At 41.4% G+C, this 67,161-nt stretch overlaps 2 protein-coding genes across 6 annotated transcripts; one reads left to right on the forward strand and one right to left on the reverse strand.

Moving 5' to 3' along the window:
• Positions 1–4,439: 4,439 nt before the first annotated feature.
• On the reverse strand, positions 4,440–17,152 carry LOC125397485 (uncharacterized). The gene is made up of 3 exons (XM_087899559.1): positions 16,713–17,152; positions 11,208–11,370; positions 4,440–7,704 (listed from the first exon to the last, which is right to left on the reverse strand). Exons 1-2 carry the CDS (start codon positions 17,053–17,055, stop codon positions 11,351–11,353), a joined length of 363 nt encoding a protein of 120 aa, XP_087755685.1. The 5' UTR covers positions 17,056–17,152; the 3' UTR covers positions 4,440–7,704; positions 11,208–11,350.
• Dcun1d1 (defective in cullin neddylation 1 domain containing 1) lies at positions 12,270–47,627 on the forward strand. 5 transcript variants are annotated; one of them, XM_048429881.3, is made up of 7 exons: positions 12,270–12,398; positions 28,659–28,875; positions 30,343–30,511; positions 33,355–33,485; positions 43,080–43,162; positions 43,405–43,501; positions 44,891–47,627. In XM_048429881.3, the coding sequence occupies exons 2-7, from the start codon at positions 28,701–28,703 to the stop codon at positions 44,968–44,970; spliced, it is 735 nt and encodes a 244-aa protein (XP_048285838.1). In that variant the 5' UTR covers positions 12,270–12,398; positions 28,659–28,700; the 3' UTR covers positions 44,971–47,627. The 5 variants fall into 5 exon arrangements, with proteins under 5 accessions (XP_048285838.1, XP_085538470.1, XP_048285839.1 ...); XM_085682344.2 differs by lacking the exon at positions 12,270–12,398 and adding an exon at positions 16,972–17,105; XM_048429882.3 differs by lacking the exon at positions 12,270–12,398 and adding an exon at positions 17,558–17,818.
• The last annotated feature ends 19,534 nt before the right edge of the window (positions 47,628–67,161 follow it).

Raw genomic sequence — 67,161 nt, forward strand, 5'->3', positions numbered from 1 at the left:
AGTGTTATTTTCCCCCACTGAGTTGCCTGGATCCTTTTGTTGAAAATCAATTAAACATAAATGTAAAGGTTTATTTGGGAATTCTCAGTTATGGGCAATTGATTCTTGTCTGTCTTTATATTACTATAATATTTGGGTCACTACAGCTTTATTAATAAGATCCACGATACGGAAACATAAGTCATTGAACTCGGTTAGAGGTTTTCCAAGTTGTGTTGCTAGTCCAGGTCCTTTGAATTTTCATATAAATCTTTCAGATTCACCTTATCAGTTTCTAGAAATCATACTAAGATCTTGGTAGGAAACTATATCGAGCCAGAAAATTAATCTGGGGGCATGAGCTATGTTAGCAATGTTGCATATTCATGAATGTGGGATAACATTGGCTTACATTGCCCTTAACTTCTAGCAAAGTTTTTTCATTGTCAAATTATAAGTCTTGCACTTAATTTGTTAAATTTACTCCTAAGTACTTTAATATATAGAGGTGTTCTATTAGTTCTTTTTCTCTAGAGAACCTTAACTATATTGTTACAGCAATGGGAAATAGATTAACACAAATGGTGATACTAGACATACTTTTCTTCTTGTCATTTTAGGGAGACACATTTAGGTTTTCGGTGTGGTTTTGTTGTTTTATCCACCAGTAAGTATGATGTTGGTGCTAGGACTTTTCTTCATACCCTTGGGAAGTATGACACTTCATTTTATTACCATTTTACTAAGAAATGTAACTGTGATGACCAATCTTGGTTGTCAAGTTGAATACATTTGGAATCAACCAAAAACACAAGCGGCTGCCACACTATTGTTTCTTGATTGAATCATTTGAGGTGAGACGACCCATCCCACTTCTTGTACCACAACCAGTATTAGTCAGGGTTCTCTGGAGGACTGGCACTAACTGAATACACGCAGACGGGAGCTGGGGAGCTATGAGAGTGACTCACAGGCTACATAGCCCAGCTAGTTCAGCAATGACTGACTGCCAAGGGAGATGCCAATAATCCAGTAGCTGTTCAGTTTACAAGACTGAAAGTCTTACTTTTCTTCAGTCTGTGTTGAAATCCCAATGAGGTAGGTTCTAATGCCCGAAAGTAATGCCTCAGCAGCATGATAGATGAACTTGGCAGTGAGAGAGAGGGGCAAGCAGATAAAATTGAAAAGTTTCCCCCTTCCATGTCCTGTGTGGTCCAGATTTAGGGTTGTTCCTCTTACCTCAAAGGATCCAATAAAGAAAGTTCCTCGGGTGCATGTTTTAGATGGTTTCAGATGGAGTCACGTTGACAACCAAGATTGGCCATCACATATAGATTCACTGAGTGGAGAGTCTCAATTTAATATAGAAGTTTGATCAGTTTTTTTAAAGGTGTCAAAAGGTTTGAGTTATTGGTTGGTTGAAGCGTTTATCAAAAGACAGCCTATTGAATGGGAGCTGGAGATGCCTGATATGGCTTGGTTTAGTATTGATGAAGAGATATGAAAGCTTCAGGAAACAACAGTGACAATGCAGGTGTGGATGTGTGAAACCTTACCCCTCCACCATTAGAAGGCCCACAAGATATGCCTTTCACTCATCTTGTAAGACCCAAATAGTGAGAGGGGCATCAGCATATCTGAAGAACTTCTGGTGGCTCTTTTCCTTGTGCCAGACCTTAGGGTTAGAGATGCTGGTACCCAGTTAGATGAATTAAATATGTATGATAGGTTAATTGGGCCCCAGCGTAGCAGGGGCCAGGTGGCAGCAATGCATTGTCAAAGGCAAGGTGACTGTAGTTATCTTAATAGGCAGCACAGGCAGAGTGCTATTGATGGTGGCATGATTCGTATGTCTTTGGTATTAGCTAATAAGTCATGGTGTTTCCAGGAATCAAACAGGTAAGTTCACGACATTTTTGTTTCATTTTATAAGCAGAAAAATTCTGAAGCAAATGGAAGAAGGACTACACTGGATCATAGTAAGAAAGAATTTGGCCTGTAAACCAATTTCCAGACTTGGGCCAGTCTGCGGGCCCAAAATTCCTTAAGTGAGGAGATGGCCAGGTCTACCTGAGGAAGGACCTTGCTAAAATATCTAAGAGTTTTATTGTTAGCCAGATGATGGCAGTGCATGCCTTTAATCCCAGAATTTGGGAGGCAGAGGCAGGAGGATCTCTGTGAGTTCAAGTCCAGCCTGGTCTACAAAGTGAGTTCCAGGACAGCCAGCGATACATAGAGAAACTCTGTCTCAGAAGCTCTCTACTCCCAACCTCAAAAGGAGTTTTACTGTTAGCCTTTCTCCCGTCCTTCCCTATAGGGACCTATGACCTTTACAAGGACAGCTGTACACTTGGGGAAAGGAAACAATCATTTTCCGGGGTCTACTGGACACTGGTTTAAAAAAACTGTGCTGATTCTGGGAAACCTTAAGGAGCACTGTGACCCTCCTGCTAAAGTGGGCCTTATGGAGGTCCACTGTCAGTGGAGTTTTGGTTCTAGTGGGCCTCAGAGCTAAGCCTGTGGTTATCTCCCCAATTTCAGAAGAAATAATTGAAATGGATATAACTACAAGTTGGCAGAATCCCCACACTGGTTCCCTGGTCTCTGAAGTAAGGGCTATTATGGTTGGAAAGACCGGAAGCCATCTGAGTTTCTTCTACTGCGGAGAAGAGTGAACCATAGAATATATTGAACCTGGAGGAACTGTAGAAGTGAGAGCCGCACCAAAGGCTTGAAAGCTGCAGGGATGGTGGTTCTGCAGGGATGGTGGTTCCCAGCACATGCCCCTTCTGCTGTCCGATTGGCCTGTGCAGGATATAAATGGGTCGTGGAGAAGGATAGCTGATCATCACAAGCATAGGCAGCAACTCTAACTGCAGCTGCTGCTACCAGATGTGGTGTCCTCATTGAGCAAATTAACCCATCTCCAGGTACATGATATTGTGGAATAGTAAGATGTAGTACATTAGTTTATGCCATGGAACATCAAAATGATGCAGATGTGTTGCATTCTCTTATGCTACATTTGTTTAACTCTGTGAAGCTGTGATTCTTTGCCTGCCTAAAACACCTGATGGTCCTAATAAAAAGACGAACGGCCAATAGTGAGGCAGGAGAAAGGAGAGGCAGGGTGCAGTAGAGAGAATAAAGGAGAAATTTGGCAGGAAAAGAAGAAGGAACAAGGGAGAAAAAGAAGAGAGAACAAGAAGAGTGATCAAGGAGAGAGAAAAGGAGTCAGCCACACAGTCAGCCACAGAGTAAAAGTAAGATTACAGAAGTAAGAAAAGGGAAAAGTCCAGAGGCAAAAGGTAGATGGGATAATTTAAGAAAAGCAGACTAGAAACAAGCCAAGCAAAGGCCAGCCATTTATAAATAATAATAAGACTGTGTGAATTTTTTGGAAACTGGGTGACAGCCCCCCAAAAGCCAAAAGACAACATGACATGCAACTATTGATCTAGAAAATGCCTTTTTGTCTATACCTGTTTGTACAGATCACCAGAAGCAATTTGCTTTATACCTTTATAGTTGTACTTCATCGGTCTATTAACTCTCTGGCCCTGTGTCATAACACAGCTTGAAGGAATAGTTATGGTCTCTGTCTCTCCCACAAATACCACACTGGTCCACTATATTGATGACATTATGATGAATGGTCCATATGAGCAGGAGGTAGTAACAAATTTAGACTTGTTGGTAACACAGAGAATGTGAAATAAATCCAACCAAAATTCAAGAGCCTTCATCCTAAGTAAATTCTTAGTCCAGTTGTGTGGGACATGAGAGAGATTCCTTCTAAAGAGAAGGAAAAGTTATTGCACTTAGCACCTCCCACCATCAAGAAAGACACAGAATATTTAGGCTCATTTGGATCTAGAGGCAGCACATTCCACACTTGGGTGTGTTACTCTGGCCTATATACCAAGTGACTCAAAAAGTTACTAGCTTTGTGTGGGGTCTGGAACAGGAGAAGGGTTTTCAAAAAGTCCAAGCACTGTGCAGACTGCTGTAACACTTGGACAATATGGTCCAGTAGATTCAGAGGTACTATAAGTGTCCATGGCAGATAAAGATGCTGTTTGGAGCCTTTGGCAGGCTCCTATAGACGAATCACAGAAGAGACCTTTGGGATTTTGGAACAAGGGTCTACCATCATCTGGAGACAACTATTCCCACTTTGAGAGACAGCTCTTGCTTTGTACTTGGGCCTTAGTGGAAAATGAATGTTTGCCAATGGGCCACCAAGTTATTCTGCAACCCCAGCTGGGTATTGTCTGACCCACCAAGCCATAAAGTAGGATATACACAGCAACAGTCTGTTATTAAATTGAAGTTGTATATATGTGATCCTGAGGGAAAAAGAAAGTTACATGAATCCTTTGCCCAAATGCCTACTATCTAACACTCAGAAGTGGTGGGGCCTGGGAGAACGGAGGCAAGAAATGAGGCGGACTAAAGTCTCATGCAATAGCCAACTTTATTCAGAACATCAGACAGTATACACTTTAAGGATACAGAGTCACGTAAGTCACAAGGGCAAGCTGCACTAACGTTCTTCCGCAGAGGCATGTGTTTACAAATAACAACACCCAGCTGTAATGAGTAAACTGAAGTAGACTCACTCCTATCTGCTACACCTGGGGGAGGCACGAAAGCATAATACAAGAAACAATTTCATGTTTTTAAAGAAATTGAGGTCCTAAGACTCTTGTTTTCTTGGAGTTTTCTCACAAGCACTCAGAAATCTCCCACTACATTCTTGGACCATGTTCTGACACCTATGGGTTCTACTCCTATTACAGGGCCTTCTGCTCCCAACTATGCACCTGTAGTTTCAGGGGTTGTCTGAGGGGAAAAAGGGCTAGGGTCTGTTTTATTGATGGTTCTACATGCTATGCAGGCACCATTCAGAAGTGGACAGCTGCAGGATTACAAACCATTCATTTCTGGGACAACTCTGGAAGACACCAGCGAAGAGGAACCTTCACAGTGGGCAGAACTTTAGGCAGTACATATGGCTATACATTTCTCTTGGAAGGGGAAATGGCCAGATGTGCGACTGTTTGCCGACTCATGGGCTGTAGCCAATGGACTGGCTGGGAAGAGCATGAATGGAAAACGGGTGAGCAAGACATCTGGGGAAGGAGTATGTGGACAGATCTCTCTGAATGGGCAAAGCATGTGAAGATAATTGTGTGCCACTTAAATGCTGAGGAAGTAGATAGGACGACCCCTTCTTTGGACAGCCAGCCTTCTCCCCAGTCATCTGAGTCATTGTCCAGCTGCCCATGAACGAAATGGTCATGGTGGCAGCTGGAGGTTATGCATGGGCTCAACAACATGGATAACTCACTCACCAAGGCTGGCCTGATTACAGCTGCTGCTGAGTGCCAGATCTGCCAAGAGCAGAGACCAGCACTGAACCCCAAATATAGTATGGCACCATTCCCTGGGGTGACCAGCCAGTGGCCTGGTGGCAAGTTGACTCCATTGGACCGTTTCCTCTGTGGAAAGAACAATGCTCTGTCCTTACTGGAGTAGATAATTTCTTCCGATTGTCGGTTTGCCTTTACTGCATGTCATACTTCTGCCTAAAGCACCATCTGTGTACTTACAGAATGTTTCTTCCATCGTCATGGTGTCCCGCGCAGTATCGCTTCTGACCGAGGAACTCACTTCACAGCCAGAGAAGTGCCACAGTGGACCCTCGCTCGTGGGATCTGCTGCTTACCATATTCCCCAGCATCCGAAAGCAGCTGGCTTGATACAACAGTGGAATAATGACCTTTGGAAAACGCAGGTACAGCACCTGTGTTAGGTGGCACCATTTAGGTGGCAGTGGCCTCAAGCAAGCTGTATATTCTTTGAATCAACATACAATATACAGTATAGTTTCCCTTATAGTCAGGACTCATGGGGTCCAGGAATGCAGGGGTGGAAATGGGATTCATTCCACTCACTATCACCCCAGTGTCCCATTATGAAACTTTTTGCTTCTTGTTTTTATGGCCTTAAGTTTGGATGGCCTGGAAGTTTAGCTCCAGATGGGTGAGCACTCCTGCCAGGAGACACAATAAACATTTCCTTGAACTGGAAGTTCAGACGTCTCCCTGGACACTTTGGGCTTCTGATGCCCTTAAATCAACAGGCTAAAAAAGAAGTGTCAGTGTTAGGATGGGGTGATTGATCCAGACTACCGGAAGGAACTGGATTGCTTCTCCACAAAGAAGGTAAGGAAGATTATGTCTAGAATGAAGGCGGTCCATCAGGGAGGCTCTCTTGGTCTTACAATATCCTGAGGTTAAGGTCAATGGGAAACTGCAACAATGCAATCCAAGCTAACTGACAAAGAACTCAGACCCCAAAGGAATGAAGGGATGGGTCATGCCTCTAAAATTCAAGACCTGCTGAGCGTATTACACACACACACACACACACACACACACACCATATATTTGTTTTTTCCCTCTATTTCTTTATCATGTAACATCAATTGATACAATAGCAATGGCTGTCATATTTAAGTTATAAGACACTTAAAGAATGTCCCTTGAGGGACACTGGCACTTATCTAAAATATATATATATAATGTATAAAATTGTTTGCAGATGTACATGGGGTACTTTGTGAATGTTCATGGGAGTTACATCATGTTAGGTGTAATTATGACCTGGTTGTTGTTTCTATTTGTATTATGCATGGCATGACAAAATGTGACAAACTGACAAGGGTGGACTTGTGACAGCTAATTTTGGTTGTCAGCTTGACTTCATCTGCAATCAACTAAAGCACAAGCAGCTGGGAGTGCTTCTGAAGAAATTTCCTTGATTGGATAATTTGAGGTGAGAAGATCCACACTAAATCTGGGCCACACCTTTTGTTGGCAGCCTACACAGAAGGACATGGAAGAGGAAGCTTTTGCTTTTTGCCTGCTTGCCCTCACGCTTACCGGCAAGTTCATCTTCCTTGCAGTCAAGGCATTACTCCGTTGCCGTGAGGACACACTTGATCAGGGCTTCAGCACAGGCTGAGCCGAGACATCCAGTCTCATGTACCCATCAACCACTCGATTCTTTCCTTTCTGTCAGGGGACAGCCAGACTAGCTAAACCATAGCCTGTAAGCCACCCTAATAAATCTCTAATATTCTCTCTCTCTCTCTCTCTCTCTCTCTCTCTCTCACACACACACAAACACACACACACTCTTTCCATCAGTTTTAACCCTCTAAATAGGTGTTAGATTTTGTTAAATGCTGTTTCTGCATGATTATGAGGTTTTTTGTCTTTGATTCCATTAAAAATCATACATGACCTCAGTTGATTTTCAATGATAAAATCAACTTTGAATTTCTGGGTACTTGGTCATACTGTGTAAATAGTTTTGTATAGTATTAGATTCACTATGTCAAGTTTTTGTGCAAGCTAGGTATTCGGTCCAAGGCCTCAACAAGGAGAAATGTCTAGCACCAGCAGCTACACTCTAAGCTGTCCGCTAATATTTTCAAGACAGGATCTTCTATGTCGCTTGGTTGGTCTGGAACTTGTGATTCTCCTGTCTCAGCCTTCCAAGTACTAGAACTCAAGAATGCATCTTCATGGGCTGGAGAGATGGCTCAGTGGTTAAGAGCATTGCCTGGTCTTCCAACAGGCCCTGAGTTCAATTCCCGGCAACCACATAGTGGCTCACAACCATCTGTAATGAGGTTGGGCGCCCTCTTCTGGCCTGCAGACATACACACAGAAAGAATATTGTATACATAATAAATAAATATTAAAAAAGAATGCATTTTCATGCTAGTCTTCTAATACTTCTGAAGTTATTTTTTGCATGTATATTTAAAAGGGATGTTAGTCTCTTGTTTTATTTTCATATTTGTCTTTTCACTTTGGAGTCAGGCTCTTGGCTCATAGTATGGCAGCATGCTTCCACAGACATGTAAACAAGTGTTCATTATAAAACAAGTGTTATAATTTATAAATTGTAATGTTTCACTTTCTGTGAGTCAGATCATCATCATCTGGTGCAGGATTGAACCTAGTGTGTAGTGCGCTAACTCTAGAGTACCTATCTGAACCATCACAGTTTCTGCCAACTCCCAAGTTGCCACTAAGGAATAAGCCAGATCTCACTCAACAATCTGACCACCATCTAACTGGTGTGGCATGTCTAGAATCTCATACTGTGTCTTGTTGCAGTCAAGAAGAGAGGCAGATGAGATGCCAGGACTTCATACTCAGCATCAGCTCCACTGACTAGACAGGAGAGGAGTGTGCTGCCTCCTAATTTCTTCTGTATCATGGGGCGATTAAAAGATACTTCCTGAGTTGTTGCTGGCCATTGTTGTCACAACTTCTTATCCTGAGATCACATTCTCTAGAGATCTGGAGGAGGGGTGTGATAATGTACACAGATATTTATGAACAACCGGCTAACTCTGCTGTTTAGTGTCTCCAGATGCCAAGAGCCAGCCAGCTGTCAGAAGAACCTATGTGTCGGCCTGCGGTTTCGGGGGTCAGGCTGTCCAGTCACTGCTGCCTTCACTATGCTTCCGCGGTACTTGTTACTATGACTGATTTGTGTGGTGTACTGTTGTACGAATATAAGGCCACTGGAAGGAACTGGTTCTTTCCAAATCTTGGTATATAATTCATTAAGTTACTTCAAAAACTTTGTTTTTGAAAATAAAATCACCTTAGTCTGATATTCACTGCTGTTCATACACCTCAATTCACATGTCACCTCTTCTAGAATGGGCAGCCGCTACTCACCGTCTTGTGCTATGTGTACTGTCTCCTTTATCCTCCACACAGGCTACGCGGTAGACCTTTTACAGGTGAGGCCCAGAGTTTAGGAAATAAGCCATTGCCACCTCTACAGTGAAATGACCAGTTTGGGTGGCTCAAGCTGCCTCTCCTGTTGCTGAACTAGCCCTCTGCTCGCCACTCACCCCCTGCCCCAGCACCTGCAGTTTCCTTAGAGACCTCGCCTCTCACAGATTCCGTGTGGCTTGACGCAGACTCTGGGATGAGTAGCATGGGAAGGCCTTCCAGAACTGTGGGACTGGTTCTGTTTTGTATGTCTAGCATTCTAAAGGGTCGTGACACACATTGTTCTGTGTTCACACAGGCGACTTACTGAAAGCAGCTATCCATCCAGGAACTCTGACACAGAGGGGAGCTAAGTAATACAGACTTTGCTACCAAGGAGGGAAGGTGGCATCTGTCCAGTCATGCAGTGATGAAGTGGAACATGTTTTCTGTCCATGACTGTTTTTGGGTCAGAAGTTGCAAAGCTGATGACGTACGCCAATTTGTAAGTTGTTAAAAAAAAATGTAAAAACGACTAAAAAAAACCTAAGGGATCTGAACTTAAGATATCAGAGGTGCTGTGGAAAATTCTAGTCAGTGACTTTATGCCTATCAAAGCTGTTTATTAGTTCTGAAGATCAGCCCCCACCTGAAAGCAATGGAGGCCTCTCTCAGACCCCAAATCAGCCAACTTAACCCCTTCCTCAGAGCTAGTAAACAAGGAGACTGGACGTGGGCCACTGAATTCAGCCAGGGTAGGCAGCCCAGCACAGCTGCACAGACGAGCATGGTGTTCTCCGACTCCACAGCTGTGCGCGGAGTCCTATGGATGCAGAGTAAACATAATCTCTCTCAGCCCCTCCCAATGGCTGCTCCTTCCAGATAGGCCTGACCTGCTAGTCCTGCTGTCATTCTCCCCACACCCCAGAGCTCACCAGGCCTGCCCAGCCACAGGCCTCAGGCTTCTTCCTCCCCACTCAACACCCACCCTGATCCATTCCAAGTAGTCAAGGTTATCAAGAAAACCGTGAGACCTCTTTTACAGCAGTGCAGAAAACAAAAGCAAAGACAACCTCTAAACATCAAATTCTCTATAATTCACGGCTTGGGTCCCACCGAGAGAACTGTGGTCATAGCCTTTCCTCATCGTGCTGCAGGTCAGTTAGAAGCCGTCTCACATCCCCGTGAGGAATTCAGCCCAGTCATTTCCTTGCTCAGCTGCCCTAAAAGGATCTCCTAGTTTCTCACGTCACATCAACGCAGCTGGACTTTGATTTCTCCATTGACATTCCTTTTGTATAGAATGCCCTCAAAATGATCATCTTATAATATGAGCATTTTGTTATTTTGATTATCCTCATTCACTTATGCTTACCTGACTCTGATATCGATATTTTTTTCTGTTTTCTAATATTTGTTAAGAAAATTTTTCTTAAAACTCTTCTCATTCATCCTAAGTAATTTCTTTGAAGTTATTACACACTGTGATGGGGCCAGTTAGGGGTGAGTTTAAGGTCAGGCTTGGTAACATTGGAAGGCTTATTCAAAATTAAACTGTGAAGAGAGGACTGAAATGTAGCTCAGCGGAGAGGGCTTGTTTGTCTGGACACAGACCTTAGGTTCAATTCCCAGGACCTCGAAAATAAGTTTTGTATATGTGGTTTTTCTAAATTGCTATACATATAAAAATATGTATTCAAGGCAGACGTACAGATGCACACACACACATTTGAGACAGACTCTCAGATAGCCCAAGCTGTCCTCAACTAACTATACAGCCAATGACAATAAACATTTGACTCCTCTGCCTGGGAGGGATGTCACTATACCTGGTTTTTCCCCTATTGCGGGTATTAGGAGGGCTGTCACTGTACCTGGTTTTCCTTCCCCGAGTGCGGGTATTAGGAAGGCTGTAACTATACCTGGTTTCTGGTTGCTGGTGGAATGAACCAGCACTGGTGCAATGGTAGGGAAGCACTCATTACCTGAGCTGCACCTCTAGCTCTGAGATGCTTATTTCTATTATACTTTATTTCTCTCTTGTCCAAAGTTTGGCTTCAATTGAACTATCAGAACTTCCCAAGTGCTAAATTTCTGTGCTTTCTACTGGTTATACACAAATATTTCAGATTCACTTTGATTTCTGTTTATTTTGTGAAGGTAAAAACTTTGGGGCTGGAGAGACAGCTCAGTGATCAAGAGCACTGGATGTTCTTCCTGAGGACCTGGGTTCAATTCCCAGCACTCACATGGTAGCTAACAACTGTCTGTACCTCCAGTCCCAGGAGAGACAACACCTATCTCTGATCTCCAAGGGTACTAGATGCACACAGTGCACAGACATATTTGAAGGCAAAACACCCAAATGTACAAAACAAAAATTTAAAAACCCGATAATAATTTTAAAAGAATACAAACCTCCCAGGATTGTTGAGTATCTGTTTCAGGCCAACTACCGCCCAGGCCGGAGCTAACTGAAGCAGGAACTGCTCCCACGGACAGCAGCTGGTCTGAAATGCAGTTCCTCTTTCTGAATTAGTATGCATGGAAGGTGGAAGTACTCACCTAACACAAATCCTACCTGGAAAACAGAACATAAAACATCTCTGTAATATTTTATATTGAATATATATTTGGGTTAAATGAAATATTAAATAATAAATAATGTCTTTTAAAAACTTAAAATGTTCCCATCGATGGTGGTGCATGCCTTTAATCCCAGCACTTGGGAGGCAGAGGCTGGCAGGTTGAGGCCAGACTGATCTACAAAGCGAGTTTCAGGACAGCCAGAGCTGCGGCACAGAGAAACCCTGTCTTGAAAAACCAAAAACCAACCAAAAAACCTTTAAATGTCACTGTGAGGAAACCTGAAAGTTTGCCATTTGCCTGCACTGTGCCATTAGCTAGCAGGCAGCAGTGGCCTGAGAATCTCACACTCAAGAGAGAAAGGTGAATGTGTCTATATTTCCCTGATGTTTTGTGTTTTGTGAGATGCGGGTCTCAATTGTGTGGCTCAGCTGGCTCAGAACTCAAGATCCATCTGCCTCAGTCTCCCCATGCTGGGATTACAGGTGAGCAAACCTGGTTATTTTCCTGATTTGGGGAACAGTTCACTAACAATGAATCAAACAGGATTTTTAAAATTTATTTTGTGGACTTTTATTAAAAATTAACACAATATTTTCATTTGTACTTGAGACTACCAAGCCCCAGCAAGGCAGTTTTATATCTTACATACTATCCATGTGATAAAGACGGGGCAGCAGTGATAATTCAACAAGGGCGCTCTTCTGCCATCCTGGTGGGAGAGGCCTGTTGGAGGCCATGTTCTCTCCCTTGACCTCATCCATTGAAACTGAAGAGCTGTTCAGGATGAATACCTGAGCAGAGGGGGTCACATCTAGGAAGGACTGTGCCTACTGGGGCAGAGAAGTAGGTTCACTCTGGGACAGTAGGACATTGTGACATCAGCAGTGATGGTCTCTGAGTTTCCTCCTGCTGAGCCCCGGTCCATGCTGTTACGTATGCCAAGCCCATTCCTCTACCATGAGTGTGAAACAGCTAAAATCAGCACTTCCGCATGGACCTTGAGGTGACAGACTGGCTCTGGTGAATATTCCTATTTTCTATTTAGAAGGTGACCCACCGCAGTATTACGCGTTTGTTATTAGTGGACAATGATGCCTAATTCCCTGAGGCTTTTCCCTTTGTCCACATTAAGGATTCCTCTTCGAATGGTTCAGAATGTGGAGGAAAGAGTCCCAGGCAGTCATTCCTTCAGCTTCACTGGTAATGTTTACTGGGGCAGGGGGCAGCAAAGGCTTTTACTTCTAAGCCCACTCTCATAATTTTGGTGCGAATTGGGGCCTGTGTCCCACATAGATTTTCTGTGGGCCATAAGGCCTAACCTCTTAAAAGAAAGGGGGGGTATTTACCCTTTAAAAGTTATATTTTGGAGGCTGAGGGTAAAGTATAGAGGCACAGGTGTGCTCAGCATATATGAGGCCCTGAGTTCAATTTCCAGCACACACAGGCACAAAACATGCTATGATTCTGCATCAATAAGCTCTACATGGTATTTTATTCAGGCAAAAATACATTGTGACAAATTCATGTACACATTTATAAATAAGTAAGTGTGAGTCCAATAAACACATCATATGTGAACACCGGACTAAATGGCATGAACTGAGGTGTGAGTGAGAGACTGGTGGCCACATCTCAGACTCATGCCTTGAAACTGAAGTTGGGCATACAGAGTTAGCCTGCAGTGATGCTAAGGGAACTACCAGAAATGCTAACAGTCTGTCTTTTCAGAGTTTTCCTCTTTCTGCCAAACACAGATTCTAGAAGTATAGACTCTTTGGTTATCCATGTTTTTCTAAACAGAGCTGCAGTGATTTTTATCAGTGAATGTTTAACACGAAAAATGTAAGCTTTTACAGCAACATTTCCCAAATTGGTTTACCTTGGAATGTCACCTGTCTACGAATACTATGCCATTATAGCCATGGGTGCACAAAGAATACGAGTATGCATGTGTGCAACATTGGGTTTCAGCTAGGTGTTTTCATCTGGTTTCTTTTTACTTAGCCAAAATCACTGCTATAAAAGTAGTTTTTAAAATTATGTATTTAAGGGACTGGAGAGATAGCTCAGTAGGGAAAGGAGCCTGCTGCTTAAACACGGGGGCCTGAGTTCAGATCCCAGCACCCACATACAAAGCTAGGCATGCCAGACTGCAAACCCAGTGCTGGGGTTGGGGTGGAGCTGAGACAGGAGGATCAATGGATGTCGCTGGAAACTGGTTTAACTCCAGGTTCAGTAACAGACCCAGTCTCCAAAGAGTGAGGCAGAGTAACAGAGCAGGACATCTGATCTCATTGGCCTCCACAAAGGTACGTGCACACCTGTAAACACCACACACACATACACAAATTCTGTATTTGAAAAAACCTAAAGCATTTGAAACTTATTAACGAATACCTTTTGTTAATAAAATATTGTAACTTACGCTTTATCTTCAAGAATCTGCCAATTAAAAAAAAAAGGACAATTTTCACAAATAAGCTTATCTCACACAATAATAATGATTAATATTCTTCATTTCACATTCAGTTCTATAGACTGGAAATGTAGAGATGGGTACCACTGCTATTGCATTTACCATATTACCCTATGTATAATATGCATTATACACATGCTCATGCTAAGGAGCATGATCATCCTACTACAATAACAAACAGCATGGGCACATTATTATTATAACTTCCTTTGAGACAGTCTCTCACTGTTTAGCCCTGGCTGAGCTGGAATTTGCTATGTATACTAGCCTGGCCTCCACTTGCATCTGCCTAACAAGTATTGGAATTAAAAGGATGTGCCACCACACCTGGTCCAGTTTTCTTTTTCTTTTCTTTTTTTAAGTGCAGGGCAAACATTCTACCTCTGAGCTTTATACCTACAATCTTAAGATCCATGGAGACCTGGTTTTTCTGTGTAGCTTTGGAGCCTGTTCTAGAACTTGCTCTGTAGACAAGGCTAGCCTTGAACTCTCAGAGATTCACTTGCCTCCTGAGTGCTGGAATTAAGCACCACCTGGCTGATTATTTTCCTTTAATTTAGCCAACTAAAATTTCCCCTCTCAGTGTGTGTGTGTGTGTGTGTGTGTGTGTGTGTGTGTGTGTGTGTGAGAGAGAGAGAGAGAGAGAGAGAGAGAGAGAGAGAGAGAGAGAGAGGTCAGCCTCTCACCTAACACTAAAACTCAAAGATAGGGTAAAACACTTGCCTCATAAACCTGAGGACTTGAATTTAAACCCTCAGAAGGCATGGGAAAGTAGAACACACAGGTCCATTGTGTGAAATCCTGGTACACCTACAGCAAAATGTAAGGTGGACCCTGGAGAATTCCCAGAGTTCAAGGGTCAGCCAGTTTGGCACATGAGGTGGAAAAACAACAGGAACGCCATCTTAAACAAGGTGGAAGGCATGACACCTGAGGTGGTCATCTGAAGTCCTTGCAAATGCCACAGCATCACTGACTCCACATACAAGCAAAACAAAATTACCTCAAAGATGCATGTGATCAGGTCTCTGCCCCTGTCTGGAGGCAAATGATTATCAGAGGATGTCAAATCCAACAGTATACACTAGGTGGTCATAGAAATGCAAAATGAGATGCCCCAATTGTGGAAGCCCAGAGTAAAAAATGACCCGTGTATTTAAGAGAACACATTATAAGCAGATTGTCTGAGTTTAAGCCCAGCTCTATTGCTTGCTGTGCAACCTTAGGGATATTCTTTACTCACTCTGTGCCTCAGTGCTCCCTACAAAATGGACACAGCTCGGACCTGAAGTTCTGCGTGAGTCTCGTGGGCTTAGACAGTACGATACATGGGGAGCACTCTCTCTGTTGGCTAGTGTGCCAGGGACAAAATGAGATGAAGCCAGGAAGCATGAAGTATCATGCTTAGCAGGCAAACACAGAAATACGAGCCGCATTTGTGGAGAGTCATGACAAAGGCAGTGGGAAGATGAGGGAGGAAACCCCCCATGACTCCAGAGAGGCTCATGCTAGGATAGTTCTTGGAGAAGGGGCATCGCAGACAGACGTCTCTGGCACAGAAGTAAAAGTATAGAGAATATGGAATAGGGGAGCACACAGGCCTGTAATCCTCGGCAGCTCAGCAGAACTGTTAGCAGTTAGCCTGGGCTCCATGGTCAGACCCCTACTATCTCAAAAGGGATGACGGAGAGAGACTACTGACAAGAGATATGAAGTTTTGGCTAAGAGACAGAGGTAGAGTGCAGGTTTGTTCACGTGATAAAACTGGCAGGATTAGACTAAGGGGAATGAGGTTGAGCCACTGTGGAAGGTTCTGATATTTAGATTGCATGATGAAAAAGTAGGGGGAAAAGGAGGTTTGGGGTAGGGCTTTGACTTAGAGAGTCTGTAGAATGCACAGAATGTGTCTTTGGGATCCACCACTGCAGGACTTCGGTCAAGATTTTGGACTAAATGGGGATATGGACAGGAGTCTAGGAATACAATATATGAAGAGATTCGGGATTGGTTCTGGAAAACCCATCACTGAAAAGCCAGAATTTAGCTAGTAGAGAATGGCCAGGGGTGGGGGAGACTAGAAGTAAACCAAGTCATGGAAAATGATGGAGATTCCAGGAGGAAGTGTTTATATGCAGGAGAGAAGGAGGTCATGTGGAACTAAGAATCGTCCCTTGGAGGTGGCACTTAGGAAAAAGAGCTTTAGGCCAACCTACAGGCTCTAGCTGCAATAAGGTCTAACGGAGTGCAGCGAGAGCCGTCTTCGTTAATATTTCAGGTCGCTAGGTTGAGTTCCTAGAGAATATCCACAGGTGTGATCCAGTTTCACGCCTGCTACGTGTTATTTTCTCAGGGCCTTGCAAGAGGCTGGTCACATCAGCGCACATATGCTAATGGAAAGAATGAGGGGCAGGTCTGGAGCGCCAAAGTTCTCTCTGTGGGGCTCCGGGAGCTCCCAACACGTGGTTAGCTCTAAGCAGTAGTGGGAGGCCTTGAGGAGTGTCACAAAACCGTTCTTTAGTAGGAACTCGGAAGGCTGTTAACTTCTAGGGCTGATCTGGTGTATGCCTGTGTTGAAGGGACACCCATGTTGGTGATGAAGAAGCGGATGGTACTGTTGGGTGACATACACAAACCTGGGCAATCTACAACAGCTTTTTTTTTTTTTTTTTTTTTTAAAGTGCCGTACTTGCTGTTTTATTTCCTTCCTCTGCAGGGAGCACTGTGTTTCCTTCTCCTTGCTGCACACACGCGTCCTCTGGACCGCAGCTCAGAAGCCAGGCTAGGTCGAGCTTGGACAGTCCACCATGATGACAGTGACTCTAGGTGCAATAGTCTCCCGGATTCTTCCCCAAACTTACCAGGGGACTCCGATGTGGAGCTATTAGGAGCGCACCGCGGACAGGACGCGGCCGTGACCGGGGCGCCCTGAGTGGGGGCGCAGGCAGGGCCCCGCCGTCTCGGGTGCCGACGCGCCGGCCCGTACCCCGCTCGCCCGCCGCGCGGGTCTCGGCGCGTGGCCTCAGCCCAGGCGACCCGGTCGCCCGGCCGCTCGCGCCACGAATGCCGACAGGCCAGGCCGCCCACCCCGGGGCCCGCGCCCTCCGCCTCCCGCGGCCCGGCCGCTCCGCGGGCCGCCGCACTGCGCATGAGCGGGAGCCCGGCGAGCCCGTGAGAGGCGCCGCCGCCGCCGCCGCCGTCCATTCGCTGCGGAGCCGGAGGAGGAGGGGAGAGGTCCGGAGGACACCAACATGGTGAGGCACCGCGGCGCCGTGCCGCCCGGCCCGGGCCCCCGACCCGCCCGCGCTCCGCTACCACTGCTCCCCCGGCGCCCGACTCGGCCCGTCCCTTCCCGGCGCCGCCGCTACGCGAGGGCCGGGCAGCGGAGCGCGGCGGGGCCTAGTCGCCGGAGCGGGGCCGGGCGCCGGGCGCGGAGGCGTTGGGGGACGGCCCGCGCCCCATTGTGCGGCCGGGCGGCGCCTGGGCAGCGGGCCCGGCGCTGCCTGATCCCGGCCGGGCCCCTCGGTGCGGCCGGCCCTGGCGAGCCGGCGTCGGCCTTCCCCGTCCGGACGCGCTGGCGCCGGGCGCCCGGGAGTTGGGGTGGCTCGGCAGAGGCTCGGTCCCAGCGAGAGGACGGGGAGGCTCCGGGTTGCGGACGGAAGTGCAGCCGGGGGACCCGAGACCTGCTGCCTTCCGAGCGCCCGCTCTGTTTGCTTGGGGTGGGAGGAGTAATTGCTTTATTATAGCAGTTAGGGACCATTGGTGATTCTTAAAAAACAGTTTGTCAAGTTGCTCCCCTCTTGGTTTTTGTTCGGGTGAGAAAAAGTCACGGAAGCTGGAAGACGCTGGAGTGAGGCGACTCCTTTGTCATTAAGTACCTGGCGCTGCTGGACACTATTTTTCAGTTTGCAAGTATACAGTCACACCTTGTTGGAGTTCCGGGCAGGCTGCTGGGTGAATAGTAAAGGTGATTGGGTCCTTTCGCTCCGGAGAGCAGAAGGGCCTCTTTGGGGAGAAGGGTGTGTGTGTGTTCCCAGTCTTCAGTTTGTGCGGGTTGTTTTCGCTCAGTGACACTTATGTGGCCCCAACCTCCAGCTGCTTTGGTCTCATGTGTTGATTGTGTGGTTTGGTCCTACATATTCAAGATTTCTCTTCTGTGCAAAGTTCGTAAAACTTTGTATTTGTAAGAAGGCTTTCCTGTAGAGTACAGGTTAGTGTTTGGATTGAGATTAGAGTGTAAGTCCAAAGACCCAACAGAGTGTCTGCAGTTTCTTCTTGGATAGGCCTTGGACATCACCCCTGAACCCCTAAGAGTTGACTCTCTCTTACTAAGGTGCTTGTAGCTGGCTGACATAAGGAAGTGCGTGGGGTCTCCCGGTCTCCGATGAACACTCACCATGGCGGTGTCTGTGTGCAGCTTCCTCCGACAGCACCCTTCAGATTCCCCTCAAATCCAGTACCTGCCATTGCTCATTGGGAACGTAGGATTCTTGCTGTTTAGATGAGAGCTCACTTTGGGTTTGGGCTTGTAGCCTTCTGTCCCTTTGGTTAATATTAAATTAGCTCATTTTGGAACTTAGCCATAAGTCACGCAGTAGTACTGGTTGTGATAAGATGCCCTTAACTTAAAGCACTTTCTTAACTCGTTTTTAGGTCACTCGGACAGTCTCGGTATGATCATGTTAGTTTAGAAAGTCAATACGGGCCCATAAGAATCTAACAGTAAATGTATTTCATTGTAAATTTATAGTTTTTTCTTGGTACAGTTTTAGGCTGTTAGGCTTTTTTTTGTGTTTTTTGTTTTTGCTTTGCTTTTGGTAGGTGAACCACAGCTAATTTCTACAACATGAAAGACATAAATGATGGAATATCCGAAAATGTTTTTATAAGGAAAAAAATTCAGTTACCTGTCTTTCACACTCACAGAGAAACCAAAAATAACCCGGGGCTGGGGATCAAACCTAGGCAGGGCCTGATAGGCCAGTGTATTTTAAGAAGTATTCAAAACATCTGAGTTTCTCCTTCTAAGACTGGGAAGGACTGGGCTCCTTAACTTCTAAAGTTCTGCTGAGTTTAATAACTTTATGATTCTAATGATTTTTTTAACTGTGCAAAATATATGTGGATTGTGTGACCTATTTGATTTTTGTAAATTACCAGAAAACTTTAGACCTATAGTGTCTTAAGAAATCATCTGGCTTGTCGCCTCCCCTTTACAAAAGAAGAAATGGAGTCTCAGGGTTTTGAGATTCAAGTTTGTAAGATGGTTACAAAAATGTAACTGTTTTCTCCCAGGCTATCACTTCCTGGTATTTGTGGTGCATGTAAATAAGTTTTTAAAATCGACTAGAAATGAAATCTAGAAAAGTGGCTGAAAATTGCATTTGAGATTAAATTATATTAAATAGGAAAATAAGTATTATAAATATGTTAAGTAGCAAAATTAAAATTAATGGGTAGTCGATTACTGCTTTTAATTACTTTAAAATATATGGACTTTGAAATGTATATTATATTTTCTGCAAATTGCAGGCCCTAAAAATGCAATATGTAAATCCGTTGTGGGTTGTTCTTTGGAATTTGTTGCGCATCTTCTGTATAACTTCAAGGAAAGGAGGGCCTGACTGCTTTTGGTTGGTTAGGTATCTGCTATGTTCCTCATACTGTTCTAAACCTTGAGATTTATCTGGATTCATAAGGCCTGGAAAGTCAGACAAAAATCTAGGGAAAGTCAAGAAGGAAACATTGTATATATTTCCTCACTACTGTTTAGAAGGTGTTAAGTGTTCTGGGGAAAAGACACTAAGGCAGCTGATGATTTGACCCATACCTTGCACAGTGGAAGTGGGGATACAAAATAGCAAAATAGTGTCTGCCCTACTGAGGAGAGAAAACTTAAGCTAACTGGAGTTGAGAGAATAAGCCTAGTAGAAATAGGATGGAGAAGGGTTTGTGAGACCGGTAGCAGGAGAGCAGTGTGTGAGTGGAGGGGCCTGCAGTGTGGCCACCAGAGTGGAGGGAGGGAGAGCTTGGCTTTTGCCTTGGTGAACTTGTTAAAATAATCAGACTTATACTTCTATAATGGGGTTTCTTTTTGTCTCAGGTATCCTGTTACAATGTATTTTTAGTCTTTTACATACAAGACTCTCATTAAAGTTTTTTTCTTTTTGTTTTTGTTTTTTGTTTGTTTCGTTTGTTTTGTTTTTTGAGACAGGAGTTCTCTGTAGACCAGGCTGGCCTTGAACTTGCAGAGATCCACCTGCCTCTGCTTCCCTGAGTGCTGGGACCACCAGCTGGCTAAAATTTTTCTTGTGTAGCTAATGTATACAAAGTTTTGAATTCTGTTTCACTATATACTATTTAATACAGAATTTTCCTCTAGCTATTTTAGGGTTAATTTTAAAAAATTGTTTTTCTTAAGTTGTTGGATGTTTTGGTGATTTGTATATACATCAGTGACTATATGCAGAAAACTGGCCTTTGAGGAGAGAAGAAATTGAGAACATAGCACATGCTCGTCTGACCGCTTATAGCTGTGTATTCCTACTCCTACTTGTGGAGTAGGCAGTATTACCGCCTCTTGACAGCATAGCTGGCAACTGTCTTGGTAGTTCTTAGAGATCTGAGCAAAGTTAAGAGCTAGTATGGGAAAGAGCAGGGATTACAGACATGGTCCTGACTCCAGCCCTCAGTTTTCCCTTAAAAAAAAAGAAAGAAAAGAAAAATCAAGTAATATTTTACTACTGATATGGAATCTTTGGCTAGTTTCTTATATTGAATACAGCTAAGTTGCTTCTATGTTAAGTCAAACGGTCTGATGTAAACATTAAATATGTAATTGAAAATTAAAACTCTTTGGTGTAAAACATTGGAAATAAAATGAACTGAGTGTGGATTTTGTTTTCTTAAGTTGTAAGAGAATAGGACTCATTTGAGTGCCTTTTTAGTATGGTCTCTTAGGTTGGCGTGCCCATAGAGGAAATTTGAGGCAGCCCCTTTCACACACAGCTCTGAGATGCTGAGGGCCAGCTCAGGGGCTTCTGCATAGTAGACAAGTACTCTACCGATGTGCTACACCCCCCACCCAAGAAAGTCTCTTTGAAGTACAGGATGTAAGGGTCTGGGTATGGTGGTGCCTATAATCCCAGAACACAGAGCGTTAAGGTAGGAGGTCACAAGTGGGAGTCAGAGCCAGCCTGGGCAACATAATGAGTTCATCGACAACCAGAGCTATACAGTAAGACCCTACCTCAAAGCAAACAACCAACAATAAAAGCATACATAGCGCTAGGCAGTGTTCAGGCCATGGTGAAGTCAGCCATGATGAAGAGAGATAATTCAAAATAGGATTAAATTGCTGTGTGGACAGAAACAAGTTATTGAGTAGTTAATGATTTATTTACCTTGCTATTTTAGGTTTGTACCCCTCAACCAAGATAAAGCACCTCCAGAGCCATCTTTCAGTACTTTTATGATTTAAACATTTTTTAATGATTTATTATTTTGTTATCTATTCATTGGTGTTTTGCCTAGTTGTATGTCTATATTAAACTGCAGGTCTGCACTATAAACATTTAAGAGATTTACTCAAATAGTAATTTTTTAAAGAATTGTATCCAATTATACTTTTGAATCCCTCACTGAGGTAGTGATCAGTTGCTGAAGTATATACAACCTGTCCTTTTGTTAGGTTGGTAGGTTTTAGTTTTAATAAATACTTAAGGGGCTGGAGGACTGGTAGAATACTTGAATATCAAAGCCCTGGGTTTCATCCTGCCATTATATAAGCCAGCTATGGTGGTATATGCCTGTAATCCCAGCACCCTAGAGGCCTAGACAAGACGGTCAGAAGTTCAAGGTCATCCTTAGCTACGTGTGGTACAGATGAGCAATCCCTGTCTCACATTTAGAGTAGTTATTACATTATTAGTGTATTGCTTAAACTTTGAGGAGATAAGAAATCTTAAAATTCATAAAAAGGTTTCACTTTTTATGAAACAAATACTGATTAGTTGTTGAATGCTAGCCATTGTAGTTACCTGTGAAACTTTCAAAATACATAGTTCTTTGGGTTCTTGTTTTAGAATTTTTTAATAAAAAAATGTTTATGAAAAGGGAAAAGCAATTTGTTTATTTTTGAGGTGAGATTGCCCAGGTTGATCTCCACCTCCTGGGCCCAGATGGTCTGTTTGGGCTGGGGAAGTAATCACTGCGCTCAGCTTGAAGAGCAAAGTTACCTATTAGGACTCTTGTTTGATAGTAAAGCCATAAGCTATAAGCTAGGGAGATCAACCTGTTAGGACTGCTTGTTCAATGGTCAAGTCATAAGCTAGCGAAGATTAATTGAAAAGTGACTAACAGAAGTAAAATTAAAGGAACTTGTTTCTGCCTTCTTACCACATTTCACTAGAAATTAGCAAAAGTAACTTTTAAGTAGTCAAACACTTTTTGTAGAAAATCAAGACATTATTCCATTTTTAACAACAGCCATCTTTTAACTAACTTAACAATTGAGGAGTAATGAAGAGAAAACTGTTCAAATGTCTATGAATAGAACACTTGTTGAGAATTTGTGAGGATCAGGTGTGATTGGGCATGCCTCTGCTGGCAGTGGAGAGGAGGGAATAGATTGTTGTGAATTCAAGGCTACTCAATGTTAAATGGTGAGAGGTCTTAGACCAGCCTGGGCTACAGTATGAGTAAGACCCTGCTCAAACAACAACTACAACAAACCTGTGAGGAGCATTTTCTGGAGCCATCTTGAATCACATAGATGTACTTTCTGATTGTGTCATTGTGCATTCTCAACTTTCTGTTCGGTAGCAGGGCGCTGCCTCCCCTTAGATGACGTAAACTGTTATGGTGCAGAGAGCGAGTGATAAGCTGCACAGCCTAGTAACTCATTTTCACTGCAGGTTGAAATGTGAAAGAGTATCCTGAGAGTTCTGTTTGTTGTAGCTCAGTAGTGGACGTTGTTCTCAGTAAGTTGTTCTGGCCGTAACTTGTTTATATTTTTGTGTGTCAAGTCGTTTCGTTGAAGAAGGAAACCATGACTCCCGTGGCTGTCGGTCTTCCTTTCTCTTCATTCAAAGCTGTAGGTTGTCATCTGTTTAAAAACAGACTGTCATGGAGCCATAAATATACTTTTCGTCTTGTTTTATTACTTGTCTTAAAAATAACCTATCCCCTCACTCCCCCAGCAGAGCCCTAAATAGATGTTCATCCCAGTCCCTGTGTTAGCCTGGGGACTAGATGGGGAACCAGTGTTTAAATGGCAGTTGTAGTTAGAATACTGATATTTGACTTGAGAAGGAAAAGGTCAGTTCTGCTAAAGTAGATGAAGAATGCTGCCCCCCTTCCCTGCACTTTCTGCTGAGTCAGTGGCTGCACTTTTGTAACCTTTGTTTTCATTTCCCATGACCATGTGTGTAGAATAATGGAAAGACTGCATTCTTTGAAGGCAGGCACCATGCTTTGGGTACTGGCTTTGCTCTTTTGGGTGAGTGTAGATCCTACCCTGAGCCTTGTTTTCCTTTCCTGTAAGGTGGGCCCAGTGAGGCCACTCTTCAGAGTTGTTATATGTAAGTCATGATGGTCTGTTGCCTCCAAATCCAGCTTGGGCAGCTGAGGCAAGACTATCTCTCAAGTTTCAGGCTAGCCTGTGGCCACAAGGGAGATCCTGTTTCTTCTCCATGCTTCCCCCATCCTCTGCCCTCTCAAAAAAGAAAAGAAAAATTGGCTAGTGTAAGGTCTGACACACAGCAGTAGCTTAAATAAATACAAGCTGTTAGTTTTTAAATTATGATCCTTATTTTTCATTTACCTTTTAAATAATTTTGTTTTGTCCCCCCTCCATTGTTCTTGCTTAATTTATGGACCTATAAGAATCCTTACTATGTACAAGTTAAAGTTAAATTAATCCAAGTTAAATGCCTAGAACTGAAAACTTTGTTTGCTACAGCAGAGATTACTTTTCTTTGAGTGGAATGGAAGTCTTGCCAGGTAGATCTGAGAGGAGACACTTCAGTTTCGACAAACCATGGTATATAGTGCGCCTCTGCAACCAAAGGAAAGACGTGGGCAGTTTACTCTTCTCTTAGCCTGACTTCCCTGGAGTAGAACTTTGTCCCGAAGCGAAAGTGTTCTGTTGCAGCAGGGTCACCTCATGGAATTGACTTTTCTAGCTCTCTTGACCTGTGATCTGTGGGAAGGCCAGTTGAGTGGTTGGGTGTGAGTAACATTGGACTATGTCTACAGCAGACTCTGTCTTCCATAAGAATACTTAGTTTGCTAGACTAAAGCTAGCTCTTATAAATTTCATAGGAATTTAAAAATGTTAATCACATTAACCACACAGCTTTAAAAAAAAAGTATAACATTTATGTATTTATGTGTGGGGTGCATATGTGCCGAAGTGCACGTTTGGAAGTTGGAACAACTTGTGGGAGTTCTCTCTCCCTACTCATCTGGGGCTTGGGGACTGAACTTGGGTCATCAGGCTTGGTGGCAAGTGTCTCTACAGGCTGAGCCGTCCCAGTGGCATCTTCTATACATAGAGCTTTTAATGAAAGTGACACATGACCATTAAGGTTGTTTTATTTTGAGTCAGAATCTCACGAAATAGCTCTGGCTCGCTATGTAGACCAGACTGACCTGAGCTCATATTAGACCTGCCTTCTGTGCCCCTATACCTGGCCTCATTAAGATATTCTGATATTTTGAAACATTGACTTTTGTGAACTAGGTATCAGCTAACTAGAATTGCATTTCAAAAGGTAATTCCAGAGCTGCAGAGGTGGCTCAGAATGTAAGAGATTAGGTACTCCTGCAGAGGACATAACAGCTCACCATGGTCTGTTCCAGCAGATCTGATGCCCTCTCCCATCCACCTTCTGTGGGCACTTGAGCATGCACGCCTGCAGGAAAATGCTCAGACTCACCTTTAAAAAGGAATTTCTTTGAAACTGTGAACCTGAGTGTCTTTCTGGAGTTGAAATTGAAGTTGAAGCTTAGGGGTCAGGTAAGAAGATGAAACCCTGGGTGAAAATAAGTGAATGAATCTTTTTTTTTCTTTCACAAGTACGATTTCCTCAGTAAAGTTACTTCTGTTTTGAAAATTTGAGGCGTTAGTTGGTAGGAGGTCATTTTCCATGTACATGGTTTCTCTTGGGGGACACGATAGGAGGACTTTCCTGTCATTGTTATGCTTTGCTGTGATCTGTTAACCTAGTCACTGTTTTGTTAGTTCAGGGGTTAAATGTGCTTGGCTAGATTCAGAACACCATATTTAAGGTTTTTCAGATAAACTACTTATTTTTGGTTCTGGAAATTAAACCTGCAGTATGGACTTCTACTACCGTGACACACCATCTTCCTGGGAAAGTTATTTTTTTAATGTAATATTTGAATTTATTGAGCTAAAATAGGAGGGAAGATTTAAGTACAAAGTGGTATGTGTTCAGTCTAGGCATTTTTTTATTTTGTAAAGAAAATAGATGAATTTTGTTGTTTAGATTATGAAACTCTTTTCTCCCCCTGCTTCTAACACAGCCTGAGTATTGCATGTCCTTGCATGCTTACCATTCTTGACTTTTCTTGAAAACTCGGCTGTAACACGTGAGATTTGAAGGCTGTACTGCTTAATCTCCTTTCCCAGCCACTCTGTTGTAGTAGTTTTTAATATGTAGTAAAGGAAATTACTGCCAAGTCTTGGAGGCAGTCTCATGGAAAAAGGTCTCCATTAGCTTTTAAATAGAAACCTATACACAGGTGTTGTGGCTCAAGCCTTTAACCCCAGCATTCAGGAGGCAGAGGCAGGTGGGTTTTGAGTTTGAGGCCAGCCTGGTTTGTTGAATGAGTTCCAGGACAGCCAGGGCTACACAGAGAAACCCTGTCTCCAGAAACCAAATTTAAGAAAGAAAAATCTGCTTTTTTTTTTCCTCTTCAGTTTTTGATTTTAATCCATCCTTTTGTCTCCTGCTTCTCAGTAATGCTCTGCTTAATCTAGTGAGCCTACTCCTGAGGTTGGCCAACTTTTGATACTGCTCTCCCTTGGAATTGGGACACCTTGCCCAATACCACCTGTGGGGCCTGGGAAGGGGGGGTGGGCACATTAGGATTCTAACCAGCCTGAGCATAGGGCCAATGTAGTTTGCCTAGGAGAGCCCTGTGTTCTGCAGACCATCCTGGAGGGAAATGGGTGCATGCTTTAGGTGCAGAGCTGAAAGGAATGTGACAGCCCATCACAGAGCTGGAGGTGCTTATCAGACACTGCAGGAGCAGGCAGAAACCGGGCACGCCAGCTCTTCGACATCCTCTATCCGGCCTTTGCCAGGTGCTGCCCAGTCATTTATGAGGTTACAAATGGGAAACTAGTTGCTTTTGAAGAAAGTGTTTGTTTCCCCACAGACTAAAAGTTTATAATTGATTCAGACAAAATAGTTACTGTATTTAAAACTAAGTGATATGACATGAATTAAGTAGTTCATGCAATGTTGTCGCCTAGTTGTACTAGACAGTGATTTGTCTTTCCCCTTGCTTGTCTTTCAGTATCTAGATTTCTGTTAGGAAGTCTCTAATGCGGGTGAACGAGTCTTGGCTTGTAGAAGTAGTTTACGTTGTGCTTTTAAGTTTCCGTCTTCAGCAGGGAAAAGTGTACTGGGTTAAAATCCTAGATAAGGCAGACTGTCTTGCCACCTCCAACTTTAGAAGAATGGAGGTGGGGAGTAGAGGAACTATGCAAGAAGTCAATCAGGGTTAACTCAAAAGTAGGTTCCAGGTTCACTTTCGACGTTATACGATGGTGGTGGTGATCTCAGTGACACTCGAAGGGTATAAATAAGTCACCCCTGTGCTTCAGGGAGAAAGTATGCTGTGCTTCAGAATGGTTTTCAAGGTTGAAACAAAAATGGGTTTCTTGTTTCCTTTCAGTTAATTAACTTTCAGGAATTTAAATTATTTCCTTTTTGGTTATTTCATTGGGATTGCCATTGAATAATACATTTCAAGGATAGGAATAATCCTGGATCTTTGAGCGGTGCATCTCACGTGACAGGTTAGAGCAGTGGTTCTCAGCCTGTGACCTTTAGTACACTTCTTCATGTTGTGGGGACCCCCAGCCAGAACATTATTTTGTTGCTACTTCGTAACTGTAATTTTGCTACTTTTATGAATTGTAATTTAAAATTTTCAGAGCTAGAGATTTGTCACAGGGGTTGTGACCCACAGGTTGAGAACCACTGGGGTATAACTTGGGTGGTATCTAGGGGTAGGGTTATCAGTGAAGAGAGCTGATATATTTTACAATTTCTGTTTGAGTGGAGGATAGTGGTTGAGGTTGTAATCTGTAACTTCAAACATTGACCTTTGCCAAGAGAGGAGAGTGGCAGATGAGAGGCTCTTTGGCATAAACGTATTTCGTGTTCCAAGAAAGAGGGTTTGTTTTTATACTTGATTTTGCAGCCTTATTTTTCTCTGTGATAGTGATAATAATTATATCTTTGATAGTCCCTCCGAGATTCCCAAAAGCTTCTTAAATATCCACCAAGCAGGGCGGTTCCTAGAAAATTTACCAGGACATGAGTTTGCAAAGCTACTGTTGTTGTTCCCTCATTTCCCCTACACAACTGGGTGAACTTTGTGAACAAAGAACTTAGCCAGGTTTGCTCGGTGTTAGTCAAAGGTTGGGTTCGGGGTGTGTCAGTCTGGGTCAGGCCAGAGCTTTAGGGGGTCTTAGTGGTGTTGCTTAAAAGACAACACTGTATTTTTAATGTGTCTGCCCCTCTGTGTACATGGTAGCAGTAGAGGAGCCCAAGTATTTTGCTGAGAAAACAGAATTGGGACTTGAAAGGAGGAAGAGTGCAGTGGGCCTTGCCCAGGAGGCCGGCCTGAATGCGAGGGGAGAGTAGTCTTTGACAGCAGGAGAGAGTGGAGAGCCTGCTGGCCCTGTCTCATTCTTTGGGCTTAAGTCAGAGAAGTAAATCCTTGTCAGTGTAGGGCAAGTGAAAACTTGAGGCCTCTTAGGCACAAGCAAAGAAAAAGAGATGATTCCTTCTAGGGAACCAGAAGATACTCTTAGTGAGAAGTGTCTCAGGGACCAGCCAGATGGCTCAGCTGGCAAAGGTACCGCCTGCCGCCAAGTCTGCAGCCTGACTTCTATCCCTAGGACATATATGGGAGAAGGGAGAACCAACTCCTGCAAATTGTCTTTTGCTCTCCACATTAGCATTGGCGTGTGTGTGTGTGTGTGTGTGTGTGTGTGTGTGTGTGTGCGTGCCCATAAGTATGTGCACACATGCACACACTATAATTAAAAGAACCCTTTCAAAAGAAGTATTTAAGTGGTATAGATTTCTTCTTATTTGAGGGGATCCTAGTAAGAATTCTATGATTTCTAAACACCATGTAGGAGGAATGTAGGCTGTTCCTACCCCATCACGTTCCTACATTTGATGAAAGTAGCAGACATTCAGGCAGGTAGTGCTGGACTGAACGTTGGGATTGTAACGATACCTGTCTGGTTCTCTCCTTCCCACGGAGGTTTGTCTCTGTCTGTGTCCTCTTTGAAAGGAGGCTGAGTACTCTTGTTCTGTCAACACCAGCTGCTTTTCCAGAACTGGGCCACACTTTGTGCTTCTGATACTTGTAAATGGTCTTGCTGATTAATGACATCACAAGTAAGTCCTAGAAAAAAAATGCTTTCATGCTTTGTGAAGAAAAACATTCCTAATTGCGATAACTTAGCTACGTTGAAATGTGTGGTGATGTGTGATTTTACACAGTTTCAGTTTGTTTTCTGGTTCTCCTAGAACAAGTTGAAATCATCGCAGAAGGATAAAGTTCGTCAGTTTATGATCTTCACACAATCTAGTGAAAAAACTGCTGTGAGTTGTCTTTCTCAAAATGACTGGAAGTTAGATGTTGCAACAGATAATTTTTTTCAAAATCCAGAACTTTATATACGGGAGAGTGTCAAAGGATCATTGGACAGGAAGAAGTTAGAACAACTTTACAATAGATACAAAGGTGAGTGTCATATGATTAAATGTTTTGAGCAAAGTTCTCCCGAGTTAAAGGCTTGTTCTGAGATGGCAGCTCCACAGCCTGGAGCGTGTGCAGTGGAGCTCCGACAGAGCCCAGGACTAGGAAGACACTAGAAATGACTCTCCTTTGTTCTTCATCTCCTCTTGGCCTAACCCCATCACGGAGTCTGAGAATGGAAGGTTGGGGCAGTTTTTCCTAACCTTGTGTTTGTAAAACTTGCTGAGCCAGGTTTTAAGAAAGTCTGAGTAATAACTTTTTGTAACATAACACAAACTTTTAAAAACTTGAATAGTTGAGCATATATCTCAGAGGCGGAAGCAATCAGACTGAGAGTTCAAGGTTAGTCTGGCCTAAACTGTAAGACCATCTCCAAAAGGGAGAGAAGAAAAAGAAAAAAAAAGGAAAAAAGGAAAAGGTTGGAAAAAGTTAACAGTTTAGCTTTCCCTTGTTCTCCCTGAGGATAGCCTATATTAATAGCTTAGTATGAATGCATGCATGTCTTGTTTATGCAGGCACATATAGAGGTATTTTCAAACTTTTCCATAAATGGGATTATATTATATGCATAATTTATGTTCCAAAGTCTTACTTTTTTATTTTTTTATTTATTTACTAATTAAACCCAGGACTTTGCCATCATGCAGGCCAGGCAGGTGCTCTCCCTGAACCACACACCCAGCCTGATGTGCACCATGACCGCTAGACTCACCACCAGACACTTCAGATATTTTAGCCAACTGCATTTGGTAGCAGTGTAGGGGAATCTCTTTCTTTTTTATATGTCTTTTTTTTTTTTTTAAAAAAAAAACTTTACGATTTTCCTGTTGTAAACATCAAACTTATACTGCCAAGATTAAGATTGAATTGTATCTTTAGTTTTACTAGAATTTAAATGATTGCACTGAGTTTAATTTTAAGAAAAAAGTTTTCTAATTTAATATTGTTAATTTTGAATGCCTGATTAAATAAAATATGGGTGTGTTGACCTAAAATCCCTTGTCCTTGTATAAGCATGTCTGATTTTATTTGTGTGTATGTCACATTTTCACATGAATAAGTGAGGTGGGTTTATGTGTGTGTGTGTGTTAGATACCATTATGTAACTCTGAATATTCTGGTACTCACTATGTAGAGCAGGATGGCCTTGAACTCACAGAAATCTCTCTGCTCCTGCCTCCCTAGTACTGGGACTAATGGTATGTGGCTCCAAGCCTGTGCCACACAAAAGTGAGATTTTTGAAAATTAAATGTCTGACTACTTTTACATTTCCTTGTATACTTTAGTAGTGACTTTGATTCTTATATGGGGAAACATCTATAAAAATAATATTGCTTTATATCTTTGGTATATTGTAATTTGTTTTAAAATAGAAAACAAAGCAGTATCTCTTTGGTATGACTATAACATAAGTATGGCACTAATTTTCTATTGTATTGGTATTTCTGAAGATCCTCAAGATGAAAATAAAATCGGCATAGATGGCATACAGCAGTTCTGTGATGATCTGGCCCTCGATCCAGCCAGCATTAGTGTGTTGATCATCGCATGGAAGTTCAGGGCAGCCACACAGTGCGAGTTCTCCAAACGGGAGTTCATGGATGGCATGGCAGAATTAGGGTGAGTATATGCCCTACATGGGGGATGAGGTCCTAGCCGTTGAGAATTATGGAGCTCAATGCTTTTCATCTGTTTTTAAATGGAAATTTAAGTTTTTACTAGCCCACAAACAGTATTGAGTCAGTATGTTGTTTCCCTGGTATTTTATGGGTGTGCCAAATACTTATATAATTTTGTAGCCTCCTATAACTGCATTGTCCTTTAATCATGTGTTTCTAGGAAAGAGTCACTAAGATTCAAGCTATCTGACATTAATATTTATAGCAAGGTGAAATGAGTAAGTAAATTATTTCCTAATTTGAGGCCATGTGTTCTGAGCTGGTAATAGAAATTAAAAACTAAAGGATATTAAATGCTTTTTGCTTTACTTAGTGCTTTGCTGGCTGGTTTAGCTGAAAGTGTTTGAACAGATAGATTGAAAAGTCATAGGTCAAGGTTTTGCTGGCAGTCCCTGATGAGACTGCAGAAATAGTCTGAAAGCTGGGCGTGGTGGGCAGCCCAGGAATCCCCAGACCTCAAGAGGCAGATGCAAGAGAATCAGGAGTTCAGGTTGTCCTCAGCCACATGGTAGCTCAAGGCCAGCGTGGGCTGCACTGTGAGATCCTGTCTCTAAAATATAACAAAACAAAGCTCATATTAACCAAGCATGGCTTCATCTCAATAACTGCTTTGCCTACCTCTTCTGCAAGGGAAGTATTTACTGACTCATAACAGGTGATAAAACCAGGTGATATTCCAGTCAGGACTAAAATCAGGACTCTACTTACTGAGTCAGAGGGGCACTGGAAAACTGGGCCCAGTCTGGATACCACCTCACCAGTAATCTGAGTCCGGAAAGTGTAAAAGAAAACCCTAGGGTGTAAAGAGGTGGGAATAGCTCTTGGCACCCCTGGGGCTGCATGAAGTAAACCAGCCAGGCCGGAATTCAGTCCCTAGGGGAGAGGCAGGGCTGCAGGGGCAGGGTGCCTGCTTAAAAGCCAAATCCATGCTGGGTAGAACTGTTGGAGGCCAGTGGGTGGGTTGCTGTCAGAGTTATCACCACTGGTAGACATGGCTGGGACCTTTCCCACACTAAAACCATTTCCCTCTACTGACAACAACCTAAGTAAAAGTTTCCCTTCCTCCCTGGCCTTTTAGTCCTGTCAGTTGACCCTGACATTGGGTGAGCTGCCAAGAAAAAAAATGCCCAATGGTTTGTGGCTGACCACTACAAAGCGGGGCAGAGAAAGGGGCATAATACAAAGAGGCAATAAATTAATAATGTGCCCGAACTCTGTCTTGCAGCTGAACCAACCCAGCTCACGCCTGCTGGACTTCTCTATGACAATGTCACTAAAACTTACAGAAAAGCAGCATCACTGTTTATGGAGAATACAATATAAAATGTGAAGTGTTATAGAGAATATAGAAGGAAGCTAAAAAGCGAAATGTTTAAAGGAAAGAGTGGGTTGATGTGTTTACAGAATTTTTAAGAAATGGGACATTTCTATCCTAAGGCCATCGTTATGGGGAAACTAATGTGGTGCATAGACCTTTTTAGCTCTTTGACAATATTGTAAACAGAGAAAACACCCCAGTCCTGCTTTAAATGACTCGGTTGAAGGCAGTACAGGCTTTAGCTAAGATTTGTGAAAAGCAAGTTTTCTAGAAGAGTGCTTCCTTAGCAAGAGACCTTGTTTAGTTGTTTGGAAGCTAAACCCGTGACTAACTGCGGTGCTGGCTGTGCTCGCCACCGTGAGAGCGGGGCTGTGGGCTGACTGTGCACGTTCTTTTTGTTGTTGTTGTTTTGTTTTGTTTTTCGAGACAGGATTTCTCTGTGTATCTTTGGAGCTTGTCCTAGAACTCGCTTTGTAGATCAGACTGGCCTCGAACTCACAGCAATCTGCTGCCTCTGCCTCCTGAGTGCTGGGATTAAAGGTGTGCGCCACCACCACCACCTGGCCAATTGTGTACATTCTTATCTATTCACTGAGGCAGAAGTGGAGTCTTTGAGTCAGTGTATTGAGTTTGGTGAATGAATATATATATAAAAGGACCAGCCAGTTTCTTTGAGAAGTAGTAATTCTAACATTTCATCATCCATTGTCTTTGTTAAGCTAACTCTAGACAAGAGTCACCTTTCATCTGTGACTTTTTTGATGCTTTAGTGACTCAAAGTTGATTGTGTTCCCAAATTATTAGGTGAAAGTTTCCAGAAAAAAAAAAAAATCCTAGGTTTTAAGTTGGGTGTCATTCTGAATAGAGTGGTAAGATTTTAAACAGCTCCGCTGTCCTGCCTGAAGAATAACTGTCCCTTTGTCCAGCATACCCTCACTGTACGCTGCTTGTCTGGTAGTCACTTAGTGGTTTTCTCAGTTACCAGATTGCTACCCCCGTCCTGTGTTCAGGTGGCCGTCCTTTATTTCACAGTGGTCCAGCAGTGTAGGAACAGTGACGCTAACAATTAAGGTGTGCAGAGAGGCTCTTCCTCTTACGTAGACAGAGAGTACATGCGTATCATTTTCATTACCACATAATTATTTCATTATTAGTTCCCATTAATGTCTCATTTGTCTCATTTATAAATTACACTTTGTTTCGTAGCTCTGTATATGTACAAGAAGAAGCCTCATATCCCTGAGCATGGTGCTCACCAAGGTTTCAGGGATCAGTGAGGGACTTACATCCCCCGTGACTAAGGGAGACTGCATTCTTAATATATGTAAAAGGATGAAATCCCATATATCTGATTTTTTAAAATAAGTTCTAGGAAACAAATGCAAGCCCTCATAGGAATAATTAACTTAAGTTTTTAAATTTATAGTGAAAAGTTAACCATTTGCAAACTTAATTTTATAATGTAGATGTGACAGCATAGAAAAACTAAAGGCCCAAATACCCAAGATGGAACAAGAATTGAAAGAACCAGGACGATTTAAGGATTTTTACCAGTTTACTTTTAATTTTGCAAAGAATCCAGGACAAAAAGGATTAGGTAAGAATATTTTAAAATTATATTTGGTGTTTTACATATATTGATAGTATCACTTTTGCCGTAGAAAGTCATGTGTTTTGAACATAACGTTATGAAAATACCGATTATCGGAAAACACCGAGCAGTAAACATTAGTTAAGGGACACTGGGCGCAGTGCAGCAGAGGACTGCTCCGATGTCTCACATGGATCACTGAGTTATGAAAACACAAAAGACACAGGAAATAAGTAGTCCTTAGTGTTTCAATGACACCCGTTCTTGCATTCTTTTGTTCATAAATGCATAAGTCCGCCTTCAGAGCCTTTGGGGACCTGTAAAACACCGCAGGGGTTGCTGGGTTGTGGGTGCCTGCTGTGGGAGGAAGAAGAGAAGACGACTGTCACTCATCTCTCGGGGAAACTGGCAGTGTAGAGCACCCCACCTACCTGTGCCACCCAGCTTGTACAAAAGGCAGTATGCATCTGTTTGTTTGGGGCCAGCTAGGGGACAGCAAAGTAAAAGGTGAAGTAGAATCTACAAAGTTTGTCTACAAAGCTTAGACAGCAGTAAATAATACGAAGTAAATGACGATAGGACTCCAAGCGGAGGAGGGGAACTAAAGCCAGAGTGATTGGATGGATAGGGCTTTCTGGGCTTTATGAGAAAGAGTGCAGAGATTCATTATCTCGCTAGAAAAAGGAGGGCAGTGAGGAGGAGTAGGGCTCCAAGCCATAGACAGAAGCCGAGACTGTGAGAGAAGGCACTGGAGACACAGCAGGGCCAAACTAATAGCCACAGACTTCTTTTGAAAATAAAACCAAAATGTTTAGGAGTATGAGAAATAGGACACACTGTTTTTAATGTGAACTCTTAGTGTGCTGGCTAGTGTGCTAAGTCTTTGGCTTATACTGCTCCAGCAATGCTGAAAAACTTTATTCTTTCATTCAGTAAGTTACTACTTGCTGGGTACCACATAAACAGTTAGAGAGTCTAGACTTCTTTGTTCTTAATTTGCAAATGAGGATACTTAGGCACAGAAAGTTAACTAATAAGTGAGGTTGTGTTGTTTTGTGTATGTGTGCTACTGAGGAGTGAGCCAGAGCCTCACATGCTAGACAAGAGCTTTCCCGACTGAGCGGCACTGATCTCTTCTCATCTTCATTTTGATGGCCTTACTAAGCTGCTCAGACTGGCCTGAAATTTACTTTGCCCAGGCAGACCTTGAACTTTCAGTCCTTCTGCCTCAGACTCCCAAGTAGCTAGATTAGAAGACTGCCCTTCCAGGCTTGGTTCTGCTGCTGTGCATTGCTAGGGACTGAGCCCGGTCCTCTGCTGCGGAGTGCTCCGTCACCATGCTGACCCCAGTCAACAGTTCCTTTGCAGGAGGCTCTTGAGGCCTCTGGTCCTAATCTTGCCTTGTACTTTAAATTGAACATCGAGAAACAGATCAATTATGTGACTAGGAATTAGACCAAGAAAGCAACTGAAAGCTAGAGAAGACGGGATAAATGTGCGTGTAATGGAGAATTAGCCTAAAGAGAGATGAAACAGGACTGGGTTGATTAAAGATGTCCAAAATATTTGTAAAATGAAATTCTAATGAACTGATTGTTCAGTATAAACTGGATTACTCTTTTCTTTAGATGCATTTGAAATGAACACATAATTATATAATTAGTAGGGTACAGTGAGATGTCAGTGTACTTCTACAGTGCAGAATTATCAGACTGGATGGAGTTCATTATATAGAAGTCCTCCCATTCGGGATGAGACAGAAAAAGCTATAATGCATACAATTAGACAGCCAGTTAGCTAGGCATTTCTTCTTCTAGTTTTCTCATTCCTTCCCTCAAGTAAAGATTTGGTAAAGCTTTTCAGTTTGAATATTAATTTGTGGTATTTAGAAATGTAACAACATTTTGATAAGATAACATAGTTTTGTAGATGTCAAATTTATTTAAAGGAATCGGTTTCTTAGTTATATTCCTGCCCCTCACAGGATATGTGTGTGTGTGTGTGTGTGTGTGTGTGTGTGTATCTAAATTTTGAGTAAATATAGTTTGACATGAAAATGAAAATCAACATTTTCTGGTTATTTGGTATAGTAATATGTTGATAAATTAGAATTTTTAGATTAGAAAAAACAGAAAATTATGTGAAAACAGATTTTGAAAAGTAGTTGTTTTCTATTATGCTTAAAAATACATTGTTCAATGGTTATAGAGTTTGTTTTATAAAGTGAGAATTCAGGACATTGCTTAATAATGAGTACGTCACACATTTTACTTCTAAAGGTAGAGGCAAATTCTTTGTTGTGTATATGCAACCACAATAAAGTTATTAAGAAACTCCCCAGACTGTAGCCTTTGCAGTGAAATGAACCCTAATGTAGAATGTGAAGTTTGTTAACAGTAGTTATCTGTGTGGATTTATCAGTTGTTCTGATAAATGTATCAGTAAGGACTGAAGAAGGAACTCTGTGGGAGGGACAAGGGCTGAGGAAGGGCAGGGCTTTCCACCTCATGCACTGGTGTTAGGAGGCAGGAAATGTGTCACCGAGAGCTTAATTGACAAGGAGAATTTTCCTGACAGCCTTTCAGAGGGCTCACAGAGTAAAGTGTATGGGAGGACATCTAAATCTCAAAAGATGGGCAAGAATTTGGGTGGGGGCACTGAGCTGTGCTGGCGCAGTCAGAGTGGCTCATTTTATTTCATTTTCTGCTTCTTGCCTTCCCTCTCTCCCATCTCTCCCATCTCTACCGCATGCTCCAGTCACCTGCAGTTTTGGATTAGTCTGTATATCTTAAAGTTGAAAGAGAGCTTTTGTAAGCCTGTATGAAGTCTGATCTACCTAAAGTACCAGCCCTGCTTAGGAACACACTTTAATTTTCACTTTGTGTCTGTGGAAACAAGGCGAGATGTGGTGTACTGTTTTAGGAAGCTGCCATGCCTGTCCCAGAACGCGTTTACTGTTTATTACATAGTTGTTTCTTATTGTTAAGCTGTTTGCCCTCATCTGTCCTCCTGTAGCCATTTAAAGATGACCAACACTTGTCCTTTCCATGTCGGTAGTCCAGCCTGTTTAACTGTCCTTCATCTGGGGTGCTTGTTAGCCTGATGCACTTTCCCAGGTCTTTGGTAGCTTTCAAAATTGAGCATTAAAATCTGAACCCACTATGGGAGACTGATTCTGCTCGTTTGGTCAGAGATTACATGCCTTCTGTAACAGCCCTGTCATCTTAAGGACCATATTGAACCTTTGTTAAAATAAAGTCTCCAGAAGTAAGATGGGTCAGTGGGTAGAGGCACTGACGTGCGGAGGACAGTTGGCGCTGGATCCCGACATCCCACAAGGTGGCAGGAGAGAGCTACTTTCGAGGTCCTCACAACTTCAGACTGTCTAATTTTTTAAATGTTTTTAACTCAGTAAATAATAATACTGACTCATATATTATTTGGCAGGCACTATTCTAAGGGCTCTGTGTATATTAACTCAGTGCTTAACCTCACCTCCATGCGAGGTCAGCATTGTTGATTCCGCTGTTCTGTTCCATGCCCGCTGCCTTCTGGATCCTAAGGCTCCTCAGGCTTGATGGCTGGCTCCACCTCAGCAGCTTCCAGTTGGAACTTTTTTATTACTACATGCTGGGGAGAATGAAAAGGAAAGAAGAACTTTGATTTATTGCGGGTGGGAGTGCAAAGTCATAGAACTATTTTGAGTTCTGGCCGGAGGTTTCTCAAGAACTTACAAGTACTTGCAGCATGTACTCAGAGGAGGGCTCATGTCCTGCACCGGAGCTGATGCACATCTCTGGGTCTTGCTGCTCCCGTTCAGACCACATGTGAGACATAAAGAGGTAAAGAGACTTGAGTAGCAGAAGTCATGAGGGGAGCTAGGGTGCTAAGAAGATGGGGGAGAGAAAAGGAAAAGAAAATCTGCCCAAATATATTTTGTTTGAAAATGCCATGATATCTACTGCATTGTATGCCAGTTTAACAAATAAAAAGGCTTGTATGTTTAAATGGTTATATTACTTTGGGTTACTCCCTTATTCAATATGAATTGATTTCTTCTAATTGTGCTTCAAAGTCAATTGTGTTAGATATTACAACAATTATTATTGAAGGGTGTGTATTCTCATCATTTTATTGATCTCCCCTTCTCCTTTTCCACATTCCTTATTTGCTTATCTACTCTTCTATCACGGTGTTTCTTTCCTGTATCCTCCTATGTTTTTCTTCTCAGTGCATAGAACTTGTTCAGGTATTTTCTGTAATACTGGCTTAGCTTTCATAAGTTGTATCAGTTTGTTTATCATATAAAGTTTCTTTTCCATTAATCATGCTAGATAATTTTGCAGACTATAATAATCTTAGTTGGCAGTTACTTTCAGAACATAGAATACATTTGTCTATATTCTCTTTGAATTGAGGTAGTTTATTTGTATCTTCTAGCTTCATTAAATGTTCTTATAATTATTCCTTTAAAACTGTTGGAGTTTGTTCTGATTCAGCCCTATAGGAATCCACTATCATTGCACCTAGGCTGATTCTGCACTAGAATAGACATGGAAGTGCAGTTGTTTCTTTGGTAGGTTTGTTTAATTTTCTTTGGATATCCAGATGTTGCCCTAGAAGATAGATGAATCATATGGTAGATCTTTCTGTTCGTTTTTTTTTATTATTTTATTTTTTATGACAGAATATTTGTCTTAAGCTGGCTTCAAACTTTTTGGTATTAGAGATGAGTGCCACCATGCCCGGCTTCTAGTTTAATCTTCTGAGGAGCTTTGTTGTTGTTCTGTAATGGCTGAAGTAATTTATAATCCCTCAGTTTCCCCTTTCTCCACATCCTTTTCAATATTTGTTGATTTCTTACTTTTTTAAATGAGTATGAGAATGGGGGGGGGGGGAGAAGAACTGTAATTCATTGCGGGTAAGAGTACAAAGTTGTAGAGTTATTGTCAGATTAGTCTGGAGGTTTCTCAAAAACTTAAAAGTTCTGTATATGACCCAGTTGGTCTAGAAGAACACAGTCTTGTAGCTGACTTCCTGGTCATCTTGCTTCTGTAATCTTTCCACCTCCTCTTCCACAGAGTTCCCTGAGACTTAGGTATAGGTATTGTGTTGTAGATGTATCAGTTGGGGCACCCCACACCAGTTGCTGTCTACATTTTGACCAGTTGTGACTGTGATTGTAATGGTCTCTCTGTCTGATACAAAAAGAAGCTTCTTTGATTGATTGAGTGTGGGGGGATGTAAGCTACACTTAGCTGTGGGTATAAGGGTAAGTATTTAGAATGCAGTTAGGAATCATACAGATTTATGAAAGTGATAGTAGTGGGTTCTGCTCTAAGATCCATGACCTCACAGCCGCAGATGGTTGGCTAAGCTGACAGTACTGGGCATGATTTCCTAATGTTAAATGAGCATGAAGTCCTTAAAATTGTTGTTAGTTACTCTCAAGATGTAAGTGACACTATTGCACCCATAGCGCCATTGTGTCATGCTGGCCATTGTGATTCATCACAGCTACCTAGAGGATTGATTGCTTCCTCCCTATACAGTCTGCCTATGACCTCAGGGAGAAGGCTTTCAGATCAGATCTCATGAAGCTTTTACCAAGTATTGTTTTCTAGGCAATAGGACTTACCTTTAACCTCTTGGAGGCAACCACAGTCAGTTGTTTGGGGGGGTCTTGTATTCCCCTGACCAGCACCTCAGGAGGTTTCTCAACCTGGCCTGGTGCTGCTTTCTTTAAGTCTTTAAGTTTTCAACCTTTGACTCTTGGAGATAGGTATTAGCACCCCAAGTAGCATAACTTCACTTAAACTGTCTCTGTGCATGTGCATACAGACCTATTTACATTATATGTAATTTTAAGTGCGTACAAAACAGTTTAATTTCCTGTGTTTATTTATATTTCAAATGTGTTCAGTTTTCTTCTGCGTTCTTCTACCTCCCATTCCCATTTTTCACGTTTCCACTTCATATAACCTGTAATCTGCTCTTCCCTTTCTAATGCTTGTTCCCCACCCGTGGTCCCCCTTTCCTTTCCTGGCTTATGCAGTTACTCCAAATTGTATGCTTACAGCTGAAGATACGGAGCTAGGAACCACAGATTTGAGAGGGAACATGTGATGTTTGCCTGTTTTCTGGGTCTGGGTTACTTCACTCAATCTAAAATTTTCGTTTTATCCATTTACTTGCAAATTTTATGATTTAATTTTTCTTCACAGCTTTTCATAGTGTATATGTACCGCATTTTCATTATCCACTCATCAGTTCCATTCCTAGCTGTGCACAGAGCAACTCTGAGCATAGCTGAGCAAGTGTCGGTGAGGACATCTGCACCAGCTTTGTGTTTGCATGGTTTCCTTCACTGGCTGCGCTTTTCTTTACTTCTTTTTCACCAGTTGGAAGCTTAACTGGGTAGGGTCTTACCCTGAGGTTACCACTCCCTTTCTTTATTCCACTTAGGATCAGGGTTTTCTTTAAACTTTCTCCTTGAAGAACACAGGACTTAGTTCTGTTACACTTCTTTGTGCTCCTTTTCTCCACAAACTGTACATTTTGTATTTTTCTTTGCTAAACTTGCTCCTTTCATTGTAGATATTTTCACTAGTAGCCATAGGACAGAGTCAATATTAGGCTGCCTTGATATTTCCTCTGCCAGTGCCATTTAATCCAAAACTCTTCAATTTAGCCTTAGGCAGACTTTTTGAACAAGGGCAAAAAGCAGCCACATTCTTCACCAAGATATCACAAGACCGACCACTAGACTACTTGCTGATGTTCTTCTCTGAACCAGTAACACACATTGCTCTCAGCACCGCTGTCTTCCCTGCTCCTCTTGTTACAGCGCACTAAGCCCCACTTAAAGTGTTCAACTGCTTTCTCAATCCAACGTCCCAAAGTCTACATTCTGCCAACAAGAAGCATGGTCACGCCTGTCACAACAGTACCCCACTCCTAGTGCTAACTCCTGTCTCGGCCAGTTGTCATCACTCTAGTTGCTGGCTTAAATGTGGGAAAGCAGAGCTTTAAAGGAGGTGGATTAAAGTTTCAAGCAATTTATTGGAACATCAGACAGTTTCTTTTCTGGGGTTGTTCTGAGGGTTAACAAGGTCAAATGAGCAAAGTTCACTTGACTTCACAAGGGCAAGGTCACATAGGCTTAGGCTATATACAGTTGTGAGGACAGCCTGTGCTTGAAAACATTCTGAATGCTAATAATAGATGATGGGTAATCTGAAGTAACCATTTACTACACTTGGGGGGGGCACAAAAGTACATCCCAAGAGCAACCATGTTGTAGAGAAACAGAGTTTATAAGACTTTTTTCTTTCTTCCTTAGAGCTCTCAGAATTTTCTTTATACAGCTTCACTCATGAACTCTAGTCCGACACTCGGTATACTGTTGCTGTGCAGAGACACCATGACCATGACAACTCTTATAAAGGAAAGCATTTAATTGGGGCTGGCTTACTGTTTGAGAGGTTTAGTCCACATGGCAGGAACCATGGAGCTGTGCAGGCAGACATAGTGCTAAAGAGGTAGCTAAGAGTGCTAGCTACGTCTGGATCAGCAGGCAACAGGAAGAGAGAAACACTGGGCCTGGCTTGAGCATCTGAAACCTCAAAGCCCGTCCCCAGGGACACACTTCCTCCAACACGGCCACACGTCCGTGTCCTAGTCAAGTAGCTCCGCCTTCCAATGGCCAGGCATCCAAGTAGTATGGGAGCCATTCCTATTCAGACCACCACAAGTCCTTTGGGCATATGCTGAGGAGTGGGTCATATGGTAGACTTGTTTTTAGGTTTTTGAGAATTCTCCACAGTGCAATCCTATAAACAGTGAATGAGGGTTCCCCCTTTCCCAAATATTGCTAGCATTTTTTTATAGTTTTCCTAGTCTTAGCTGTTCTGACTGCAGTAAGTCAAAATTTTAAAGTTGTTTTCATTTGTATTTCTCTAACTATTAAGGTACCCTGTCTTAGTCGCCTTTCTACTGCCGTGATGTGACACTAGGACGAAGGTAACTTAGTGAAGAAATCATTTAATTGTCGTGCGCTTGAGAGGGGAGTCCACGGCCCTCATAGTGAAGGGCATGGCAGCAGCGGAGGCGGGCACTGGAGCAGTAGCTGAGTGCCCATCTGGTCCTCAGGAATAGAGCAGACAGAGCGCTAACTGGGAATGGCATGGGGTAGTCACCTGAAGTGACACACCTCCTAATCCTCAAATTTCCCACCAACTGGGGACCAAATACTCAAATATATGAGTCCCTGGCAGCCATTCTCATTCATAGCACTGCAGATCCTTCCCGGTGTCTAGTGTTTGTTTTTAATTGATTTCCTGCAAATTATCTGTGGGTTTTTTTTAAATTAAATCACTGCTTGGTCTATTAGCTCTAGCTTCTTATTGGCTATCTCTTACATCTTAATTTAACCCATTTCTGTTAATCCGTGTATCACGACGTGGCTGTGGCTTATGGGGTAAAGTTCTGTCTGGTGTCCGTCTCTGGTGGGGCTCCATGACTTCTTGTCATCATCTGTGTTTTTGTCAGAGGATAAGCATTGGATTTCTTTTTGTTATTTGTAAAGTCTGAGCAGCATTCATCCATCGTGGTCTTTCCCAGTCTTCTGGGCTCCCTTAGGTTGTCTCCTGGTTTTGACTTCACAGCTTGAAAAGATCCTAAGGTTCCTGCATGTGATTTACCTGGGGTATGCCAGTCTCTCTTGAGGAGATCCAACTTGGCCTTTGTATCATAGAGCAGGTCTACAGTCTGTCACAGTGGGTGTTGATAGGATTGCTGCTTTAGCTTTCTCTGACTCATGTTTAACTAAAGAATTTTTTAATGTCCTTGGCAATTTAAAAAGAAAATCTTAGATTATTACTATTATTATTACTTATTTTTTAAATTATTTTATTTTTTCTTGGTGCTGGGGAATGAACTCTGTGCTGCACATGCATTTTATAAGATTGATGTACTGAGCCAAAAGAGCAACAGACTTGTGCTTAGAAAAGGACACAAACACAAAAACCCGCACTTTTTTCCTGACCTCTTGTAATTCGGACAAGCTAGATGTCAACTGTTGAAGTTTAAGATTTTTTGAATTGAGAATTGAGCAATCCTTTGCATTTCAACCAATTGGTATGCATCTGGGATTCTTAACTGTGGCAAGTTTGCCCTCATGAATGTCTTTGGCTATATGGGGAACATATTGGTGTCCAGTGATAAAGGCTTGGGTACTACTAAGTGGCCCATATTGCATGCACAGCCCCTACAGCAAATAATTATTTGTCTCAGAGTGTTGGAAGGGTCTGTGCTGAGCTTGGGGTTCCACACATTAGTACTTGGCAGTGGAAAAGCACACGACTACATCCACTTTCAGCGCCAACACCCTGCGAAGGTAAGCTGCGTTATTCTTACCCCAGAGGCTCTACGAGAGCTCACTGGAAAGGAAGCCGGTTACAAATGTGGACTCGGGTCTTTAAGAAAAGTTTAATCTATAATACTCAGAATGCAATTGGTTTTCTTTGTTTCAGTCACTGTTCTTTTGCAGGGACATATATCCAAAGCATTAAAGTTCATAACTTATTTTTAATATTACAGATCTAGAAATGGCCATTGCTTACTGGAACTTAGTGCTTAATGGAAGATTTAAATTCTTAGACTTATGGAATAAATTTTTGTTGGTAAGTTAACATTTTCTGCAGTTTCTGTTTTCTCTTAAGATTATACTGTACTTAAATATTAATTTATTTCAAGGCAAGGCATCATTAGTTTCAGAGCATGTCATGGACATAGAGTGAGAAATTTGACTACCAAAATTTTATTATGCACATGTTACATTTTCCCACATGTAGCAACAGCTGAACCAACTTTGCCCAACTGTTTGGAAGGTTTAAAGGCTCTTTGTTTTTTGATGTTTTAATAGGAGCATCATAAACGATCAATACCAAAAGACACGTGGAATCTTCTGTTAGACTTCAGTTCAATGATTGCAGATGACATGTCCAATTATGATGAAGAAGGTAGCAAAAATATTTGCCTTATCTGAATTCCGTCCACTGCTTCCATGGAAGGGGTCTTCTTCTCTGAACTTTTGTTCATTGTCTCTCTCTCAGTGTGTGTGTGTGTGTGTGTGTGTGTGTGTGTGTGTGTGTGTGTAGTGTATGTGCGTGTTAGAGACTGAACCTACGCTTTAATTGCTAAACACTTGCTGTAACACAGACGTAGACCCAAGTTTTCCTCTTTGCCAAGTGCCATGAAGGAGGCCTGGGTGAAGCTGTAGCTCAGTTGCAGAATGTTTGTGGAGCCTGGGTCCTGTTCATAACACTGCACAATCCAGGAGCAAAATCTTACCAGTGTTTGTCCTCTAGAAAGGCATAGGAAATGTTTAGCCGTGTCTTATATGTTCAGTGTGCTGTAAGAGTTATATTCTCGGGCTGAAGAGATGGCTCAACTGTTAAGAGCACTGACTGCTCTTTCAGAGGTCCCGTGTTCAATTCCCAGCAACTACATGGTGACTCACTACCACCTGTAATGAGATCTGGCACCCTCTTCTGGCATGCAGGCATGCATGCAGACAGAACACTATACATAATAAGTAAATAATTTTTAAAAAAGAGTTATATTCTCTTAATGTACTGTAAGAGATTATTCTCTTAATGTGTTTTATACTCCTTTGAATCCAGTGGGGTTGATTTTTGCTTTCGTTTGTTAGTCTTATCAATAAACTCATGAGGTGTGCTGGATTTGTGTAGTCTGAAATGACTTCAACTGCCTGGTGGTTTTAGTTGCATCCAGCCACTATCGGTTTAATGCTCTACTCCGTTTCTCCATCTGTGTGGACAGCGTGCCCTTCCCCCCACCAGCAGCTTCTCCAGTTTCTTCTTCATACTCACCTAGTCCCTCATGAGAACCAACTGTTAATTTTTTGAGATTGTTGAATGTAAGATGTTCTTTGGAAAATCTCCCATGTACTTTACCTCCTGGGACCATTTGGCTTATTCAGCCATAGTCTCTCCTGTTCATTCTCACCGCCATCCCTTCACTAGGACGTGAGAAGTGCTCTAGAGGGCGCTGTAGGACTCGGTGCCACACCATTGGGTAGGCTGCCCGACTTAACAAAGCCTCCTGAAAAACCACACTTAGTACTGATTTATTGCTCAGAAGAGTTGTTTTCATTGATCAAGCTATAACCCCACTTTAGAATAATAGACGGGAGAAAAGACAGGGATGTAGTAATAGAAAACATAGAGATGGAATCTTTTAAAGATCGATCAGTGGGAGGAGATAAGAGTAACAATTTTAATTCATATGAGGAAGCTATTAAAAAACCAGGATCTATTGAAACATTGGCTTTTATTTTGCCTTTCTCTATTCCCTTTCCTCCCATATTTTTTTCTTTTCTTTTTCAGGAGCATGGCCTGTTCTTATTGATGACTTTGTGGAATTTGCGCGCCCTCAAATTGCTGGGACGAAAAGTACAACAGTGTAGCACTAAGGAACCTTCTAGAATGTACATAGTCTGTACAATAAATACAACGGGAAATACACAGTCAATTTCTGCTGGCTGGACCGAACTGAAGATCAATCCTCACAGTTCAGACTGAGGGTTGAGACCAACTTTAAGGATACATCTTGGACCATATCGTACTCATTCTTCTACTGGTGGTTTGGGCTTGTCTTCTAGTCTGGGCCACTCTAAACATTTATAATTCCAACATTGTGGATTTCATCTTATACCTGTGGACCATCTTAGTTTGTCTTCCCATAAGTCATAGAAGCTTGATGGTGATTATTTTGAGGTTTCCATTCTTGCATAAAGCACAATGCTGTCTTCATCAGAAAACAGTCTGGCATAAGAATTAAACATAATAATGAACACCACAAACAATTTATAAAAACTTCTTAAGTATATGCTTTGGGCTAGTTGCAAAGACTATGCTGGTAGCCCTTCAAATGAGAGGGATTTATCTGAGTGTTCCGGATCTGGAATGGTGTTTGCTTTGAGGGAATTTAATTTTCCTGGCAAACTACATGCACTGTTGATGTGAGTGGAATAGCTGATGGAACCCACATATGACAGATTTAAGATAACCTGGTGACTACCTGAGACATGTCTGTGTTTCAGACTCTCACAAAGGTTCTACGGAACAGTCTGTGGGTGTCCTACCATGTTTGTACACAGTGGTCCTGCAGGGAACTTTATTTAAAAAATATTGTACTGGGATATAATGTTAGATTCCACTCGCGTCTGCATCACACAGCACAGAATTGGATTTCATTATGCTTTGAAATGCTTCTATGCCTTTCGAATAAGTTAAACTATTTTGTTTGTTTTGAATGTTTTGGATTGCTATATAATACAATGTTCTAAATTTAGGCATGAGGGTTTAGTTTTTTTTAATTTTTTTTTGTCATCGCACTATGGAACACAATGCAATTCACTTAATTTATAAGAAGATAGTAGGATTTACATTTTCGAAGTGGTTGTGATGAGCCGTGAAGTTCAATATTTATCATATCGGCACTGCTCTTCCGGGCGATGCTCAGCCTTTACGACCTCTTGTGTTGAAGTGGCTGTACTGCTAAATCACTGTGGTTGCCAAATCTTTACTCTGAGAGCACAGGATTTCAAAGGAGCGAGTGCTGGTGCAGAACACCAATGGCTTCTGTTCTAGAAATTATTTGAACTCTTGATTGTTTTCATCTCACTCACATTTGCTATTTCTACGCAAAGCAGGTTTATTTTATTTTTTTTCTTGACAGGACCCATGACTTGCTCTCCTGATGAACATGCTTGTTTCTCTGGTAACATACTGACATGTGAAAAGGGCATACTTTAAATATTTCCAGGAAGTTAAAATGACGAACTTAGATATTGGATGACTGGCCTTTGATAGGGACAGTTAGCTCCACGTGTCCAGCTCCTCTTCAGGGCGCAAAAGATGTGCTTCGGGAGAGCAGACCATTTCATGCAGATATGGAAATGATTAAGCTGCTTTTAGTTACATGATTTGGAAACTGCATAGAAAGATTACCTTATAGATATATCATTATTCCAATCATAACTTTAATTTAGGAATACATTTCAAATACCAAAAGAAGGCGTAGAGTCAATTTTTATTCACGTTACAAGAATCTGGTTATTAAAAGAAAAAAGAATCTTACTGTTTTCAGTATTTCTTGATTTCAATTTTGTAAATATGAAGAACTTCAATTATGAAAAAAAATTATTAAAGATATATATGTATACACACACATATATATCTTTAACATAAAGATATATATATGTATACACACACACACACATATATATCTTTAAAAGTTTTGCAGGCATATATTGTTTATTCCCTACATGGACCATTTTGAGTTCTGCTACTGTCTTCAGATTGGTTGAGTCATGTGTGGTTTGTTTTCCAACGAAAGCCCACTGGCTTCCCTCCTCACCTCAGACTTTTCTCATGAGAATCATGATGTTCATTTGTGGCCTAATGCTTTGAGTTTGACAGATTTTATTTTTGAATGCAAGACTTTTCAACTTGTCATCAGTTTGGTACTAAACATTTACAATTACTGTGTAATTATAAACAAAAATATATAAAGCTTTAATATAATTATGTAGCAAAAGAAGTCAAGGTTGTTCACCATGATGGCATCTTAGCATTAAACAAAACTATCACTAGGGCTCAAAAGAGAAACTGATTTAATGTGTTTATTCCGAGGATAAATGTCTGCTTATAGGGAATGTTTTGTACTAAAAATGCTTACACTGTTGGGGGAGGGGCATCAGCGAGTTTGGAGGGAAACAGTGCACGCGCACACAGCGATGCAGCTGCTCTGGGTCATGGGCGTCAGTCTTTGTTGGCGTCAGCGCGCCATGCTAATTCCTTTTTTTTTTTTCCAGACAGACCCATAGGGAGAGTTTACTTTTTGCCAAATGTCAGAACAGGTACACATTTTTAAATGTAATGCTTTTTAAATAGTAAAATGTATAAAATGAGAAGTACCCACATATAAAATACTTGAGATCAAGGTTATCTTCAGTGAATATCATCTGCATATCTCTGTAAGTTCAAGTGTGTCTTTTACGATCCCTGTCATATTACCAACAGAGGCAATAAAAGCTTCAGTGAAATTGCCATGACTAAATCTTCTCACATATTATTTCAGTGTTTTAGTTTTTTCACAAAACTAAAATAGACTTGAAGACTTTTCCAGGAGGAGTAATTACTCATGGAAGAGTACTGGACCGGCACATTCGGGGAAGAGAGGACAGTGTTTGCTATGCCAGTGTTTACAGTCTGCCCGCTGCGATCTAAGTGAAGTTATTTATTTTTTCTTTGATGAGGAGTCTGACTCATTTTGTGCTCGCCCTGCTCAGCTGTTTAAATGCGCTACTGCTAGGTTGTTGGTTGACCTGCAAACAGGAGCAAGTCGATCTAATAGAGCACTTTCTGAATTAGAAAGGAAAACGGCGCTGGGAAGACGCATGAGTGCTCACAAAGTGTGCCTGTGTAAACTGAACCAGCTCTTAGTGAGACTTTGTGTGGCTCTGAATGTTTCATTGCGTATTTATTAGGAAATATTTACCTGACCCCTCCAGGGTGTTTTGTTGTTGTTGTTGTTATCGTTACCTTAAACTTTAAATAATGTGGTTTATATTGGATGCTGAGATGTTTTGATAAGAGTTTATCAAATTTGATAATGTAATGATAAATGTTTTAAATGTGAACTATTTATCATATAAATAACTGAATTGTGGTTTTTATATAACAGATGATGAACAGGGTCAAATTATGGCTCATCATTTAATTGATTATAAACTTGAGTGTATTTCTCAACCCTTTTATTGCTTCAGTTTTTATAACCATAGCAATAATTTTTATTTCTTAGGACTTTAGTGGAGTTAATTTCTGGTTTCCATTTATTCAGCGTGGTTATCGTATTGAGTTTGTCCCACACTTTGGATGCTGATGCAGGCGGGCAGAACAAGTGCTTCCCTCCCAGCACTCTTGGCATGCTTTCTGCATTATCTGTTTGGAAACGCTTTCCTGCAGACCAGCTCTGACAGCTGTGCCCTGGACTCAGTAGTTGGTGTTAGTGGAAGTTTTGACTTCTCTTTGGTTGACTTTAAAAAAAAAAAAAAAAAAAGATTCTTTTTCATTTTTAATTATGTGACTTTGTGGGGAATGTACTCATGGGTGCAGGTGCTGGTTGAGGCCAACAAGGCATCTGATCCTTAGGAGCTGGAGTTGCAGGCTGTGGGAAGCCACCTAATATGACTGTTGAGAACTGACAGGATCAGTAAGCATGCTTTAATCTCTCCAGCCCCAGGTTAATTTAAAACCATCTCATAAATAAATAAATAATGATGGGGGAAAAAAACCACAGCCTTTATCACCACCTAAAAGGTAATGGTTTTATCTAGGTTGATTTAAAGAGAATTACTTTGTAGTTATTCATTTTTGCTTTTGTTACTGTTTTGAGATGGGGGAGGGTCTCAGGAACTTGTGGCTTTTCTCAAAATCACTATGTAGCCAAGGAGTCCTTGAACTTCCAGTCATCAGCCCCCATCTCCTGGGTGCTGGGATTACAAGTGTGTACCATCACACCTAGTTTATTTGGGGCTGGGAATCAAAGCCAGGCATTGTGTGTGTTAGGCAAGCCCTGTACCGTCTACTGAGCTCTACCCCCTACTCTTTTATCCTGAGATTTCTAACATATGTTTAAGTGTATACTTTATCTTCATTCACAAGCGAGCTGTATCAGTTACTTTGATTTTTTGCAGTAATACTGTTCCAAGATCAAGTAGTTCATACTTAGACCTTGCTTTGTATGCGATAATGTAAGGTGTTTCAGCCATCAGATACAGATGGGCCTGCTTAATTCAGAGATTTACACTTAAACTTTATCTTTTGCAGGTGGGTTGTTTTGTTCTGAGACTGGGTCTCCCTGTGTAGACCGGGCTGGCCAGGAACTCAGATCCACCTGCCCCAGCCTCCTGAGTGCTGGGATAAAGGTGTCTGCCCACCTGCTGCTTTTTTCTTTTATAAGTTCTTCGTATGAGATTTGTTAGGATTGGATTTTTTAAGCTTTGTTTTGGCTTTGTGTTTTTGGAAATGAGTCACTACTATAGCCCAGTGTTGCCTCAAATTCTGCCTCTCAGCTTCCCAAATGCTGGGATTAAAGGCAGGTGATACCATGCCTAGTTTAGGTTGTTTTTCTTCCACCCTTATGTATGTGGGTGTTTTGTTTTCATGTATGTCTGTGAGCCATATGCAAGAAGGCAGAAGAGGGTGCTGGACCCCGTGAGGTTGCAGTCAGGTGCGTGTGAACCACCATGTAGTCCACGAATGGAGCTCAGAGGCTAGGGAAGAGCAACCGTGCTCTGAACTGCCTGGCCATCCCGCCAGCTTTTGGTTGGTTTTAATATTTGTGTTTTAAAATGTTTTGATTTTGCTTTTGAGTTGGTTTCATGTAACCCAGACAGGCCTTGAACCTACTTTGTAACTGAGGATGATCTTGAACTCCTGACCCCTCCATAGTGCCGGGATCACAGACATCAACCCCCACGTCTGGTATGCAGTGCTGGAGAAGGAATCCAGGGCCTCCTGAAGCTTGACCACCTGAGCTACACACCCTGTCCTAAGATGTGTTATCAGTTGGCTGTGAGGGAAAAGTATCTCTACCTCTTTGACAAAACGGCCAGCCAGGGGAAAGACATGAGACTAAAAGGAAAGCAGCCTTCTGGAAGAAAGGAGCTGTCCAATTCAAGGAAATTGAAGAGTTTTGAACCAAACTATTGAAAACAAAGTTTGATTTGAAGCAAGTATTTGAAGCAAACAAGGAACAGCTTAATTAGTCAGCACAGAGGAAGAAAAACAGCTGCTTTCCATTGAGAAAGTGTGTTTGCATTTAAAGGCATATTCAATATAGATATTAATATTTTGTTTTGGTTTACTAAATACTCAGAAATCTTTTTGTCTAGTGAAAAAATTGGGTGATATCAAACAAGACATTTTTCAAAAGATAATTAGCGATAATGATTGGGGATGAATTTTAGAGCAACACGGTTGAAGAAAATGGCCGCGGGAGACGCCGTGCTGTGCTGTCCTGTCGTGAAGGCTGGAGCAAGGTCCATCGGCTGCCCTGTGTAACTGACACCATGAACAGGAGTAGAGACGGGCAGCGTGCTTTCAAGCAACTGTGGCTTGTTTCCTACAGTCCTTAGAATTCATATGGCCAGCCAGAACTGTGACAATTTTCCCACGCTTTTCTTTTCATAGCTCTTCAGCAGTGGTGCTGACACCAGAAATGGCTCCGTCAAAGTATGATCCGCACACTGTAGAACTCAGTCATCCGTGGGCTGTGGCTCAGCGGCACAGCAGATTCCAGCGTTGTGCTATCACAATCAAGTCTGAGTACATTGTCACCTGACCGGAAATGTCCCCGAGCTTCACCTGCCCCTTCCTAGGTAACCCAACTGATCTGCCAACAGCATACATTCTCCCTTTTCGGGAGAACCATGCAGATTGTAGGCTTCAGCATCGTCCTTGTGGTCGGCTACTTCTGGACCGTGTGCGTGGTTAGCGCCTCAGACTACTGCAGGCTTCCACTGTGGAGCTGCCTGGCCTCCATCTTTGTACTCCCTTGTGGTAGACATATGTGTCTACTATTTAAAAAGTGATGATGATCCTGTAGCTGGCCCTCTGTTGTCTTTATGTGGATCCATTTTCACCCCTCACACTTTAAGCCTTGGAATTCTGGCTGTATTGTTTAGAATGGTTCTATACTACACAAGTATTACTGTTTCTGTGCATCCTCGTCGGTCCTTTACACACGCCCACACAGGGGTATAGTTTTCAAGTGAGCATTCTTCTCTACAAGATGTGCTATCCGGGTGACTTTCAGATGGCCTGGAAATTGCCCTAGAATTGTCTGGGCTATACCCCTCCTTCACTAAGCTGGTGTTTTCTGACGCCAGTACAGGACAGTGTTGGGGGAGATGAGTTCAGTGAGGGCTGGTACTGGTGGCTGTCGCTGTGGCTGACGGGTGTAAGGAGTCTCTGACTAGTGAGGTCATTAAAATGACATGAGTACTGCAGTCATTAAGGTTTTCAGATCTTTTACTTTTGGGGAATTCTATTAAATTCTTAAAGATTTAGTTATCATTTTGTTTCAGGTGCCTGTAACCAGGTTAAAGGGCAGTGTAGCAGTGGGGACGAAGCTTAGCCTGCAGTCCTTGTCTAGCATGTGAGGCCCTGAGTTCAGTCCCACTACTACGAATGAGCTTTTCTATGCAGTTGTGTCTTTTAAATTTTTAATGAAAATTTTCAGAAAAAAATAGTGTGACAAGTCTATTTCAACATGTTTAGTTCATGAGCAGTCTTAACATGTGCATGCCACCTATGTTTGGGACCTTGATTTATTTTGAAGCAAATCATTTAGCTGGTAGTTATTTCGGGGTAAGGAATTTTAAATATCACCACCTTCTACTTTTCCATTTAATACCAGTAGTTTCTTAGTGTTAGTAACCAGTCAGTATATAAACTACATTCCCTACACATTTCAAGTCAGTATGTAGATAAACTACATATCTGTGCAAGTCTCTTCACTTATGCATTGTAGAGTTATTTGTGAAAGCTACCATGGCTTTAATCTTTTATGTGCAACTTCAAATTTATGGTGAAATTATGATGTATAAAATATGTATCTGAATTTGGACATACTTGGAAAATTAATGAATTGTGACATAAGCTAGTGTAAGAAGCTTCTGTAAAGCAAAGGACATGGTCGTCAACACAAAATGACAGCCTACAGAATGGGAAAAGATCTTTACCAACCCTATGTCGGACAGAGAGCTGATCTCCAAAATATACAAAGAACTCAAGAAATTGGTCATCAAAAGAACAAATAATCCAATAAAAAAAATTGATACAGACCTAAACCAGAGAACTGTCAACAGAGGAATCTAAATGGCTGAAAGACACTTAAGAAAATGTTCAACATCCTTAGTCATCAGAGAAATGCAAATGAAAACAACTCTGAGATTCCATCATAAACCTGTCAGAATAACCAAAATCAAAAATATTGGTGACAGTTTATGCTAGAGAGGATGTGGAGAAAGGGGAACTCTCCTCCATTGCTGGGGGGAGTACAAACTGGTGCAGCTGCTTTGGAAATCAGTATGGCGATTTCTCAGAAAATTAGGAATCTACCTCAAGACTCAGCAATACCACTTTTGGATATTGTCACAAAGGATGCTCAATCATACCACAAGGACATGTGCTCAAGTATGTTCATAGCAGCATTATTTGTCATAGCCAGAACCTGTAAACAACCAAATGCAACCAAAGAACGGATAAAGAAGATGTGATACATCTATACAATAGAGTACTGCACAGAAAAAAAATGTATGGATCTAGAAAACATACTGAGTGAGGTAAACCAGACCCATAAAGACAAATATAATATGTACTCATAAGTGGATATTAGACATAAAGCAAAGAAAAACCAGACTACAATTCAGAATCCCTGAGAACCTAGACAACAAAGAGGACCCTAAAAGAGATGACCATGGATCCAGTCTATGTGGGAAGTAGAAAAAGACAAGATCTGAGTAAACTGGGAGCATGAGGACCATGGGAAGGGGGAGGAAGGGAGGAGAGTGGAGAAAATATATAGCTCAATAAAACTAAAAATGCTTATGTGTAAAAAAATTAAACCATTCAATATGTGGTTTTAAAAAAGCTAGTGTAATAGGTCAGCAAGCTTTGAACATACGATATAATAGATCCAGAAAATATAAGACTCTTAGATCTTTAAAATGTTGTTTTATGTGTGCACAATGTATATGTGGGGAGGGTATTCATGCTTTGGCGTATACGTGGGGGTCAGAGGACAACTGTGGAGAGTTTGTTTTCTCCTTGCACATGTACGTGGGTCCTAGAGATTGAACTCAGCCTTACTCACAAGCACCTTAGTCACTGAGCCCTCTTGCTGACCCAGGGATGTTTAGATCTTAATAACCCAGTTTCTGCCAGGCAGTGGTGGCGTACACCTTTAATCCCAACTCTCCAGAGGCAGAGGTAGGCGGTTCTTTGTGAGTTCGAGGACAATCTGGTCTGCAAGAGCTAGTTCCAAAACTGCCTGGGCTATTACACAGATAAACCCTGTCTCAAAAAAAAAAAAAAACAAAAAACAAAAACAAAAGAAAACAAAACAAAAAAAACAGTTTCCAAATAAATGAAACAGGCATTTTTCTAATTTTTTTTTAGTCTCTAAGTGTCAAATTAGCATAAGGAAAGACATTTCAGCACCATTAATATTTTTTGGGGGGCAATTTAATAATTTCCAGTGATTTTGTAAGTGAAGAAACCCCTAACTATTGTACAGTCCCCTCGTAGTTAATATTGTATGAATATGAGAAGCAAACAATGGGGAAATGCACAGTACAATGAAAATAGCTTGTTATTCAACACATACAGTAGATCTCAAAAACAAAGACAACACGACCAGAAAGCTTAAAAATATCAAATCAAAACCTAATGTTATAATGTGAATAAGCCTGCGGAGAGCCTACTTCCCAGCACTGCTCTCATCAGAGGAGGACAGTAGCTGAATCTGCAGCTCAGTGACAGAACTTAGAGTAACCCTGAGTTTGATTCTGCATTGAAAAGGAAGGAGGAGGAGAAGAAAAAGGACCATTGTTGCTGAGGCCATGGAGAAGTGAGCCTTTGGACACTGGGGTGCGATTGTGAACTCTTATTGCACTGACTTGAGGAAAAAGATGTTTCTCCTGAACACTGAAATACAGAATAGTGTGTGATCTAAGAATCAAGGAATACTCAAGAGAATGGAAAGCAACTGTTTCTTTAAAACCATATAGAAATACTAGCACAGTAACTAAACAACGCCAGTATCAACTGACGGATGACAAGACAGGTACCTACACAGTTCGACGGTGCTTGTCAACAGAAAGGAGTGAAATATATAAGATGCTAATAACAAATTTCAAAATCTTTTAAAAACACCGTTAGCCTTCAGAGAGATGGAAAATAAAACTTCTTTGAGATCTTTAGCCCCGTTCAAACGCCCATCATAAAACAAACTGCAGTAAATGTTGGTGAGGTGGTGGGAAAATAAGAACCCTTGTTCACTATTGGTGGGAGTGCCAACTAGTACAGCCATTATGGAAATGTGTACAGAACTACCATGTGAGCTGTGTGCGTACCCTAGATACATACCCAAAGGACTCTATCCTGCCACACGAACCACCACAGTGTCTATTGTTGCCCTCTTTATGACGACAAGTCAACGGAGCCAGCCTAGACACACTGGACATATATCCACAGAAGAATGGATAGTACTAGAAAGAAGACCATGAGGGGGGGGGGGAAGAGGGTAATAGACCATGTGATATGAAAAAAAAGGAACTACAGGGGCGGGGTTGAGATGCTGTAATTACACTTACTATTTTGTGTGCTAATTAAAACCATGAACTAGGCTCCATGAGTGATCTTGAAAACATGGTAGGTGAGAAGAACCAGTCTTAAAGTGGGAAAAGTATGATTCCATATTATATAAGACATGTTAGAGTAGGCAAAGTCATGGAGAAGGATGTTGGCCTGGCATGCGTGGTGGAGAGTGAAGACCATCTGCTAATGGCACAGGCTTATTTGGAGGATGACGATATTCTGAAATTAGATAAATGTCCACACTGAATCTTATCCTTTAGAAGGGCATATAAATTGAATATTAGCTTTTTTATGACAATATGTAGGATTGACGCACAAGGGACCTCAATTTCCCCTTCAGAATGTTTCCTTTAAAGAAGATCTGGCATTGCGATCTTTGATGAAAGGAACTTGGTAAACGCCTGCAGTGGGAGCCAGCTGATAGGCTCAAGTTTAGTACAGTGTTTGTGTTGTCTTCCGGTCTTTGGAAGAGGCTGGCCTGGGACAGGCTCTGCCTTGCTCCTCTTTGTGGAACTACTGTCCAGACATTCACCTGCACTCAACTTAGGGGCTTCCCACTGTGTCGCTATTGAACAGCAAAGGGAGTGGTTGGTATTTCCTATGCCCTGTTATTACCTGGGATGAATGACAACCTGTCTTGATACCCTACAGGACTTCCAAGAGAAGCCGTGAAGTCTACATTAAGAGAGTTCTTTGAATTAACTTTTCATGGCATTGTGATGGAGACGCAGGAAGGTTGATTCTGTATGCTTCCTGAGCACAGCGTGGTAAATTTGAGTGAGTCCCGTTTTCTCTGCTGTAGGCAGTCCAGTCTGGCTGGCTCGCTCTATGCCAGCAAACACCTGTACTGAAAAGCCGAGTGTCTTGTGGGAATGAAGTACCCTGGAGCTCTAATTACCGAAAGGCAGTATTTCAACAAATTAGTTACATAATCCAATAGGTTTTAGTTTGAGCTTTATGAATGGATAGGATCTCATGTAATAGGAGCAGCCTTGGGCCTGGCAATGAACAGGCAGGAGCAAAGAAGGAAGTGCTGGAGCGGGAGCAGGCGGCTCAGCAGCAGTTATTTCAGGCGGCTCAGAGACTACTTAGACGCTGGTCAGTCTGTAAGTCCTGATGACTCAAGATGCTCACTTGAACAATGCAGTTTGGGTTTGGTCTGTGGGTTGGGGCTGAGTGCAGAAGTCCAGAGCGAGAACTTCAGGTGCCTCTGTTGCACAGGAAAACTGTTTACAGCCATGGCCAAAGATTCTGTTTCACTGCAGAGGAATGAGAAAGTCACTGCAGTCAGTACTAAGGTTGTTGGTTTCTACGTTTCCCCAGACCGGTTCAGAAAGCCTGTTTCACTTGCACACAGAGACAACAGCAAACGTCTCAGGTTTTGATGACATCTGGAGCCTTCTCATTCGAGTTTCCTCACTGGCTTGGCACATTTAAGAATCTCTTGGTTCTGAATGAGATCTCCATTTTGGTGAATATTTCCGTAAAATAAAAATGCATCCAAAGTTGGGTCCTTTTGAGACTATTTCCGCTGCTGAAACCGGCTGGTTCTGCTTTCTCACGGGCAGATCTTCCATATCAGCACCCTCCCTTGCGACTTCTAAGGGATGCAGCAGATCGCAGGGTTTTGTAGATAACTTTAAACTTTTGTTGAGATAGGTTCTTGCTTTGTGGCCCAAGCTGACACTGAATTTTCCATCTTCTTGCTTTATTTCTTAAGTTATAAGAGACTTTTAAAATTGGTTCTGGCTGAAGTCCTTTATGCAGATATATTTTGTACATACCTTTTGTATCGAATTCCTTATGTGTATGTGCTGTGCTGCTGGAATGTCTACACTTTCTTCCTCTCTCCACCCCTCACTCCTTCATTCCTTCCCTCTCTTCCTTCTCCCTCCCCCACTCCTTCCCCTGACCAAACACTGATATAGTTCAATTGATAAGTTTTGTGTTGTATAAGAAACTTTGGACTAATTGAAGGTCGCTAAAGCGCCCTCCTTTTCTATGTATTTTATAGTTTAGATCATTTGGGTTTCATAGCTCAATTTAAATTTGAATGCGGTGTTAAGGGTCTAGACCCAGTTCCAGTTGATCAGGCTTTCCTCTCCCAATCTAATTATATTGATACCTCTGCCAATAGGACAGTAGCCCACTATGTGGAGTTTATTCTCCAACTCTCTGGTGTCTCATGATTTTGTCAAGTTAAATAAGAACAGAAGTGGAGGCTGGAGAGATGGCTCAGCGGTTAAGAGCACTGACTGCTTTTCCAGAGGACCCATGTTCAATTCCCAGCACCCACATGGTAGCTCACAACTGCCTGTAACTCCTGTTTCAGGGGGTCCGACACCCTCATACAGACACACATGCAGGCAAAACAAATGCACATGACATAAAAAGAAATAAGTCATAAAATAAGCATAGATGTATTTCCATACACTTTACTACAACCCAAGTGCAGTGTATGCCAAGCACCAAGTGGACAAGGGCAGGCACACAGCACTGTGTCTTATAACGAGGAGCGATCAGGTATTTTGCCTGATACCAAAGTAATGCTGTTCCGGAAGCCCTGCTGTAAATATATACATTAATATGGAAGACAATTACCATTCTAGGAATAATGAGAATTTTATTTCAGAAGCATAACATGTATAACTTGCTTAGATCTTTACATTCCCCTAGCTGCAGATTTTATGACTTCCCTTATAAATACTACACTGTTTCAAAAATTATTTTTGATGTCATTGTGAATGTTTTCATTTTATGTATGATTTTTTTGTTAATAGTATATACAAATAAAACAGGTTTTCTCTGCTTATCTTGAATCCTGTGATGTTGCTAAACACCTTTATACATCCTAGTCTTTAATGAATCCTTTACAATATACTGCATCCGTCATCTTGCCATTTGTGAAAGAAGACAGCTTCTTTTTAATTTATGTGGATTTATGTTTTATTGTCTTATTTTACTAGCTAGTACAATGTTGAACAGGAGTGGTAAAGGGGCCTGCCTTTTACCCAGTTCTAAAGAGAAGACATCTATTTTTACTAGTAAGTATGACAAGTACTTTGAACTTCAATTTTTCCTAGTTAGTGAAAGATTTTTTCCTGAGTGAGTTTTTAATGTCTATTTAGATAATTATTTTGTCTGTTATCTTTTTTTTCATATGTACCACACTGATGGACTGTTTTGGATTCAAAACACTTGCATTCCTGGATCAAACACACTTGGTTGTGGTGTCTTTTTTGTATATTGTATCAGTTTGCAAACATTTTTATTATGACAATTTAATAAGATTCATTTGCTTAAAGTGTATAATTTCAACAGCTTTCCAAGTTTTCTTGAGGCTACACAGTTCTCTCTGCTGTTAAAATCTCTGAGCATTTCCTCCCAGGAAATGCTACCTACTAGCCATCCCTTCGCTGCCTTTTCCTCAGCACCTAACACTGACTAATGCATTGTCTCTGCAGGTCCCTCATTCATGAACATTTCACATGAATGAAATCATAAACACATGGTCTTTTGGGATTAGTTTATTTTGCTTAGCATAATGATGCTAAGACTTACTGTGTACTGTGGCAAACATTAATGCTTCATTCCTTTTTATGACTAAATTATATTTCGTTACAGGTCTACATTGCTTATATATCTGTCAATTGATCAATAATCTGGATTTTATTTTTGATATTAGGATGAATAATAGTGTTATCTACATTTATGTACAAGTGTTTGTCTAAATGTTTAGAAATATATTTAGGATTCAGTAGTCTAGTAAACATGTTCAACTTTTTAAATTTTTAATTTATTATTCTGTATTTCATGTGCATTGATGCTTTGCCTGTATGTATGGCTGTGTGAGGATGTCACATCCTCTAGAACTGGAGGTACAGACAATTATGTGCTGCCGTGTGGGAGCGGGGTATTGAACGCGGGTCCTCTGGAAGAGCAGCCAGTGCTCCTCTCCACTGAGCCACCTCTCCAGCCTCTGTGTTTAACTTTTAAATGACAGATTGTTTGTGACTCGTGATGAAGCCACTAGATTCAGCAAGCTGTAGGAGACTGGACAACAGCCTGTCATGTGTAGGAGCCAGAGGCTGGAGATGCCATGCTCCTTGTCCCTGGACTTGCTGTAACTCTCTTGGAGCTTTCTAAAGAACATCTCCAGATTGGTCTCTCAGTCTCAGGGGTCACAGGTTATCTTACAAGCCCATGAAAGTCTTCCCTGAATTGGTGTTTTTCTGGAACAACCTTTGGGATGTTGATGAATGGCGTCTCTGTTTTTATCTCCGCAACGAGTAAAAATATGGTAATGCAGCCGTCTGCTCAGGTTTATTGTTGAGGCACGTGTATTTTTTTTCTTGATTCAGACTATTTCAGTGTTTATAAAATCAGTTTGTGAAATTCTGGACTCTGGCTTCTATTCCTCTTGAGTATTCCTTGGTGTGTGTTTTTGTTTTTTGTTTGTTTTTGTTTTTATTGAGCCATACATTTTCTCCACTCCCCTCCCTTCTTCCCCTCTCCCCTTTTACCCTCTCCCGTGACCCCCAGACTCCCCCAGTTTACTCAGGAGATCTTGTCTTTTTCTACTCCCAATGTAAATCCATGTATATCTCTCTTTGGATCCTCTGTTGTCTAGGTTCTCTGGGGTTGTGAACTGTAGGCTGGTTTTTCTTTGCTTTATATCTAATATACACTTATGAGTGAGTATATGTTATATTTGTCTTTCTGGGTCTGGGTTACCTCACTCAATATGTTTTTTTTTCTAGTTCCATTTGTTTCTCTGCAAGTTCCAAGATGTCATTATTTTTACCATTGAATAGTACTCCATTGTGTTAATATACAACATTTTCTTTATTCCATTCTTTGATTGAGGGACATCTAGGTTGTTTTCAGATTCTTGCTGTTGCAAACAATGCTGCTATGAACATAGCTGAGCACATGTCTTTTGTGGTATAATTGAGCATCCTTTGGGTATATACCCAAAAGTGGTATTGCTGGGTCTTGAGGTAAATTGACTCCTAATTTTCTGAGAAATGACCATATTGATTTCGAAAGTGGTTGTAAAAGTTTGCAGTCCCACCAGCAATGGAGAAGTGTTCCCTTTACCCCACATTTTTCTCCAGCATAAACCGTTATCAATGTTTTTGATCTTGGTTATTCTGACAGGTGTAAGGTGGAATCTCAGAGTGGTTTTGATTTGCATTTCTCTGATGGCTAAGGATGTTGAGCATTTTCTTAAGTGTCTTTCAGTCATTTGAGATTCATCTGTTGAGAGTTTTCTGATTAGGTCTGCACCCTATTTTTTTTTTATTGGATTATTTGTTTTTGTTTTTTTTTTTTTTTTGATGTCAAGTTACTTGAGTTCATTGTATTTTATGGAGATCAGCCCTCCGTTTAATGTGGGATCTTTTCCCATTCTGTCGGTTGCCATTTTGTCTTGTTGACCATGTCATTTGCTTTACAGAAGCTTTTCAGTTTCGGGAGGTCCCGTTTATTAATTGTTGCTCTCAGTGTCTGTGTTTATATTTCGAAAGTGGTGCCCTGTGCCAATGCACAGTACTTTCCACTTTCTCTTCTATGAGGTTTGTGTGTTTTGTTTTAGTCGAGGTGTTTTATCTATTTGGACTTGAGTTTTGTGCATGGCATGTTGACCTCCAGTTATGGCAGCACCATTTGTTGAATAAACTTCTTTCCATTTTATATTTTTAGCTTTTTTGTCAAAAATCAGGAGGTCATCAGTTTGTGTATTGATATCCGGTTCTTCAATTTGATGCCATTGGTCCTCCTGTCTGTTGGTTTTTTTTTTTTTTTCCAATACCAGGTTGTTTTTATTATTGTAGCTCTCTAGTAGAGTTTGAAGTTAGGGATGATGACTTTATTGTACAAAATTGTTTTGTCTATTCTGGGTTTCTTGTTTTTACATGTGAAGTTGAGTATTGTTCTTTCGAGGTCTGTAAAGAATTTTGCTGGGATTTTGCTGGGGATTGCATTGAATCTGTAGATTGCTTTTGGTAAGATTGCCATTTTTACTATGTTAATTCTGCCTACACAAGAGCATGGGAGATCTTTCCAATTTCTGGTGTCTTCTTTAATTTTTTTCTTCAAAGATTTAAAGTTTTTTTCATACAGGTCTTTCCCTTGTTTGGTTAGAGTTACTCCGAGATATATTACTTGTGGTTATTGTGAAGTGTGATTTTTTTTATTTCTTTCTCAGCTCATTTATCATCTGTATAAAGAAAAGCTACTGATTTTTTTGAGTTATCCTTATATCCTGCTAAATTACTAAAGGTTTTTATGAGTTGTAAAAGTTCCCAGGTAGAGTTTTTTGGGTCACTTATACTATCACATCATCTACAGATAGTGAAAGTTGACTTTTTTTCCAAATGTATAGCCCCTAGATATCTTTTTGTTGTTATTAGTTTCTTTGAAAATTTTGTAGAATTCTGTACTGAAACCATTGGATCCTGGGTTTTTTTGGTTGGGAGATTTTTGATGACTGTTTCTGTTTCTTTAGCAGTTATAGGCCTATTTAATTTGCTTATCTGGTCTTGATTTAATTTTGGTAAGTGATATTTATCCAGAAAATTATCCATTTCCTTTAAGTTTTTCAATTTTGTGAAGTACAGGTTTTTTTTCAGTATGGCTTGATGAATCTCTGGATTTCCTGTGTCTATTGTTATGTTACCCTTCTTGTTTCAGATTTTGTTAATTTATCTCTCTGCCTTTTGGTTAGTTTGAATAAAGATTTGTCTATTTTGTTAGTTTACTCTAAGGGCCAACTCTTTGTCTCATTGACTCTTTGTATTATTTTCTTTGTTTCTATTTTGTTGATTTCAGCTCTCAATTTGATTATTTCTTGTTGTCTAGTTCTCCTCGGTGAGTTTGCTTCTTTTTGTTCTGGAGCTTTCACGTGTTCTGTTAATTCATCAGTCGGGATTTTTCCAGCTTATTTATGTAGGCATTTAGTGCTATGAACTTTCCTTATCACTGCTTTTATTGTGTCTCATAAATTTGGTTATGTTGTGTGGTCATTTTTGTTGAATTTTAGGAAGTCTTTAATTTCTTTATTTCTCCTTTGACCCATTGATGATTAAGGTGAGCATTATTCTGTTTCCATGAGTTTGTGGACTTTCTACAATTAGTGTTGTTAAATTCTATCTTTAAGCCACGATGATTTGATAAGACACAGGGAGTTATTCCAATATTTTGTATCTGTTGCGATTTGCCTTGTTACTGGGTGTGTGGTCAATTTTTAAAGAAGGTTCCATGAGGTGCTGAAAAGAAGGTATAACCTTCTGTGTTTGGGTGAAATCTTCTATAGATGACTGTTAAGCCCATTGAGTCATAACATCTGTTAGTTCCCTTGTTTTTCTGTTAATTTTCTATCTGACAGACCTGTCCATTGGTGAGAGTGGGGTGTTGAAGTCTTTCACTATTAGTGTGTGGAGCTTGATGTATGATTTAAGCTTTAGTAATATTTCTTTTAACAATGAGGGTGCCCAGGAGACCACTTCCTAAATATAAACCCAGTAGCACAGACACTGAGAGCAACAATTAATAAATGGAACTTTCTTGAACTGAGAAGCTTCTGTAAAGCAAGGGACATGGACAACAAGACAAAACAACAACCTACAGAATGGGAAAAGATCTTCACTAACCCCACATCAGACAGAGGTCTGATCTCCAAAATATACAAAGAACTCAAGAAATTGGTCATCAAAAGAACAAATAATCCAATAAAAAATGGGGTACAGACCTAAACAGAGAATTCTCATCAACTGAATCTAAAATGGCTGAAAGACACTTAAGGAAATGCTCAACATCCTTAGTCATCAGAGAAATGCACATCAAAACAGCTCTGAGATTCCATCTTACACCTGTAAGAATGGCCAAGATCAGAAATACTGATGACAACTTATGCTGGAGAGGTTGTGGGGAAAGGGAACACTTCTGCATTGCTGGTGGGAATGCAAACTGATACAGCTGCTTTGGATGTCATTGTGGCGATTTCTCAGAAAATTAGGAAACAACATACCTCAAGACCCAGAAATACTACTTTTGGTTTATACCCAAAGGATGCTCAATTATACCACAAGGATATGTGTTCGACTATGGTCATAGCAGTATTGTTTGTCATAGCCAGAACTTGGAAACAACCTAAATGCCCTCAACCAAAGAATGGATAAGGAAAATATGGTACATTTACACAATGGAGATACAGCAGAAAAAAAATAATGACATTGGAACTTGCAAAGAAATGAATGGAACTAGAAAAAAAAAACATATTGAGTGAGGTAACCTAGACCCTGAAAGACAAATATCATATGTACTCACTCATAAGTGGATTTTAGACATAAAGCAAAGAGAAACCAGCCTACAGTTCACAACCCCACAGAACCAGACCACAAAGAGGACCCCAAGAGAGACATACATGGATCTAATATACATGGGAAGTAGAAAAAGACAAGATCTCCCGAGTAAATTGGGAGCGTGGGGACCATGGGAGACGGTAGAAAAGGAGGGGAGAGGCAGGGAGTGGAGTGAAAAAAATATATAGCTCAATAAAAACAATAAAATATATAAAAATTTAATTTTTATGCATTACATGTATATTTAATTATATATTAAATGTATATGCTATAAATAATATTTTAATATTTAAAAAAATAAAAATGAGAATGCCCTAGTATTTGTGATATAGATGTTCAGAACTGAGATTTCGTCTTGATGGAGTTTTCCTGTGATGAATTTGAAATGACTTTCTTCACCTCTTTTGACTAATTTTAGCAAGAAGTCTATTTTGTTAGATATTAAGATAGCTGCACCATCTTGTTAAGTCCATTTGATTGAAATTTTTTTTCCCAACCCTTTACTCTGAGGTAATGTCTGCTTTGTAGTTGAGTTGTATTTCTTGTACACAGCAGAGGGATGGATTCTGTTTTTGTGTCCAGTCTGTTAGCCTGTGTCTTTTTATAGGTGAATTGAGTCCATTTATATTAAAAGATATTAATGATCAGTGATTGCCAGTTCCTGTTATTTTTGTTGGTGGTGCTTCCATTGTGTGTGTGTGTTTCTCTTCTTTGGGATTTGCTGGTGTGGGATTATTTACTGCCTGTGTTTTTGTGGGTGTAGCTAACTTCCTTGGAATAGAGTTTTCCTTCTCGTATTTTCTGTAGGACTGGATTTGTGGATAGGTATCGATTAAATCTGATTTTGTCATGGAATATCTTGTTTGCCCCATCTATGGGCTGGCATCCATGGTCTCTTAGTGTCTGCATAATACCTGACTAGGACCTGCTGGCTTTCATCATTTCTGCTGAGAAGTCAGGTGAAATTCTGATGGGTCTGCCTTTATATGTTACTTGACATTTTTCCTTTGCAGTTCTAATATTCTTTCTTTATTCTGTATGTTTAGTGTTTTGATTATTATGTGGTGAAGGAACTTTTTAATTTTTTTTGCTCCTTTCTATTTGATGTTCAGTAAGCTTCTTCTATTTTCATAGGCATGTCCTTCTTAGGTTGGGAACGTTTTCTTCTATGGTTTTGTTGATTATATTTTATGTGCCTTTGAGCTGGAGTTCTCCTTCTTCAGTTCCTATTATTCTTAAGTTTGATCTTTTCATGGTTTCCCGTATTTCCTGGATATTTTGTGTTAAGAATTTGTTGGAGTTAATGTTTTCTTTGATCAATAAAATTGTTTCCTCTGTCATATCTTCAATGCCTGAGAGTCTCTCGTCCATCTCTTGTATTCTGTTATTTTTGCTTGTATCTGTAGTTCCTGATCATTTGCCCAGATTTTCCATTTCCAGAATTCTCTTGGTTTGTGTTTCTTTATTGCCTCTATTTCAGTTTTCAGGTCTTGAGCCATTTCTTTCACCTGTTTGATTTATTTTTCTTTGCTTTCTTTAAAGGGATTTATTGATTTCTTCCATTTTTTTTTATCTTTTCATCCACCTCTTTAAGAGAAGTTTTCATTTCCTCTTTAAAGGGCCTCAATCATTTTTATAAAGTTATTTTTAAGGTCTTCTTTTTTTTTCCTGCTTTATCTGCATTGGGATGTTGAGGTCTTGCTGTTGTAGGACCACTACTTTCTGGCGGTGGTGTATTTCTCTTTATGCTGTTGAGTGTATTCTTACCCTGCTGTCTACCCATCTCTTCCTCCAATGTGGAGTTTGTGTTTCAGGGGGAGGGGTTCCTTTTCTTCCAATTGGTTCAGGTGAGGGCTGTGGCTCCATTAAATGCGCTTTCAGGTGTAGGCAGGGCAGACCCTTCGGCGATCATTCCTCTAGGTGCCTTTTGGCCCAAGGCTTGGATGGTTGCTCCTCTAGGTGCTCCTCCAGGTGCAGGCATGGTTAAGGCTCCGGTGGTCGCTCCTCCAGGTGTAGGGGCCTAAGGCTGAAACTCCAGAGGTCAGATAATTTCTGGAGGTCACTGTTGTTGCTGCGGCCTGCTGTGCTGCCAACAGTACTCCTGGCAGCCTGGCCTGCCCACCACACTGCTGAGGTTTTCTTCCAGCAGTCTGGCCCACCTGCTGCACTGTTGATGCTTCTCCTTGTGGTCTGGCCCGCCTGCCACGCTGCCCATGCTTCTCCCGGCAGCCTCAGTGGCATACAGTTTTTATCCCAGCGCTTGGGAGGCAGAGGCAGAGGCAGACAGATCTCTGAGTTTGAAATCAGCCTTGTCTACAGAGTGAGTTCCAGGAAATCAGGGCAACACAGAAAAACCCTCTATGAAATCTTCAGACTGAAAGATCCTGTCTTCATGAAGCCTCAGACTGAATACTTGAGGTGGTGGGGTTTTTTTTTGTGGCGGGGAGGGGGAGAGTATACAGTTTATTTAGTGAGTACTGAGAAGGGCATAAGGGCAAGGGGCTTATGGAAGGAAGAAAGAAAGAGGGAGGGAGGATAGAGGGTGGAAAAGGAGAAGGCAGAGACTGACTCTTCAGAAGAAGGATGAACAGAGAGTGAGGTGATGGTTTTAAGAAAGGAAAAGAAGACACCATGTTCACTACAGTTCTTTGAGGTTCTAGCAAGAATCTGATGGTTGATATAGAAAGTGTAGTAGATGGTGATACTTAAGTGTTTAAAGACACATTTTATTACCTGATGGAGGGCAGCGGAAACTAAATTGGCCGCACAGATCACGTCAGACAGAGATATACATCCTGGACCTCAACAATATGGTATAAGAACGTTGCTCAAGTGTTTGAAGCTATTCCATGGGCACTGGCAGAAAATTCGTGAGTTAAGACCTGTGAAATCAGCTCTAAACTTTATGTAGGGCCTGAAGAACAGAAAGAGTACCGGATCCGATATTGAGGACCAAGTTCTTGCTGTAAAAGATATGCTGCAAGCTGGAGCTGTAGCTCTTCACCCAGAGAAAACACGGGGCTACCAAACTGCCCATTAAGGCTGCAGTCACTGTACTGATGAGTCACTGTCATGCCAGCCGAGGGTCCAAGTCTCACGTGGGAAATATGACAGGAATAAAAACAAAAAGACTTACAGGGTAGTGATTCTGCATTCTGATTCTCCTTAAACTGTGTTTTCTGTCGAATGATGAACATGCTGTTTAAAACAATAATATTCTGCCCCTGTTTAAAGTTTTCTCTCTTCTCTCCACCTCTAGTCCCTGGTCAACATTAGCTTTTCTCTTTCCAAGAATTTGCTACTTTAGATATAAACACGAACTCATGCAGGATTTGTCTTTTTGTAATTAGCTTGTTTCACATCATGATGCCCACAAGATTCCTCCGTGTTAAAGCATGACAGGATTTCTTTCCTATTCAAGGCTGAATAGTGTCTCACAGTATGTACATATGCATACTATGGTTTGCTTATTTGTGCATCTGTAGATTAAAGATGATTATCAACTCTTGACTCTTTTGAACACTGCTTCTATGAACCTAGGTGTACATATTAACTCTTTGAGATCCTACTTTAAGGTATACCCAGAAGTGAGATTGATGGGTCATGTGATAGTTCTGTTGATAATGTTATTGAGAAATTGATAGGGTTTTCAATAGTGGCTTTGCCACTTTACAGTCTTACCAACAGTACACAAGGGTATCCATTTTTCCAGTCTCTTGAACACTGCTGGGTACTTTTCTCCCCCTTCTCTTTCTCTTTTTTTCAAGGTAGATATCCAAAGGCTGTGGGATAACACCTCAAAATTTCATTTTTAATTTTATGTATGTGTGTGTACCTATGTAG

Source organism: Myodes glareolus, chromosome 20 (assembly GCF_982192425.1).
Source record: "Myodes glareolus chromosome 20, mMyoGla1.1, whole genome shotgun sequence".
Classification (NCBI taxonomy): domain Eukaryota; kingdom Metazoa; phylum Chordata; class Mammalia; order Rodentia; family Cricetidae; genus Myodes; species Myodes glareolus.

What these genes read in the sequence shown, in the direction of transcription:
- Dcun1d1 (XM_048429880.3), top strand. An exon ending in TCCAGGACAAAAAGGATTAG is followed by an intron (nt 33,486 to 43,079) that starts GTAAGAATATTT and finishes TTAATATTACAG; the next exon opens with ATCTAGAAATGGCCATTGCT. An exon ending in TATGGAATAAATTTTTGTTG is followed by an intron (nt 43,163 to 43,404) that starts GTAAGTTAACAT and finishes ATGTTTTAATAG; the next exon opens with GAGCATCATAAACGATCAAT.
- LOC125397485 (XM_087899559.1), bottom strand. Translation starts at nt 17,055, where the DNA reads ATGGACGGCGGCGGCGGCGGCGGCGCCTCTCACGGGCTCGCCGGGCTC. An exon ending in CTCCACATCGGAGTCCCCTG is followed by an intron (nt 11,371 to 16,712) that starts GTAAGTTTGGGG and finishes TCTGTTTTCCAG; the next exon opens with GTAGGATTTGTGTTAGGTGA.